Source organism: Camellia sinensis, chromosome 9 (genome assembly GCF_055761805.1).
Source record: "Camellia sinensis isolate YWXY chromosome 9, ASM5576180v1, whole genome shotgun sequence".
NCBI lineage: Eukaryota > Viridiplantae > Streptophyta > Magnoliopsida > Ericales > Theaceae > Camellia > Camellia sinensis.
Genome location: NC_138969.1, coordinates 94,773,994 through 94,846,082, shown reverse-complemented (window position 1 = coordinate 94,846,082; position 72,089 = coordinate 94,773,994). Strand labels below are relative to the sequence as shown.

At 39.6% G+C, this 72,089-nt stretch overlaps 1 protein-coding gene and 2 pseudogenes across 2 annotated transcripts; 2 read left to right on the top strand and 1 right to left on the bottom strand.

The window, feature by feature from the left end:
- Positions 1 to 17,732: 17,732 nt before the first annotated feature.
- Positions 17,733 to 18,299, top strand: LOC145799629 (uncharacterized). Its single transcript, XM_082889230.1, has one exon. It carries the CDS (start codon positions 17,733 to 17,735, stop codon positions 18,297 to 18,299), a length of 567 nt encoding a protein of 188 aa, XP_082745356.1.
- A 2,613-nt stretch (positions 18,300 to 20,912) lies between these two features.
- LOC145799628 (tyrosine decarboxylase 3-like) lies at positions 20,913 to 49,541 on the top strand (annotated as a pseudogene).
- Positions 49,542 to 52,207: 2,666 nt separating this feature from the next.
- LOC114262058 (ras-related protein RIC1-like) lies at positions 52,208 to 57,881 on the bottom strand (annotated as a pseudogene). The gene is made up of 7 exons (XR_014341295.1): positions 57,822 to 57,881; positions 57,699 to 57,734; positions 53,411 to 53,572; positions 53,270 to 53,316; positions 52,836 to 52,907; positions 52,601 to 52,756; positions 52,208 to 52,496 (listed from the first exon to the last, which is right to left on the bottom strand). The product of XR_014341295.1 is annotated as a ras-related protein RIC1-like (transcript).
- Positions 57,882 to 72,089: the final 14,208 nt, after the last annotated feature.

Genomic DNA, 72,089 nt, shown 5'->3' with positions numbered 1-72,089 from the left:
GAGGATTTGAGCCTGAATTTGAATATTCAAAATTTAGACCTCACTTATTCTATCTGTTATGGAAGTAAAGCACTTGAGGATACTTCAAATTACTGAAACTATTGTTTTGAATATTTAATTTATCAGTGAGCAAGGGTTATAAAGTCGTTAATGTAGAACGCATTTATTTATTCTGGACCTAATTGTTGTAGTATGTGTTTGCCATTTGAAACCCGATTGAGTAGTGAATGTTTCCTTCACCTTTGAGGAATTATGATAATTGGGGAGTTTGTATACCCAAGACGAAACTCGACTTGTTGCAGGAAGAATCAAGTTTGGAGGACCAAACTTTTTAAGGTGGGGAGGATGTAACAACCCCAAAATCCGTATTAGAGATTACTTTTAAGTCCTTGTGGGTTAATGCATTTTAATTTAATGAAATCTGCTTAAATTCAGGAATTATCTGTTGAGTCACGGCTTTAAAATTTAAATTCTCGACCTTTACGGGTTCAGAAATTAAAATTGAGTATTTGGATATGTTAATGGGAATTTTTAGAGCTGCTTGGAAAAATTAATTGAAAATTTAATTCGTTTGATTCGTTAATACATGTTTGGGTGGTTAACTTTGTACTGCAAATTGAAGGCCTTCGAGGCTTCAGAAACCGAAACAGAGGACATATTTATGATCAGCATAATTTTTAGAGTCATCTGGGAAGTTTAATTGAAATTTGATTTTGCGCGATTCGTAAGGGCGTGTTTGGCCCTTCTTATTGTGAAAAGCTTAAGTGTGTGATATATACATATATGGATAGACCATGTGAGTTGGGAGTTTATCATTTTGAAGTCAAACAAAATATCTAAGGGAGAGAGAGAGAGGGAACCGTGAAAGAGAGATAGAGAGGGAAAGAGGATCATCCATAGCAGCTTGGAAAATTAAAGAGATTAAAAGGAAAAACAAGGAATTAAGTTAAGGTATGTGGCTTCAACTATTATCTTTGTAAATAATACATCTACTACATGAAATCAAGGATGGACTTGGAAAATTAATATGTAAATGAACAAGTGTGTTGGGTTATGAATGAAATGAGTTAAACTCAAGGAATTGAACCTTGATTTCCTTAAATTTGCTTGAATTGGGTTCAATCTTAAGAATGATTCATGGAATACCAAGTTTTGGTGTGAAGATTAACCATGTGTAAGATGTATTTGTACGATTTTGGGGTATATATTATAGAAGTTTGATTATATAGAAGATGAGACTTGAATTTCGATTTTTGAGGCAAGGATTGATTTGTTTAAAATGGAATTACACTTGATTAATGTTAGTTTATCATGTTATGAGATAATTTTACATGTTTTTGAGTAATTTATGTTAAGAACCAAGCTTAAAAATGGAAAAACCAAGTGTTGGAGCGAAAAGAGCCATTTTCGGACTGCAAACTGCCTAGAGCTGCACGTGCAGCTTTGTTTCCCGCACGTGCGGGAGACAGCTCTGTTCAGCCAACTTTTAATAAGCATATCTTTTGCCTCCGGACTCTGTTTTGAGTGATTCTTGAGCATAAAATTAAGCCCCGGAAGTCTAGTTTCCAATGGTGGTGGTCTTACTCCCAAATTCTAAATACAGAAATAGTTATGCCCAAATTAGTGATGACTATTCACTTTCTGTCAACCAGTTTTGTACCATTTCTTCACCTAAACCATTTCCCATCGATTTCTCCTGTTTTCTGAGACATGGATTATAACTTATTAAGGAATAATGAGCTTGGTACCACTATGGCTAATTGATTGAATGATCAAAGAGAATAAGTAAAGGATTGAATATAATCTCATATTATGTGGTGTGCACTGTACTTGTAGGTCGAGACAAGGACATCGTCCCATTACTACCAGGAGCCGATCACTATGAGTAATAGTTTTGTAACAATATGTTTCACTTACTTCCTATGATTATGATTTATGTATTGTTATTTGTGAATGATCTACTCCATTGATGTTGTGCTTTGATTCAATTAATTGATATGCTTGAATAATGGCATTGATATGGACCTAAGGTCGTTCTGTCCCTAGTAATAGACGTGGGCCCGAGGCCGCTATGATGTGAATTGTTCTGTCCCTATTAATACGGTGATATATTTGCCTTCTGTTAATAGTTATTATTATTGTTCTGTTACCCGCAAGACAACTATGTCGACTTGTAATAAACCATGGGAAACTTTTTGTGCACTATCGAGTAATAGTACTGTAGCAGTACGTTTTGCTTACTGTTAATAGTTAATACTGACGTTTTGTTATCTGCGAGTCAACTATCTAAATTCATGATGAACAAATGGAACATATGTGTATTATGAAACAATGATATCTTGGTGTATCTGGAATCATTCTGTTTTGCTAATGATGGGCTTGAGGCCAATCTGTTGATATCTAGGCTTAAAGCCGTTCTGTATCATCTGTGGGCTTAAAGTCGTTTTATATTATATCTGGGCTTACAGCCATCCTGTATCATATCTGGGCTTACAGCCGCTCTGTATTATATATGGGCCTGAGGTCGTTCTGTGTTACACATGGGTCTGAGACTGTTCTGTATAATTTGTTAGGCCAGAGGCCGTTCTGTATAATTTGTTAGGCCAGAGGCCGCTCTGTATAATCTGTTGGGCCTGAGGTCACTCTGCATAAGGTGTTGGGCCTATGGCCGTTTTGTATTCTGCATGGGCTTGAAGCCAGTCTGTATTACATGTGAGCCTGAGACCGTATTGAAATATAGTTATGGCTAAGACCTGTATATGGTTGGTATCTATCTATTTATTTTATCCAGGGTTTTGCTTATTCAATTAACCTTCTTACATTGCTATTATTCACTGAGCTTTGCTCATTCTGTTTTATGTATATTTCTGTAGGTGAGCCATCGGGGATTGACACTAGAGTTGTACTGAGGTTTGCCTGTCTGCCAAGTCACCTGGGGTATGTCTCCACATGGAGGCCTTAATTTATTATTGGGAGTCATATAAATTATTAAGTCTTATGTAAGTGTGTTTGAGATCTATATAAATTCTGTGATTGTATATGTATATTTGGAAATGTATTTAAATGCTTAAATCCAATTAAACCATCATGTATGCACAAGCTCAATGAATGTTGTCTTTTATTGATATTGCTCCCGCTTAAGGCCCCGTATGTGATTAAATATTATTCTAAAATTCTGCTTTGAGGCCTATGTACAGGCAGGTCATGGACCAAACTTTTAGGGACGGGTTTGGGCCGTGACACTGCCAACGTTTCAATATGTTGGGGTCAATTCAGAATTAAATTTTAATTTCAAACCGAAATTCAAATTCCAAATGGTAGGAATTTAATTTTAGAAAAAATAAAATTCAAATATTGTTTGCCCAAAAAGATAAGCATTAGGCCCGACAAGCCCAATCCAACCTCACACCATGCATCCATGCCCAAGCCCAGCCCACTCCACAGACCGGACGGACGGACGAACGGACAGCGGCAGCAGTGCGCACGTGGATGTGTTTGTTTTGGGTTCAATGGGTCTAGGCACTTTGCCCATAACCTCACCCTTCCACAAAACTTGGGTATCCCTTGGAGCCCTCCCCAAGTTGTAAACCCAAGGCTTTTAAACCCACATCAAGTTTACCCACCAAAGCAATGTGGGACAAACCTTAACTTCAACTTTTCTGGAATTTCCACCAAAAACACCATTTTTATGGAGCTCATTATGACATCGATTTCCCATTCACCCGATAATGGTTTTAAGCAACCAAATATACGTGGCAAAGAATGCGTTACCACATAGACCTGCCAACATTGGCGCATGGTTCCCACCTAAAAATTAGACCAAAGTTTAAGAAAAAACTTTTATTTTCAAACCATTTCTTTCACAAACCATAGACAAGATTGGATCCCTACCCTGCACCTATTTTGACCAAAATGAGTTTTTAGACCCTTTAAAACTATTTTCAAATTGATTTCAGAGATGTTGATTCCAAATATTCCAAAATGTTCAAGCTCCTAGCTTTATCAAAATCTTGTATCTTTTAGACAATGAGCAAGAACAAAGTGGAAATGAGTGGAAATGTGGAGAATTTTCTAGAAACACACTGAGTTGCATCTTTTGGTTGAGCCGCACCTTTTCTTTTCCATGGCCATAGCTTTTTGCCATCGTCGTAGCTTAATGTTATGGTTGTAGGAAAGCTGTCTGGCTGTATAATTTGTGTGACATACAGAGTAGTTTCTAGAAGATGGTTCTCCAAGCATGTTGAAAGATGCCTTCTCCACAATTCTCAGTGAATTCCATGCTAAGGCACCTTCTTCAGCCCTTTGGGCTATAAATACCCCCATTGGTTCAAGGAATTGAGCTATTGATTGAAAATCTCTCAAGTGCTCTCTCTTCCTTATAGATAAATTTCTATCTGTATACCTTAGAAGTGAAATATATGCACTGATGTTGTTACTGTATTTATTCTTATCCTAATTATCTCTCAAATATTCGATTTTATTATTGTGGAGAAGTGGAAATACCCTTCTGATCCTGGGGAACGCTCGTGATCCTCTTCTAGTCACCTGAAAAGGAATTAACACTCCGGTCGGGGGTACCGGAATTAGCACTCCGACGGACAAGTCAGTTTCAACGCTCAAGAATGCTTGTATTCTAAGTTTAGCACAACAATTCTCGCATACCTCCTTCTGGCTGATGTTTCTTCTATTTATATCTTTTCTTATTTGGGCCTCGGGATTAGATCCATTTCCTACCTCATATTCGGCACATTTTATAATAGACCGACCTTCACTCGGCCGCTTACTTAATCGGTTATTTGGCCGAGTAGGGTTGGATTTGAGCTTTCGAGCCAATTGCCGAGTGCTTCGAATCTCGACTCTCCCAGATTCGACTATCCGAAATCTCTACAACTCCCAATTCTCGGCCCTCACAATTGCCCCCAAGCACTCCACTAACGATAGTTGGCTGGAGTGTTTGGCTTCGAACTCGAAGAGTCAGAGCCGAAATTCGGCGACTGACTGTATTCCACCGCATATGTTTGTACACACGCTTCTCGGTTATCATTTCAACTTCCCGCCTCTGCAACTTCCTACTCTTCTCTATCTCCTTCGCCTCTTGTAAGTTCTCTCATTCTCTGCTTTGTTTTTTGGCTTAGCATAATCCTATTGGCTAGGGGGAATGGCGAAACATTTAAAAGATCTCCTCTCACCGGATCGAATTTCTGGCTTCCGACACCATTTTTTCATTCCTGATGACGTCTGTCTGTCGTTTATGGCAGACGGCACCCTCGATATGGAGAGGTTGATGAAACCACGATCGTCTTCCCTCTTCTATCAATTGCAGAGGGTAGGGTCTGTTTCCCCCTTCACCCACTCCTTAGGGCCATGCTTTGCCATTGGGGGTTAATCCCTTCCTAACCCAACGTCAACTTCTTTAGGATCGTGATGGGGATTATCGCACTAAACCGCCGCCTTGGGCTTAACATTGGCATTCTCGTTATTCGGCATTGCTACGCCTTGGCCAAGTCTTCTGGTCGGCATGGGCGTTATTTCCTTAAGGCCAAAGACATCGATCATCAACTAGTGACTATGCATTCCAGCTCTGGGAAGCGAGTCGATGATGTTATGGTCGTCGTCCAAGGAAACTGGGAATTCGGCGAAGGCGAGGATCGCCTTGATCGTATTCCCAAACGGAGGGGCAAACCAGGAGGCCGAGTATCTTCTTTTATTTATTTACTTGTTATATTTATAAAACTTTATTTTTGGGACCTCATGGTTTTTCTTTTGCAGGAAACGATTTGAAGAAAGTCTTGACCTCGACCGACGACACCGTCCTTTCGAAAATCAAGACTGCGCTCATGTATTTCGGCCGACCGAGTCTTTAGAAGCAGGGGAGGGCGGCCCATGTTCTGCTCCACTACGAGCCAACTTATACAACCTTTTTGGTGGCGAAAAACATCTCAATTCCGAAGGGTGAGGAGTTTCTTATCGCCCTTATCTTGACTAATTTTAGAAATTTGAGGCAAGTCGGTTGCAAGGGATCAGATTCGTAGCGACCAGAAGTAACTGAGGCCGCCGAGTTAGACCAATCTGAAACTGAGGTTAACGAGGCTTTGAAGTTAGCATTTGAAGAAGCCGATTTCAATTCGGCTGATCCTCCGTCTACTTCGGATCGAGAGGACCGTCTGCTTGACGATATTTTTCACGGTCTGGAGGACCTTCCCGGCGCGTTCCTAGAAGATATGGCTGGGCTGATCCTTACTAAACTTGCCAAGAAGACGAACACGGAAAGGATGGCCGCGCGGCGAAGGACGGAGGAGATTCGGGCTGTCGAATCTCAGTCCTAGTCCTCCTTGCCTGTTATTGAGGGGATGACAAAGAACGGAAGTACCGAGGCGGAACCTTTTGTGCAGGCAAGTGTAGAAGCTAAGCAAAGGGTGGAGAAGCGCCCTGCCGATGTCGAGGCCGGCTCAGAAGAAGACCGTGCCGACAAACGACCTCGTTTGGAGGAGTCGGATGCGATTGTACCTTTTGTTATTCAGCCCAAGATAAAAAATACGCTGATCTCCTCCGATGCTTTGGTAATCAAAGATCCAGCGGTTGCACTCAGCTTGGCGACGTCCGTTTCACTGCCTGCTGACTAGGCGGCTTTTCGGGTAGAGCCTGATCTGGTTGCAATTGGGTTGGCCACGCAATCGGCTCTTTTGGTATATACCTGGACTTTGTCTTTTCTCTTTACGCAAATATTATTTTGTTCTTAACTTCCTGTTTTGCAGGTCGTCGGAAGGATAGCCGACATGGGTCGTCGCTATCATGATGCTGTCGAGCTAATTGGCTGCTTACAAGCGGAGGTTGATGGCCAAAGGAGTAGGGCGCAGATGGAGGGCGCCCGTGCCGAGGTCGAGATGGAGAGAGCCCACAATGCTGATGAATTGAGATCAGTCGTCGAGAAGAGGGCGGATGCGAGCGACGACGCGCTTAAATTGGCCAAGGAGGCGATCTCTAAATTGGAGGTTGGGTTAGAAGAGATGAAGGCGGCGAAGGAAACAGCCGACCTAAAGGCTTCCAGCTCATTCGATGCTAGGAAAAAAATTTTCTTTTGATGAATATGTAGACGAAGTCCCCAAATTTGAGAATCGGGGATTTAAACACGGCTGGCTCAAAGCCCTTGCTGCTGCTGATGTGACATTGGCTACGCCAATTCCATATGAGCAAGTGGATATTGAGCCACTGGAGTCTGACTCTGAGGGCTAATTTGGGCGGCTCTTGTTTTTGTTTTAGGATTTGCATGTAATTTTCAGCTTTTTACCGGTTTTTGTTTAGTAATTTTCATATGTAAAATGATTACAATTTGTGCCCAATTTACTTAATGAAAATTCATTTTGTACTTTGCTGTTACTAATAAACGGAATTATTTGGTTGCTGTTTTGGATAAAACGTTTTGTATACTTGCTGACTAGATGATTAGGCCGTTTAGATAGTTAGGCCGTTTAAAAAGCCAAAAATCAGTACATGAAGTGGCTGTGGTACATATCAATCGGCATGGAGCCAAGATGCTCGGCCGGTTAGATTAATAAATCTGTCCTTGCCCCAACCAGTGCATGGACTTCAAGGAATTCTCCCATAATTTCCGTTTAGATAATTAGGCCGTTTTAGCAAGCCAAAAATTAGTGCATAAAGTGGCTATGGCACATATCAATCGGCATGGGGCCAAGATGCTCGGCCGATTAGATTAATAAATCTGCCCTTGCCCCAGTCAGTGCATGGACTTCAAGGCATTCTCCCATAATTGTCGTTTAGATAATTAGGCCATTTTAGCAAGCCAAAAATTAATGCATGAAGTGGTTGTGGCACATATCAATCGGCATGGGGCAAAGATGCTCGGCCGGTTAGATTAATAAATCTGCCCTTGGCCCAGTCAGTGCATGGACTTCAAGGCATTCTCCCATAATTGCCGTTTAGATAATTAGGCCATTTTAACAAGCCAAAAATTAATGCATGAAGTGGATGTGGCACATATCAATCGGCATGGGGCCAAGATGCTCAGCCGGTTAGATTAATAAATTTGCCCTTGCCCCAGTCAGTGCTTGGACTTCAAGCTATCCTAACCATACTTATATGCATTCATGCGATTCTGTCTTGTAAACTTGCATTTCGAGTCTTGTCCTTGTTCGTTTAAGTGTTACAGCATGTTTTGTACCCTGCTTGGTGTGAGTTTAGCCGAGGGCGTCTTTAGTCTAGAACTTCCTTGGAACCACTTTGTTTGACCTCTACCTTCGCTTTGACATACTGGCCGAGATGTCATTATCTAGGCCGAGGTGTTCATCACCAAGGCCGAGGTGTGAATTATCTAGGCCGAGATGTTACCTTTGCACTTAAGCGATCTTGTCCCGGAGAGGTATGACCTAGACCGAGGTGTGGCACATCTAGGCCAAGGTGTGGCACAGCTTAGTCAAGTGTTGTCCTTCCTAGCTGAGGTCATTGTTCCCTACTTGCCGATGTCTTGATCTTAGCCGAGGTCATTACTCGCTAGAGTGCCCATGTCGTCTTGCTTGTTGAACACACTTTGTCATAGTTTTGTCTTGTCACTCAGCCACCTTTCTGTGTAGCACCAACTAGCCATTGCCACGTGCCTCTGTAGAGGGTTAAGTCAGCTAGCAGACTTAGAAATGTATCATTTGCTATATGTCTTTGTTTGTGAGGAGAGAGAAGCTCTAGAAGAAGAAGAAGAAGTTTAGAGTGAGAGAGTGAGTTTCGAGCTTGATTCCTAGAGATCAAACCATTAGATTCGTGTATTGAGGTTAGATTCTTGATCTACTCTTGTCATTCTTATTGATCATCCAGCTGCATTGCATGATCGAACCCGTTTTGCATGTCATGCATCGATTTAAAGTTGGTTTTAGAAAGAGAAAATGGTGTTCATGTGTTCTTGAAAGAAAGGTCTTGTTTGATCTGAAAGTTTGCATTAAGTTTCGTGTTTTTGTGTTTGTTCTCACTAGATCCTTGAATATGGGTACCCAGGTCCATGTTTTTGAACTCATAGCATGAAATCTCAGATTTTGTAATAGCAAATCACGATCTTTGCATTCATCTTCCTCATATTCATGTTCATCTTGTTCTTCTAGAGAGGGAAACCCAGATTTTTCCCGACCTCATTTCCTTGAATATGGCCATCGAGGCAACACCTCGGCAAGGAGGTGTGGGACCTCGGCCTAGACCTGGTAGTTGCCCAGCACGTTTTCCCGAGATAAAGAGTTGTGCTTGTTTCGATTTGACTTAGTCTTGAGGAATACCGAGATCATCTGCATGCATGTGAAACTTGTTTGAAAGTGCATTCAACAGACTTTGCCATGTGTTTGTAGGGTTTGGACTTGCCTTGACCCCGACGCTTGAAGAACTAAGTGAGTGGTATTTTTAATAAAGCTATGTTATAATGCTTTGATAAAGTCTTGTTTTGCTTCGTTTTGGAAAGTATTTGTAAGCATGAATGGTTATTCCTAATTGGAAAATATATACATATCTTGTTTTGATGACATTCTTGGAAAGTCTGTACATGCTAAGGGACTATAAGCAATTGTAGCACAAAGTTTGGAAGTCTGTACGTGCTAAGGGACTATAAGCATTTGTAGCACAAAGTTTGGAAGTACGTACGTGCTAAGGGACTATAAGCATTGGTAGCACAAAGTTTGGAAGTCCGTACGTGCTAGGGGACTCTAAGCATTAGTAGCACAAGTCCTTAGTGTTCGCGGACTATAATGCAACGACACCATTGAATTGAGATATCTCCCTTGTCTTGCCTTGTTTTGTCTTGTTTGCCACTGACGGTTTACCGTGTGGGTTTGTTTGCCGAGATGTCATCACTTGTATTATATTGATGTTAGTAAGCATCCTTTGAAACTTGACAGATTTGGAAGATGGACTCGGTTCATCTTGCACTAATTATGTTATGTATTGTTTGATAAAGACCTTGAATACTAGTCATGCAAACCCCTTTATTTCTTATACCATTCACTGAGTATCCAAGCTCACCCTCTCTATATATATATGTAGGTGATGAGCAGGAAGGCGGTGACGCCTAGGTGTGACTCGCAAGCTTGTTTTGGATTTTTGTTATGTCGGCTTAACTTGTATACATGTCGGCAGTCTTGAAAACTATGCTTCTCGGCTTATAATGTCTGTAATTTACACATGTCGGCTGGAGAAACCTTTTGATCAAGATGTAAAATTGTATTTTTGTACTTTATTGTATTTGTATCCAAGTTGTAATATTATGTAAAGTTGTATGCCATTCCATGTAACTTACGCACTGCTCTTATGGACCACTTGTATTTTAGGATTATTGCTTCCGTACTTGTGAGCCCCATATATAATTATACTCTGTTTGTGTGTGAATCTTGAAAGATGGCCTTCGGTAATCTCGGATTACTGGCCATCACGGCACTAAACTACTAGGGGCGGTTTGGGGTCGTGACAGACTTCAAGGCATTCTCCCATAATTGTCGTTGAGATAATTAGGCCGTTTTAACAAGCCAAAAATTAGTACATGAAGTGGTTGTGGCACATATCAATCGGCATCCGTCGTTTGGAGGCTGCCAAAAGTGTTAATGAAATTGCCTCGGGGTCGCTGCATACCTACGAATAAATGGGGTAAGTTCGCGCCAGTGGGTCCACTTATTCTTAATCAGACTCGATTTGAACTAGCTTGGGGCGAGGGCGAATGTCAAACAGACTGTTCTTCAATGGTAGAGAAGAGGGACGAACATTGGCTGAGCTAGATACTGCGATGAATCGTAGCAACGAGCCTGTACCTACGGGAGGAAGGACGTCCAAGGAAAGCGAAAAATGTCAACCTTCAAGCCGTCGAAGCAGATCACCCCGAAGAGATAAGCATCAACGAGGAAGCTCCCCACGACCATGACCGAATAATGAATCAGACGCGACGCCACGACCATTGAGTTTTGCGGTGTTCATGGGGAATAAACTGATGACTGAGGCAGATTCCATCGTCAATGATCCAGATGTAGCGGTCGAGTTCGCTCGACAAATCTATTCACCGGAAGTCCAACAATCGATGGTTGGACGACGAGATTTCGAAGTGTTTCGAGAAGGTATTCATGGGGCGGTGAAGGGGCTGTACACTGCCTACGAAGTCGGCATGCATCTGCGCGCCGCGCAGCAGGAGACAGAGAAAATGGACGAACGGGTGCGCAGTTCGGAGGCTCGTGCGCAGAAAGCCGAGGGCGAGCTTAGGGAGTTGAGGAAGGTTAAAGTCGCCAATCCACATGCGGTGGGTCAATCTAACCCGATTGTTGACGAGAGGGTGACCCAACGGCTATTGAGTCATGCCATCGCCGACCGAGATACGGCAAGCATGTTTGCCGTAGAAAATGCAAGGGCCAAGGGTTATAAGCAGGGCTTCCATGTTGGTCGGAAGGTTGGGATCGACAAAACGAAAGAGACACTTGCTCAGGAGGTCTGCCGATGTGAGAATCGGGGTTTTAAGCATAGTGGGATCGCGGCTCTTCAGGCCGCGGAGGCTCTCCAAGCGAAGGGTGTCAATTCCAACTTATGTGGCCTAGATCATCGCGATCATTTGCCCTTTTCCGCCTTTGAAGTTGACAAGAGCGATGATGAGGGCGATGCTGAATTAAAATATTCGTTGTAATGTTCAAACGCGGATCACGTCTAGAATTATGTAATTATTGGTTGGTCGAATAAATTAAAAAAAAAAGAATTTTATTTTCAGTGTTTTGTTATAATTTTTGTTTGGCACACACGTGCTTGCATGTGTTTTATTATATACATGTTTGAATAAACGTATTTTCAGACGCGTAATGGACATTGATCGGCCTGATTTAATCGACATCATTGTGTTACGCACGGCCCGAAGGCCTAATCGGCCCAACGACGTCATTCGCCGATGGGGCTCCGAATCCGAAGGCTTTAACAGCCCAAAGACGTCATTCGCCGATGGGGCTGCAAATCCGGAGGCTTTAACAGCCCAAAGACATGCACATACGCACCCACACTTATTACAAATTTGCCCTCGCTCGAAGGGACCGAAAGAATAATACAATTTAACTAACCATCAAACTAACTAAAGATTACAAACAATTAACTAGTTAAGCAAATTAACTAAGCTAATTAAGCAGTAAAAGTAGCCTCGGGAAGAGGGCCCAATGTATGCGCGCTTGGTTCCGTTTGGAAACCCACCACCATGCACAAGTTTGCCTCTGTTTCCCCTGTTCTGCTCCTCTGAAAATTGCACAACTCCCAAGGTATGCTCCATGGACACTGTGGATCACCACCGACCTAGTGGAAACCCCACCGACCATGTCCGGATGGTCATCGACCATTTGTTGAGCTCTCGGCCATCAATAATTGGTCGGTCGGCAGTATAAATGGCCGGCCGGCCAAGGCTTCCTGCAGAAACCTGTTTTGACAGCAGCAGAGGGCAAAACATGGCATGGCAGTGCATTTCAAGCAATGTTTGCACCAACCACACTCCTTATCATGTTTATGACTCGAAGGAGGATGGTCCTCGATTCTTGGACCATCAATTGCGCATTTCAATGCGTGACGGCCCAAGAAAGCAAGTGTGCCATTTCAATGTCGAATGAAATGCACTTAAACAAACAAATGGTCCAACCACTATCACTTGATCAAGAGGCAAGGCATGCATGCCATTGCAATGCAACCTAGGCATGCGAACTAGGCATGCAATATGAACATGAAGACAAGTATGCTAGGCACACAACCTAAGCTAGCAAGCATGCAAGCATGTAATAACTATGCTAATGATCAACATGCAAGATGTAACCTAATCATGCAAGTGTGTAAGGCATGCAACATGTTATGCAACCTAGTCAAGGAAATGCGTGCCAAATGCAAGTGTCACTTAAACATGCAACAACAATACATAGTAAGTCAAGTATGCAATCAACACACAAGGTGAGCATGCCACAACATGCAAAGGAGGGACTTACACTAATTTGGACAGCTCTCTATTAGGCCCAAAACAGTGGCCAAATGCTATGGAAATGAGAGGCAAAACACACACAAGCATGCACATGTTAAGGCCTAAACACTTAAGCATCAATAAGCATCTTTTAAGCACACTTAAAAGGGAATAACCATGGACATATGGCATACATAATAAGCTCTGAGAACATGTAGGAAATGATGCCAAATCAACCTACCAATGCAAGCTAGGCATGCAACCAAGCCCAAGGACCTAAAACATGATCATATGACACATGAAGCAAATGACCAAAATGAACCAAAACAGTCCTAAATCATGCAAAAGTAAGCCCTAAGAACCACTTAGATGGCATCTAAATGACCTAATCCTAGAGGCATACACAATAGCACAAACATGAAGCATGAAACACCAACCTCTTAACACATTAAAGGGGCATCAAATGTAAGCATTCAAGCATACCATGAGGACTGAAATGACATGGCAAATGGTTCCAAACCACTAAAACAAAGCAAGTAAAGCATGCTCCACACTCACACACCCAAGGCTAACAAGCCAAAATGCAAGGTGGCTATACTAAGCATGTCATGGTCGACCAAAACAACCAAAAATAGAACTTAAGTATGCTAAAACAGGCACAAAAGCTTCACATAGCTAGGCCAAAACAAGTAAGCATAATAGGCTAAATGCTAGGCACATGTTAAGGCAAATCATGGCATTACAAGACATGTATGCAAGGCAAGCATGGCGTGTCTAAACCAAGTAAAAATAGTTCTATATTATGACAAAATAAGCACAAATAACAACTAAGACATGGCCAAAATGCACTTAAAAATGGTGCTCACACATGAGGCTAAAATGGCCCTTTTCAAGGACAACAAGGAGAGGGGGTGGCCTCTCCTTCTTAGGACCTTAAGGCACCATCCTCACCACTGAAATCCCAGTGGTGAGGATGCCCAAACAAAGTGGTTCCGGAGCTCACCAAAATAGCACAAAAATAGGGCCAAATAAGGCCTAAGAGGGGTCAAACACCCCCAAACAACAAAGCAACCTTAAACAACTATGTTAAGCACTCAAAATCAAGACTTTTATTAGTTATGTACAAAGTCTAAAAATAGTTGCAAGATTGGTTAAAAAGCTATGCAAAAATGGGAAATAAAGGGTGAAGTTCTTACCCTTGATGACCCTTTTCACAAACAATGTTCCAGTTGGTTCTTCAAGCTTGAATCGACTCAAGAACACCAAGAACAGCTCTCTGGCCCCTCAGAAACCAAGAGAAGGTGTAACTCTATGTGTTTGTGTGCAATAGTAAGACTAAAACGCACACTTATGCACTAAAGAGAGAGATATAGAGATAGAATAGCTACAACTATGAACTAACCCTAACTCAGAGCTCCCTCTGTATTTTTTTTGTCTAACCCTAATGGAGGGAGAAGAGGCTCCCTCTTATAGAGCTCACTCTTGCAAAGCTTCTCAAGTAAGCTAGTCAAGAGGGAGATCCCTCCATACACGTGTATGGAGGGGAGCAAAGTGTATGTCAGCTAGCACAGCTGGCATAAAAATATCTGCAAAAGCAGATGTATAGTGGTCGGCCCGCCAAAAATGCTATTTGACCAAAAAATATGGCCGGTCGACCACAAAGAGTGCCGGTCGGCCAAACATTTGGCCGATGGCAACAAACCAATGGCCGGTAGCCTCAGGCCATGGCCGGTGAGGTGTAGGGATGGCCAACAAGCCACTCCCTGCCCTCCAAAGCAAAAACACAAGTGTTTGGTGCAAAACTAGACACAAAGCAATCGAGTTGAGAGATCCTGAGGCAAGGCGCGTAGCCGAGACCTCCGGAACTCAAGACGAACACAAACAAGGATGATCACCAAGTGTTCAAACGGAGACGTCCAAGTCTTGAGGACAGTCAAAAATGGGGTGTCTACAGGCACTCTTTCAAAAAAAAATTCTGAGTTAAGCATGTGATAGTTAGCATATTTTCTTCACAAAAGAAATGAAACTTTCCCTTGGTGGAACCCCTTTTTCATAAACCTTCTTGTTTTGGGCAAAGTACCCTAGAATTTGTTTTTGTAGCCCACTTCCAGAAATTCTAGAAAAATGTACAAAATTATTATAGACCACTATTTTATGTCAAAACTTTCCTTACGATGTTATCTTTCAACTAAAATTTGTTTCATTGAAAAACATCAAGCGGTTTGCAAGAAAATCAAATTTTCGTAACGGTCAACGGATCTGGACAGATTCTGGACAGCGCTGGAATATTTTCTAAATAACTTAAAATCTAGAAAAGCAATCTCATTTCCGAAAAGTGTTCTAGAAACTAGATCAAATTCTCTACGAACCATAGGGAGACCGAGTCCGGTGGAAGATTTAAAATAGTCCTTTTATCTCAATCTTCATGTGACATTAAATCTGGAAACTGTGTTATGTATGGATGTTTTATGCCCTTGAATTCATGAAATTGCCTACTTACATATGAGCATATCTTGGCATGTTATTATATGTATTATGGTTATGTTGTTTATCTTCCTCGCTTTATGGATGCATGTCTATGTGGATATTATTGTCTTGTAAGTTGGATTAACTTGATTTAAAACATTTAATTTAACGAGAAACCTAAGTGGGAGGGTATTGGGCTTTCGAACACTTGAATAATGTAAAAATGAGAATATGTGATATATGGATTGTTGGGATGCGTCCCCTATTTGAAAGTTAAAGTCTTGCGCAAGTGGTTTTCAGAACCCTTGAACGGAGCGGTTGTATTCGGACTCTAGGTGGTTTGGTGTAAGGAGAGATTCGGACAAGGCCCTATTTTACCGTCTCTTTTGAGGCCCTGCGGTTGGCGCTACACAGTACATAACCGTTAGTAGGCATCCAAGGTTAGGTCTACAACAAAGCAGTAAAAGAGGGGGCATATCAAATAATCCGCGTCCGATTCTTGTGGTTGGGAGGACAAAATTTCTTTGGGGGATTTCTAGTTTGCTAACATCTAACTTAACCTTTCATTTATTTATTGAAGTATCATGCTTTATTACTTGATGTTAGAATTAAGATTGTGTATTGGACTGGAAAAAAAAAAAAGGGCAGGGTGTGTGTGTGTTTACTGGGCATTCAAAGCTCACGGCGTATCATGCCAGGTGACGAAGCGGAATTCACGGCTGGAGACGACAAGCCCGAAACTTTTGAAGACTTTTGGCTATCCTAGAAAAAAAAAAAATTGAAGTTTCTTTTTGGATATTTTGTAAGGACTCATTTGAAGATTTAAGCTTTCTTTGGGGATGTAATGTAATGAAACCATCTTTTGAGTCATATATATTGTGATTTTTATGTATTTATATTCTATATATAAACCTTATCGTTACTTATGAGACCTTCTGTCAATACCTTTTAAGATCTGTCAAAAGGATAGTGCGCTGCCTAAGAATGCTGGACTTAGAAGGGAGGTTAATTTGACTCCTCCGGCGATTTGGGATCTTACTTTGTTATTGACCATAGGACTCATTAGTGACTCTCCCTTGACTGCAACCAATAGTGTAGAATCTGGGCGTCACAACTTGGTATCAGAGCCTAGGTTCAACCCTTAACCCTCGCAACCCTATACGCGACTCTAGATGCCCTTACCCCTTGTCTTATTTTATTCTATCACACTATTATAAGAAGATTGACTAATAAAAAAACCTTCTCCACCTTAGGATGTCATCGGGAGGCTACGCCAGTACCGACTCGTGGGGTGTTTTCCTTATTCAAGGAAGAAGGGCCATGTCTGTCAGCCCCTACTTTAGTCGTCGACGCTATGAAATCACTGCCGAGGAAATGATGAAAGTGGAGATACGCAAGGTGGAGACGAAGTACACCCGCCATATGAGGGCGCAAAAGAGGTCTTTGGTGCGGCGCCGCTTACAATTTCTGAGCCGAGCAGCAAAGAAGGCAGTTCGAATGGAGCAAGATGAACAGAGGATGGACTCCTTGATACACCGAGCTTTGACCACCATAGCACCGACTCAGGCTGAAAGCCACGAATCTTGTTATCATGGGCCAGGCGACAGTCAACCGATGGATATGGAGCAGCCACCAGAACAGCAAGGAGCGAACCCAGCCTACCCTATAGAGATATCATCTGAACACAATCCCCTCTCACCAATGTACACCCCCCGCTCTCCGGGACAAGCCACCGACTCCGCTGATGAAGACCCAGAAGAAGACTTTGATTGGTCTGGAAACGAGGACTAAATCGAGGGATAGTAAAACTAGACTTTTGTAAGACCCGCTGATGGAGATCCGTAGGATAAGATAACCTGAACTTTGTAATGCATAGATGCTTTTGAATGTAACTCCGATATAGGAGCCCTTTTGTAATGATGCCTATTATAATAAATGAATGCTGTGTTGATCTATGTTATTGACTGTTACTTGCTTTAGTGTACCCTAAGAAAACTGAACCTTTATTTCAAATCTAAGTAATAATATTTTCTAAGACTAGAAACCAACTCATCACATGCCATGAACAGAATGGTGGACACGCGAGCTAATGGCTATACCGAAACCAGCAACAATGTACGAAACTGTCCCAGAAATCAACACGAACCCATCCTCGCAGAAGCTAACTTAAATTTTGGAGGAACTAGGGAAAATAAGGAACAATCGGCAGAATGAGAGGACTCGACTCTTTTCTGAGTTTCGGAAGCAGAGGCCCCCAAAGTTCACAGGCGTACCGAGCTCGAAGGTAGCTGAAAATTGGCTCCGACAGATAGAGAAAATGCTAGACACCATGGGCATAACCGAGGCCGCTGATAGAATAGCTCTGGCAGTATTCGAGCTTGATGATGAGGCTGACCATTGGTGGGAGTTAATCAAGAATACTCGTGACGTAGCGAGCCTATCATGGAACCAGTTCAGGGAACTATTCCTAAATAAATATTTCCCAAGTACTATCCATCGAGAACGAGTCAAGGAATTCCAAAACCTAGAACAAGGGAATATGACCGTGGCCCAGTATGTTGTAAGATTTGAAGAGCTAGCCCGTTACACAACCAGAATCGTACCAAATGATGAAGAAAAAGCAAGGATGTTCGAGTGGGGACTGGACCTTACAATCAGTGGTAGAGTCCTTCCGCAACGACTCTCCTCATATGCCGAGGTGCTGGAAACGGCATTAGAATCTAAAAGGGAAATAAACGACGCCAGGAAAGCTTGGAACAAGAGAAAAGGGAGTCAGGCATCTATTGGACCTCAGAGGAACCAGAGAGGAAGTGTGACCTCAAAGCCCTACTCCAGACCACAACCACAACAGCAACGACAACAACCGCAGCAACAGATCCAGAGAGAAGGCTATTAACAAAGGCCGGTGGGACAAATCTAGTGCTTTCATTGCCAACAATTAGAGCACAAAAAGAGTGAATGCCCCCAACTCCCTCCATTAGGATACCAAGGAGGAGGTTCCGGAGCAAATGCCCAAGCGTTAGGTGGGCAGAAGCCGTGGACAAATAAGACAGGATCTACCAGGCAGCAGCACCAGAAGAGTGGAGGAACTCAGAACACCAAGACTAGTGGCAACCAAAAGGCAACCGGCAGAATCTTTGCCGTGCAAGAGGAAGAAGCAAACCCGTCCGTAATTGTGGGTAATTTAGTACTATACAATTCTTGGGTGCATGTTTTATTTGATACCGGTGTATCACATTCTTTCATATCCTCTGCTTGTGCTAAGTCATTAGAACTTGTATGTGAACCTTTAGCAACTGCCTTAAGTGTAATGTCACCTATGGAAGGATGCGTTCGGATAGGATCGATCTGTAAGGACTGTAAGATAGGGATGTCGGACCTATGCTTAACTTGCGACCTTTGTGTCATGAAAATGTCGGACTTCGATATTATTTTGGGCATGGACTGGTTGTCCGCCCACCAAGCGGTGATCGACTGTCGTCAGAAGAAAGTGGTAGCTCATACGCAAGATGGAACACGTTTCCAGTTTAAGGGGGATAGACATGACTCCATGGTTTCAACAAAACATCGGACGCAGTGGCGCGATCAACTTGCGAGTAGGATAGCAAGCCTGATTCTAAATGAGGAAGACCAAGGAGAAATAGAACTTCCGTGCGTAGTATGAAATTATGCAGATGTATTTCCTACGGAATTACTAGGATTGCTGCCAACCCAGGAAGTAGACTTTAGCATCGAGCTATAGCCTGGAACTACCCCGATATCCATGGCCCCGTATCGCATAGCACCAGCAGAACTACGAGAATTAAAGACACAGCTACAGGAATTGCTTGAGAAAGGATTCATTAGGCCAAGCACTTCGCCATGGGGAGCACCCGTGTTGTTTGCTAAAAAGAAGGATGGATCGTTGAGGCTATGCATCGATTATTGTCAACTCAATCGAATCACGATTAAGAACCGATACCCACTCCCAAGGATTGATGACCTTTTTGACCAACTTAGAGGCTCAAGGTGCTATTCAAAGATCGATCTCAGTTCAAGTTACCATCAACTACGAGTCAAGGAGGAGGATATACCAAAGACTGCCTTTCGTACTAGATATGGCCACTATGAGTTTGTAGTAATGCCCTTCGGACTAACCAATGCACCGGCAGTATTCATGAGCCTAATGAATAAGATTTTTAGACCATACCTTGACCAGTTTGTAGTAGTATTCATTGATGACATCTTGGTATATTCAAGGTCTAAAGAAGAGCATGAGCAACATTTAAGGACTGTCCTTCAAGTTCTTAGGGATAATCGGTTATATGCCAAGGCGAGTAAATGTGAGTTCTGGTTGAATGAAGTAAAGTTCTTAGGGCATGTGGTATCAAAGAATGGGTTTGCGGTGGATCCAACCAAGGTGGAGGCAGTATTAGATTGGAGGTAACCCAAGACCGTGTCAGAAATCCGCAGCTTCTTAGGATTGGCCGGCTATTACCGGAGATTCCTCCAAGATTTCTCCAAACTAACTAAACCAATGACTCGTTTGACGCAAAAAGGAGTAAAGTACGAGTGGGACGAAGCTTGCGAAAAATCCTTCCAAGAGCTAAAGAAGAGGTTAACTAGTGCACCAATCTTGACCATCCCAGAACGAGAAGAGGGGTACACTGTGTATTACGATGCGTCTAAAGAAGGATTAGGTTGCGTGCTCATGCAAAATGGAAAGGTAGTTGCGTATGGATCCAAGCAGTTAAAACCTCACAAGCGCAACTACCCCACGCATGACTTGGAGTTAGCAGCTGTAGTTTTTGCCCTAAAGCAATGGCAACATTACCTGTACGGGGAACAATTCAAGATTTTCAATGATCACAAGAGTCTGAAGTATCTATTCACACAGAAAGACCTTAACTTGAGACAGAGACGATGGATGGAGTATCTTGAGGATTTCCAGTTCACTCTCTCATATCACCTCAGTAAAGCCAATGTAGTAGTAGATGCTCTAAGTCACAAGAGTAGAGGGATGATGGCTAAGGTCTCCGTCAAGGAATGGGATATGGTTAAGACACTCAATGAGTTCAGGATCCAAGTAGAATCTCAAGATACAAAAGCATGTCTTAGTGCACAGAAGGTGATGCCTAAGTTAATGAATGAAGTCATGGAGGCCCAGAAGCACGATCAAGAAGTAGCCTACATCAAGGGATGTCTAGAATCAGGAGAACCCATGCCCGATTGGGTAATTCACCCCGATGGGAGTTTAAGACACCAAGGTAGATTATTTGTACCAAGTGACGAGTTACTTAGAGAAAAGGTACTGAAGGAATGTCATCATTCTGCATTCGCGGTACATCCAGGAGGGACTAAAGTGTACCAAGATTTGAAGAGGCAATATTGGTGGAATGGAATGAAGAAGGAAGTGGCTAAATTTGTAGCAAAATGCCTGACCTGCCAACAAGTGAAGGTGGAACATCAGAAACCAGGGGAAATGTTGCAACCTCTACCGATAGCCGAATAGAAGTGGGAGTACGTGACAATGGACTTTGTGATAGGGTTGCCTAAGTCACCTAGAGGACGCGATCCTATATGGGTAATAGTGGACCACCTCACCAAGTCAGCGCATTTCTTACCCTATAAGATGACCGACACTTTAGAGTCTATGTGCAGACTCTACATTGGGGAGATCATTCGACTACATGGAATTTCGGTATCTATTGTGTCAAATCGTGATCCACGATTCACCTTTCGATTTTGGGGGAGCTTGCAGGAAGCTCTTGGTACTGAATTGTGTTTTAGCACCACCTTTCACTCGCAGACGGATGGACAATCTGAACGCACAATCCAGACACTCGAAGACATGTTGAGAGCTTGTGCAATGGATTTTCAAGAAAGTTGGGAACGACAACTACCCCTAATTGAATTCGCCTATAACAACAGCTTTCAAGCTAGCATCTGTATGGCGCCTTTTGAAGCATTATATGGACGACCTTGCAGATCGCCGATTTGTTGGAGGGAAGTGGGTGATGCAATTCTGATAGGACCCGAACTTGTTCTAGAAACTACTGAGAAGGTCAAATTGATCCAACAACGGTTAAAGACTGCCTAAGACCGACAAAAGAATTATGCAGACAAGAAGAGAAGACCATTGATGTGGAGTCGTACGTTTTGGGAGAAAAGGGAAGCTGTCGCCACGATATATTGGACCTTTTGAGGTATTAGAAAGAGTGGGCAAAGTAGCATATAGATTAGCTCTACCCCCGCAGTTAGCAGGAATACACAACGTCTTCCATATATCCATGTTGAGTAAATACATCGCTGACCCGACACACGTCCTCAAATGGGAAGAGATCAGTCTTGACAAAGATGTTACGTTTAAAGAAGGACCGGTAGCAATACAAGATCTTCAAGAAAAGGACCTTAGAGGCAAGACGGTTCACTTGGTAAAAGTGCTATGGCGTCATTGGGGAATTGAGGAATCTACTTGAGAACGCCAAGATTGGGTGAAGGCAAACTACCCCGAGCTTTTTGAAGACAATGTGTAGTTGAATTTCGGGGACGAAATTGTTTTAAGGGGGATAGGTTGTGAAGCCCCCGAAAATATGTATTCACTTTGAATACTCTAATGTTTGAATTATTTTTCTTAAAGCCCCTCGGTTGCTTGAATTAATTCGAATCTTGTCGGTTAGCATTACTATTTTATTTTTATCAAAACAGGAATTTCCCTAGCCAGATTAGGTTACCTAACCTAATTTAATTCTACATAAGTTACATGTATTTAACTCCAAGCCCCCACCCTTTAATTAAATTCAAAACTTGCCCCAGACTAGTACTTCTACCTTGTACCTTGATGTACCATCAATCATGCTATATATATATATATATATACATATACACCTAGAGGAGTGTGCCTAGAACATAAAATAATTAAAAATTTGGTCCTTCACCCTTCCCCATGGCCGACCCTTCCTAGGAGAAGGAGAGAAATCAAATTCCCAAGAAACACCATCATGAACTTCTAGGAAAACACAACCTAGTGACCTAAACCTAGGATGCAAAATACAAGAACTAGTTTCATTACAACTGGGAGTTGCCTAAACCAATAAACAAGCCTCCCAAACCCCTTCCATTCCTTTAGAATTCAAACAAATCCTAACATTTCCATCTATATCCAACTAAGGGACTTTTAGGACTTTTTGCCTCAAAGGTTTGTCTATGAATACCAACACACCCCCTAGCTTGCAAACACACACAACACACTCACTCACACACACATTTCGGCTAGAGAGAGGGAGGAGAGCAAGAAAGAGAAGTCTAGAGGAGAAGAAGGAGGAAGAAGAGAGCTTTTTGTGCAAAGTTTAGTAGGTAAGCCACAAACACAACGTCCTCTTTCATTTTTTCTTTTTTTTTAATACATGTTTCTAAGGGTTCTAAATAATGTTTTCAGATATTTTATTACTGAGTTCTCATGTTAAAAATGCTAAGGGTTGAGTATTGATTCCATCTCTCTTGTATTTTCCCCATTTTGGCACAAAACCATCTTCTTTTGTACCAATCTCTCAACTTTTCAAGGGCACTCTTTCAAAAAAAAATTCTGAGTTAAACATGTGATAGTTAGCATATTTTCTTCACAAAAGAAATGAAACTTTCCCTTGGTGGAACCCCTTTTTCATAAACCTTCTTGTTTTGGGCAAAGTACCCTAGAATCTGTTTTTGCACCCCACTTCCAGAAATTCTAGAAACATTCTAAAAATTATTCTGGACATCTATTTTATATCAAAACCTTCCTCAAGATGTTATCTTTTAACTAAAATTTGTTTCATAGAAAAACATCAAGCGATTTGCAAGAAAATCAAATTTTCGTAACGGTCGACGAATCTGGACAGATTCTGGACAGTGCTGGAATATTTTCTAAATAACTTAAAATCTGGAAAAGCAATCCCATTTTCAAAAAGTGTTCTAGAAACTAGATCAAATTCTCTACGAACCATAGGGAGACCGAGTCCGGTGGAAGATTTAAAATAGTCCTTTTATCTCAATCTTCATGTGACATTAAATCCGGAAACTGTGTTATGTATGGATGTTTTATGCCCTTGAATTCGTGAATTTGCCTACTTACATATGAGCATATCTTGGCATGTTATTATGTGTATTATGGTTATGTTATTTATCTTCCTCGCTTTATGGATGCATGTCTATGTGGATATTATTGTCTTGTAAGTTGGATTAACTTGATTTAAAACATTTAATTTAGCGGGAAACCTAAGTGGGAGGGTATTGGGTTTTCGAACACTTGAATAATGTAAAGATGAGAATATGTGATATATGGATTGTTGGGATGCGTCCCCTATTTGAAAGTTAAAGTCTTGCGCAAGTGGTTTTTGGAACCCTTGAACGGAGCGGTTGTATTCGGACTCTAGGTGGTTTGGTGTAAGGAGAGATTCGGACAAGGCCCTATTTTACCGTCTCTTTTGAGGCCCTGCGGTTGGCGCTACACAGTACATAACCGTTAGTAGGCATCCGAGGTTAGGTCTACAACAAAGCAGTAAAAGAGGGGGCATATCAAATAATCCGCGTCCGATTCTTGTGGTTGGGAGGACGAAATCTCTTTGGGGGATTTCTAGTTTGCTAACATCTAACTTAACCGTTCATTTATTTATTGAAGCATCATGCTTTATTACTTGATTTTATAATTATGATTGTGTACTGGACTAGAAAAAAAAAAAAAAAAAGGTAGGGTGTGTGTGTGTTTACTGGGCATTCAAAGCTCACGGCGTATCATGCCAGGTAACGAAGCGAAATTCATGGCTGGAGACGACGAGCCCGAAACTTTTGAAGACTTTTGGCTATCCTAGAAAAAAAGAATTAGAAGTTTCTTTTTTGATATTTTATAAGGACTCATTTGAAGATTTAAGCTTTCTTTGGGGATGTAATGTAATGGAACCATCTGTTGAGTCATATATATTGTGATTGTTATGTATTTATATTCTATATATAAACTTTATCGTTACTTATGAGACCTTGTGTCAATACCTTTTAAGATCTGTCAAAAGGGTAGTACGCTGCCTAAGAAAACAGGACTTAGAAGGGAGGCTAATTTGACTCCTCTGACGATCTGGGATCGTACTTGGTTATTGACCATAGGACTCATTAGTGACTCTCCCTTGACGGCAACCAATAGTGTAGAATGGGCACTACAACAAAAAACACTATTGGCGACTAAAATGGGAATTTTCGTCGCTGAAAGTCGTAGAATTGGCTACTAAAATGGAATTAGTCGCCAAAATTGGTCACTTTTGCCGACTAAAAGAGTTTAGTCGCTGATTGCAATGGTTTTAGCGACTAAAAGGCAGTTTAGTCGCCAAATATAGGGGTTTTAGCGACAAAAAAAATTTTAGTAGCCAAAGGTTAGGGTTTTTGGCGACTAAAACCATTTGGTAGCCAAACGTTAAGGTTTTGGCGACTAAAAACCACTTTGGTCGCTGATTGTACCTATTTTGGCGACTAAAAACAGTTTGGTCGTTGAAGGTCAAGCTTTTTAGCTACTAAAAAAAAATTAGTAGCTAAAAACAGGTTTATGGCGACTAAAATTCACTTTAGTAGCCAAAGGGGGAGGTTTTTGGCGACTATAAACAGGTTTAGTCGCCAAAAGGGTAGGTTTTTAGGCGGAATAGTTTTCTTTAGCGACGAAAAATTAATTAGTAGCCCAAAAATAATAGAATTGGCGACTAAATAATTTTTTTAGTCGCCAAAAGTGATCTAAATTTTTTTTAATAAATAATTTATTTTTTACATAAATTATATTGAATATATATAATTACATTTATATATATAGTTTTGTATTAATACTGGTGAAAGTAATATATAAATAATATAAGTTGCAACTATAGTCACGAGATGGTTCAGTGGCATAGTGGGGTCGAGTGTGTGGTTAAGGTTTGGAACCACCTGGGGGTCTCAGGTTCGAAGCGTCGGAGGTCTGAGGCACAAAGGGAAATTTTTTTTTTTTTTTCAAAAATGCTTTTGGCGACTAAACACTGTGGTCGCCAAAAGATTGAGCATTGCCGACGAAAAAAATAGTCGCCAAATGTATAAATAATAAAAAAATTAATTCACTATTGGCGACTAATAGTTTAGTCGCCAAAGGTATGATTTCCAAAAATGGAATTGACTATTGGCGATTAAAATCTTAGTCGCTGAAGACCTGTGTATTGCCGACTAAAAGTTTTTTAGTCGCCAAAGGTATTGCTGACAGTCTCTTCGCGACAAACCCGGCGACTAAAAGATTTTGTCGGGGAAAGTGGAAATTTGACATTTGGCGACTAAAAAGGGACTTTTGGCGACTAAAAATTTAGTCGCCAAAGGTCTATTTTCTTGTAGTGGGGGGCGTCACACTTTATTTGGCCAATCGTGATATCCACGATGGGCGCTCCAAATCCGGAGGCCTTAACGGCCCAAAGACATCATTCGCCGATGGGGCTCCGAATCCAGTGGCTTTAATTGGCCCAAAGACGTCATTTGCCGATGGGGCTCCGAATTCGGAGGCTTTAATCGGCCAATCGTGATATCCACGAAGGGCGCCCCGAATCCAGAGGCTTTAACGGCCCAAAGACGTCATTCGCCGATGGGGCTCCGAATCTAGAGACTTTATTTGGCCAATCGTGGCATCCACGAAGGGCGCTCCGAATCTGGAGGCTTTAACTGCCCAAAGACGTCATTCGCCGATGGGGCTCCGAATCCGAAGGCTTTAATCGGCCAATTGTGATATCCACGAAGAGCGCTCCGAATCCGGAGGCTGTAACGGCCCAAAGACGTCATTCGCCGATGGGGCTCCGAATCTGGAGACTTTATTTGGCCAAACGTGATATCCACGAACGGCGCTCCAAATCCGGAGGCTTTAACGGCCCAAAGACGTCATTCGCCGATGGGGCTTCGAATCCGAAGATTTTATTTGGCCAATTGTGATATCTACGAAGGGCGCTCCGAATCCGAAGGCTTTAACGGCCCAAACACGTCATTCGCCGATGGGGCTCCGAATCTGGAGGCTTTAACTGCCCAAAGACATCATTCGCCGATGGAGCTCCGAATCCGGAGGCTTTAATCGGCCAATCGTGATATCCACGAAGGGCGCTCCGAATCCCGAGGCATTAACGGCCCAAAGACGTCATTCACTGATGGGGCTCCGAATCCGGAGGCTTTAATTGGCTCAAAGACGTCATTCTCCAAAGGGGCTCTGAATCCGAAGACTTTATTTGGCCAATCGTGATATCCACGAAGGGCGCTCCGAATCCGGAGGCTTTAACGGCCCAAAGACGTCATTCACCGATGGGGCTCCGAATCCAGAGACTTTATTTGGTCAATTGTGATATCCACGAAGGGTGCTCCGAATCTGGAGGCTTTAATGGCCCAATGACGTCATTCGCCGATCGAGCTCCGAATCTGGGGACTTTATTTGGCCAATCGTGATATCCACGAAGGGCGCTCCGAATCCGGAGGCTTTAATCAGAACATCTTTCAACTAGATTCTGTAGTAGCTGAACGAGAATCTTTGTATTACAGAAAAAGAGATGTACATGGCGAACAGTTCGGAACAAGCATCATGTCTCACAAGTCGGGTTAATGATAAAATTTGAGTAAATGCATGGAATTCCAAGGTCGTGGCGGACTCCTTCCTGACATGTCTTTGAGCCGATAGGCCCCTACTCCAACGATCAAATTGATCTGATATTGGCCGTCCCAGTTAGGACCCAATTTTCCATCGGCCGGTTTCCTGTCAACTGGGAGCACCTTCTTCAGGACCAACTCTCCTAGTGTGTAGCGGCGCAGCTGAACGCGTTGATTTTACGACTTTGCCAGCTGTTGCTGGTACCGTGCCATGGACACAAGGGTTCGGTCTCTTCGTTCTTCGATTAGAATCAAATCCAAAGCCAGCATCATGTCGTTTCGGCCCGTGTCAAAAACTTGCGACTTGAGTATCGGGTGGCCGATCCCCAGTCGATCTTCTCGGTGTAGATCGTTGAGCCCACAGTACACTCGGCAATTCTTCGACCCGTTTGCCTTTGGCTTTCTCCAGCCTCTTCTTGATGTCGTCCAAGATGGATTTATTAGAGGCTTCAGCTTGGCCATTGCTTTGGGGTTAAGCCAACATAGAAATGTAAGGCCGAATACCATATTTGCTGCACAGCTCTCAGTATACGCCACAATCAAACTGGATGCCGTTGTCCGAGATAAGAGCTCTGGGAATGCCGAATCGTGTTATGATGTTCCTCCACACAAAGCGCTTAACGTCAACATCTCGAATGTGTGTTAATGCCTTCATTTCGACCCATTTCGTGAAGTAATCTCTTGCGACGATCAGGTATCGCTTGTTTCCTGGGGCCATCAGCAATGGTCCTACGATAGCAACCCCCACTGGGTGAACGGCCAAGGACTGGTTATAGAGTTCAACTCTTCAGCAGGCAGATGGTTTAACGGGGAGAATTTCTGGCACTGTTCACACTTTTTTGCATAACACTCGGCGTCCTCTCTCATTGTCGGCCAATAATACCCCTGAGTCATAGCTCGATGGGCCAAAGAGCATCTGCCAGAATGGGCACCACAACTGCCTTCGTGTATCTCAGTCAGAAGCTCCTCGACTTTGTCCGGGTGCACACATTCCAAATATGGGCCAAAGAGTGACTTTTTATAAAGTCTTCCTTGCGGATCCAAGTAGTATCGCATGGCTTTGTTTCGCAGCTTATGTGCTTCTTTCTTGTCCTCTGTGAGTTATTCAGAAGATAGGAATGCAACAATGGGATCCATCCAACTTGGTGCTGATTCTATAACGTTGATTTGGACTTCCTCCGAAGGGCCAATGCTTGGCTCTGGGATGAATCCTACTTCGATAGTTCGTTTAATCTCTGAGTTGATTGCGGAGGCTAGGCAAGCCAAGGCATTTGCATGGGTGTTCTGATCACGTGTTATCTAGTTCAACTCATGATGGTCAAATTTTGCCAACAGGGAATTGGCCGTTTTCATGTAGGCCGCCATACGATCGTTTCTTGCTGCGTACTCCCCCTTTAGTTGATTGATCACCTGTTTTGAGTCGCAAAACACAAGCAGACGCCGAGCACCCAAAATATGCGCATTCTGCAAATCGGCTAAAAGGGCTTCGTATTCGGCTTCGTTATTTGATGCTTCGAAGCCGAGCTTGACGGCCTGCTCAATTATTGCGCCGTCAAGAGTCATGATTACAACTCCAGCTCCACTGCCCCACTGACTGGACGATCCATCACAATACAACTACCAGATGTCCCTAACATAAATCCTCTAGTTCGACTTCGGTCGAATTTTATCTAACTTGAAGTCGGCGACATCAGACTTGAAGTCGGCAAGGCCCTCAGTGAATTCGACGATAAAGTCGGCAAGCACCTATCCCTTGATTGAGGTTTTGGGTAGAAATTGAATATCATACAGGCCAAGTTCTAGAGCCCACTTTGAAACACGTCCAGATGCTTCCGCACTGCGTAGTACTGATTGGAGGGGATAATCTGTTAGCACCCCAATGCTATGCCCCTGGAAGTAATGCATGAGCTTCCTTGTTGCCATAACTAGGGCTAGGATGAGCTTTTCCAGCGGAAGGTAGCGTGTTTCAGCGTCAACCACTGCCTTGCTCACATAATACACTGGCCGCTGCTCCCCCAGCTCTTCCTTTATCAATACGGCGCTGACGGCTCGGTCAGAAACTGCCAGGTACAAAATGAGCGGGTCGCCAATAGAGGGTGTTGTCAGGAGTGGTACTGAGCGGAGGCAGGTCTTCAGGCCGTTGAAAGCGGCTTCGCACTCGACGGACCATTCAAAGGCCCTGCCCTGTCGTAGTGTATGAAAGAATTGTCGGCAATGATCTGTAGACCGGCTGATAAACCTGTTGAGTGCGGCAGCCATTCCCATCAACTTTTGAACCTCCTTTACTGAACGAGGGGAGCCGAGCTCTAGGATTGCTGTGATTTGCCTTAGGTTGGCTTTGATTCCTCTGTGGTTGACAATGTAGCCCAAGAATTTGCCAGAGCCGATACCAAATGCACATTTGGAAGCGTTCAACTTCATTCCATATTTGCGTAGGATGCCGAATGTCTCTTCCAGATCGGCTATATGATTCTGCTCTTCTTTAGACTTGACCACCATATCGTCAATGTACACTTCCATAGTTTTGCCGAGTTTCTCCTTGAACATGGTGGTGACCAGTCTCTGGTAGGTTGCCCCTGCATTCTTCAACCCAAAAGGCATTACCTTATAGCAATAGGTTCCTCTTGGAGTGAGGAATACAGTTTTCTCTTGGTCCTCCGGATGCATAGCGATTTGATGATAACCTCTATAGGCATCAAGAAAGCTCATACGCTGATGGCGCGCCGTAGCATCTACAAGCTGGTCTATCCTGGGAAGAGGAAAACAATCCTTTGGGCAGGCTTTGTTTAGGTCCGTGAAGTCGACACACACTCGCCAAGTCCCATTTTTATTTTTCACCACCACTCTATTAGAGAGCCATGTAGGGTAGGTCACCTCCCTAATTGCTCCGATGTCAAGCAGCTTGGCAACCTCCTCAACAATGATGGTAGTGTGCTCTGCAGCTGACCGCCGGCTTTTCTAAATGATCGGCTTGCACTTAAGATCGACATTCAAATGGTGTTGTGAAACTGACGGATCTATGCCCGGCATCTCGTACGGATTCCATGCAAAGACATCGAGGTTGTTGAGCAGGAAAGATATTAGCTGCTGTCTGTCGGCCTGATTCAAGGAGGCGCCGACCATGAAGAACTTGTCTGGGCTTCCATCGATTTGAACTCGTTCTAAGTCTTTCGTTGCCTTTTCATTTGGGAGCCGCCCAACATCGTCGAGGTTTTCTCGATCCGGTAACTCAATTGAATTCACCTGTAGTTCCTTTGGTGTTTTCTCAGCAAGGAGATAACATGCTTATGCCGATTTCTGGGAGCCACGGATTTGCTCAATACCACGTTCTGTCGGGAAGCAGAGCAGCTGATGATAGGTGCTGGGCACGGCTCGCATAGTATGTAACCAGGATCGTCCCATGATGAGATTATATAGCGACGACAGCTTGACGACCAAGAATCCCACATCCACTGTTCGGGAACCTGCTCGAACGGGAAGTCTGATTTTTCCCAACGGGTACTCTGGATTGGCATTGAAGCTGAATAGTGGATAAGGGGCCGGAGAGAGATCCGATTCGGAGAAGCCGAGTTTGGTGAATGTCTTGTAGTACATAATCTCCGATGTGCTCCCCAGATCAATGAGTACGCGCTCAATTGTGAATTGGTTTACGTGTAACTCAATTACCAAGGAATCAATATGGGGCAGTGTTACTCTGGCCAAATCCGAATCATCAAAAGTGATAACCTCGGCTTCATGGGGCCGTTTAGCCAGAGTGAGTTGCTCTTGAGGGTTAGACTTCGATTGAATCGCGTGCACCGTCGATGACATTGGCAGGCTGTATATCATGTGGATCACGCGGGGCGCACGTGAAACCTGTGTCAAGGCTATTGCTTTGGTTGGGTTGCTTTTTCGGACGTACTGTTGTAGCCGACCATCTTGTACTAATTTACCGTCGTACAAGGTGAATGACGGTCCTTTGAATTTCTTGGGTAGCACTGCCTTTGCAATCCGTCGTACAAAAGGATCATGTTGATCGTCATCCGAGTTGTTTCTTCTTCGCTTACGCCTTGTACGGGGACTCTCTTTAGAAGAACTGGAAATTTTAGATTGTCCCTTCTTCTTGGGCTCCGAGGATAATGAGTCGGAGTTATTATCAGTATCTTGTTGTCGGGCTCGAGATCGTCGACCAGCTACCCTCACGGGTCGTTCCAGGCCTTGGTATGCAGCTTGTTTGGACTTCACCACCTCCAAGGCCAAATCCTGACGGAAATGTTTGTTCTCTGTGATCATGTTCTCCAATCTTTGTTCGTTTTGCTTTGCTTGTTCCAAGATCGCTTGCATTGCCTTGTGCTCCAAAGTCGAGGGTGAGGTGAAATTCAAGGCACATCTTGCGACGATAGTCTCTGTTTCTAAGCATGTTTGTTGGAGTGGTTTCATCTGGCGGTATAGGGTCGACAGTGACTGTCGGAGGATCCTCCGTCACGTTCACCATAGATGTGCTTGAGTATTCCCACAAACGGCGCCAATTGTAGAGAAGTGGTTTGGAAATACTCTTCTGATCGTGGGGAACGCTCGTGATCCTCTTCTAGTCACCTAAAAAGGAATAAACACTCCGGTCGGGGGTGCCGTAATTAGCACTCTGACGAACAAGTCAGTCTCAACGCTCAAGAATGCTTGTATTCTAAGTTTAGCACAACAGTTCTCACATACCTCATTCTGACTGATATTTCTTCTATTTATATCTTTTCTTCTTTGGGCCTCAGGATTAGATCCATTTCCCACCTCATATTCGGCACATTTTATAATAGACTAATCTTCACTCGGCCCCTTGCTTAATCGGTTATTTGGCCGAGTATGGTTGGATTTGAGCTTTCGAGCCAATTGCCGAATGCTTCGAATCTCGACTCTCCCAGACTCGACTATCTGGAATCTCTACGACTCCCAATTCTTGGCCTCCACAATTATCATACCCTTTTTAATTTTTTCTATCTTAGCTTGACCTTTACATTACAACTAAATAGAAGTCCTATTTGATTTGTAGAGCGGTGGTTTTAGGGACATCATTTTAAAAACTAATCAGTGTGATTGGTTTGAGTTTTCTGCATTAAGTTTTTTGAAAATTGAGTTTTTTGTTTTTCATTTTTTTTTTGTTTTTAGTGAATAGTTTTAAAATTTTAAACATTTTTTTTAGTTTTTTAGATGCACCTTACTTAGATGTATCTAAAAAGTAAAAAATTTGTGAAAAAATATTTTAAAAAATTAATAAATACATAAAAATACAAAAAATATACTGAATTCTCGTAGTTTTTTTTATATTTTTGGTATTTAGTGAATTTTTAAAAGATTTTTTTCACAAATTTTTTACTTTTTATGCATATTTATGTTAGGTATGTCTAAAAATTAAAAAAAAATTGCTTAAAATATTAAAAAAATTCATTAAAAACAAAAAAAAAACACGAAAAATAAGAAGGTAGAATTTTTTGAAAACTGTTTTCAGAAAAACAAAACCAAACAAGCTGAATAGTGTTGTGATTTCAAATTCTTAGTATTTAACATTTTTTATGAGACAATATGCATTCTTTCTTATTAGCATTTTTTCAAGTAAGTAGTATGCGAGATATTTTGATTTTCACTTACATTCTACTCGCATATATTGAAAATAATTTTGCACCTATTTTGGAGTGATTTATTTGTTGAGTGCAATATCTGGAGAGATTTGACTCAAAGCGCATGTCTAAAAGAGACTTGAGTTGTGTTTGACTTTAAGATTATGATTGTATTTGTGTTGGCTAAACCTATTCACACACTCCAGATTTTGAATATTATGAGATATCTTAACTTGTAGCGATTGCTCTTAACTTCGATTGATTTTTGTATTAAGATGATGAGATTCATAATTTTGTACTTGAACTATCTTCATGAGAATGAAACAAAAATATTGAGGATAATTTTTGAATTTTTTGGATATATTTACTACAAACCCTCACGAGACTATATTCATCCATATGCTAAATGCAATTGAGAGTTCTACAAAAGTGGATTATGTTATATTTTGTTTTTTTTCTTTACTTGGACTAGACACGTTTTACGATGTTTAAGGTCATGACAATAAGAATCAGGCACGTTCTACAACACATAAGGTTGTAACAACGAAGACTAGACACGTTTTACGAAACATAAATCATGCATGCAACAAAATATGAGAACTATCGATTTAATTTGCCCTAAAATATTTAACAACTAAGATCAAAATTATATAAATTCAATTGCTAGGAGTTGAGCTGCATATTGTGTATGATATGCCTTTTAAGGGGTTGTATTGTAGTTGGACTTAAGACCTATAAATACACATTGACTTTTATTATATAAAGTATAAACAAGGAAAATTTGTGATTTGCACTCTTAAAAAGACAAATAATATGAAAATTATGATTTTTATAGTGAGGATTATGAATATTTGTGGTGTGTTATGTTAATTTGTGGGAAAAGTTATGAATAATAAATTTATAATGTGCATCTTAAAAAGTTTTGTGGTAAGCAAAATGTTATACTTTTTGTGGTAAATTTTTTTTGTGATTTTATTATGTAATGCGCACCATAAAATCACTTTTAAGGATGTATAGTAACATCTCTTATGAATAATAATTTTATGGACATATTTATGTATCGTAATATATGCCACCTGTAACGCCCTCAAAATAATAACTTTAAACCCATTAAATAAGACATGCAATGATATTCAAAAGCTTCACATTCTTTCATTTATCAGAGTTTCATTACAAAAAGTATTACATGTTAACAACAAAAGCAAATGCCCTATGGGCTTACAGCTTTCCAAGTTAACACGTGGTTACAACAAAAGAGTACTAACTCAAACACGTTAAGCCCTTGGCTTGAATTTACAAGTAATACATCAAAAGTAAAACAACAAAAAGGTCCGCCTCTGGCCTCCCAAGCTACGTCCTTGGAGGTGGCATGCTACCTGTACCTGAAAATGATATTCCCATATAGGGTGAGCCACAGCCCAGTAGAAATACACTAAACCAACCATGAACAATGACTAAAAGATTAGCAACTGATAGATGGTCAACACTGACACTTCCATTTACATCTCCCTACGTTACCATGACAGCCAAGTCTATGTTACAATTCACTTTTCATTTTTGTTCAACTTTGAGTTTGAAAACAAGGTTCAGTACTCTGGCCAGAACGTTTGATGAGATTATAGTTCATCACTAGAACACTTTCGAAATCCAAGGTGGATACACATTATGGTGTTGTATCAATAACACATAAACTACTCCCATACTTCGCAAACAATGATGATATACATTTTAGTGCTATATCAAATCAAACAAACTTTTCAATAGATAAGCATATGAGCTATATCACTACTACAACAGATAAGCATATGAGCTGTATCAACACTTCAACCGATAAGCATATGAGCTATATCAACATTCCAACAACCGGTTTAGAGGTACATCCCCCATCTTCCCCTAAACCATTAACCGGTTTAGAGGTACATCCCCCATCTTCCCCTAAACCGTGGAGTACATCCCCCATCTCCTCCCATACACAAGCAATGCATATAAACACAGAATCACATATGCAATCAATCAATACATAAAATTAATGTATTCTATCAACCGACATGCTCTATGACACATCCAATTGATTAGTTTTAGTTTGCCTAATCATCAAGCATTGTCTACAACAATCAACACTACCCTCCACCGGTAGCCCAAAGCAATTATTTCTAAGCAGGAAATAAATGCACAATGGATATTCAATCGACATTTCAATTCGGTGAGTGATAAATAATTCAACTACACCCTTTAACCCCATGCACTCCCAATCTCAACAATTCCATTTCATTTCCTCATTTCCCACAATTAATTATCTCAATTAATTAAACAATGTAATTAGGTCATTTTCCATAATTACCATCACCACCCTTAGGTCCCATTTTCATCAATGATTCAACATTTATTCCATTTCTCTATACCAAACATGCATCTAGGTTTATTACAAATAAAACCCCAACTTTTGTAAAATAACACAAAAGGCCCAAACTTTCACAAAATTACCAAACCAACCCCAACATCTCAAATTACCAAAATTTAAAGACAAAATCCATAGAGAGGAGTAGGATATCCCTACCTCAAATTCAGAGCTCCAAGGGAGAAGATGAGTAAAACTCAGAAGTGCTCCAAATCCCAAATTTCTCAGATCTCAACAAAGCCCTCGACGATCAACACACTTCTTACAAAGGCCCAAGGTGAGGAAAACACTCTAGGTAGATCAATCCTAAGAGAGAAGTTCGGTTTTAGAGTGAGGTGCTCTCCAATGGAGGTTTTGAAAAAGTAAGAGAGAGAAAGGAAATCAAAAAGTGATCAAAAAGGTGGTTTCACGAACTGATATAAAAGCAGGTCCGCTCGAGCGTACAACACCCCGCTCGAGCGTACAGACACAGGTTCACGCTCGAGCGTCCAAAGATCCGCTCGAGCGCCGGGTGCACTCTCCCAGAATTTTCTGCAGACGACCAAAATGCTGAGAGAAGGAAATTCACGCTCGAGCGTCCAAACTGCCGCTCGAGCGGAGAGGCAACAACAAAATCCCGCTCGAGCGTCAAATCGCCGCTCGAGCGAAGAGACCAAAACCTGGGCAAAATTTCTAAGTTTTAAAACACGACCCACTTATTCCCAACCTGCCCAACACAACCCAAAATTCTAATTAAAAGAGTAAGGGATAGAAATGAGGATAAGATAACAACGAATCTACGGAACCGAGTCCGGATTATAGTTAAACAACAACAGGAAATATCGGGACCGCTATAACCTCCCCCCCTTAAAGAATTTCGTCCCCGAAATTAAGGGTACGCCAAAACACAAGGCCAACTGATAACAGAGCATTCAACAATCGAGCCCCAAGGAAAGAAATTACTTTCACAACAAACCTCCGACTTACTCTTAGCAAGGAAGATACTAACCAAGGAAACACATTCTAAACAACCACACCTTAGGTACGCAAGCCTCAACAAACCAAACCTCCCCCGAAACAATTCACCAACAACCGACTAGCATTCCAAGCTAAGTCACTACTCAACAACACGACCAAAGCAAATCTTTAGAATAGATAATAAGAAAACATTTTCTTGTTCAAGAGGCATTTCCCAAAGATGTTTAAATTTTCAACGTTAACGTTCCGGAATAAATCTTGCATGTTCCGTACGAAAACTCAAAAGCTTTGCAAACATTTTTCACAAATACGGTGTTACCCAAAAAGCAGAGTCATCCACAGTTTATTTGCCAAAAGATTAATCTGGAATTCTTTAAAATTCTTGAATTAAATCAACTTTTCAACAACGCATTTATATGGTCCAAACACTGGAAAAATTTTGTTTTCCATTTCTTTCCAAAACAGCACTATCCACAACCATCACTCATACAGTGATGCCACAACCGACACAGAACATAACATTTCTATAATGATAGTTAATAGAAATAACAACAGTACTATCAACACATAAGGTATAAGAAATTCATGGTTTTGCAATTTTATCCCGCCTCCCTTTACTTAACCACTTTATAATCATAAACACGGCTCAGAAATACACAAATGATACACATTATAGTGCTGTATCAACATCAAACTAAACACCATGCATTCATAATGTATAAAAAGCCAATCATTCACAATGATCAATCAATACATATATTAGATGTATTATTCCAACCGTCAGACTCAACGACAAAACATGTTCGATTAATTTCAGTTTTCCTTAATCAACATACGTAGTCTACAACGAACGAGACTAAACTCAAGGTGACCAATGCCATCCCAACACCCGATACCGACAAGCTGACTAGTCAACTCAATAAACTCTACACTCAGTAATCCACACACTGATGTGCTACTCAGACCACTAACCCCAACCACGGAGTTCTCTACACGAACCACAAATTTTGGAATCTCACTGGATTTCCTAAAATTTAACCGTCTCAACATCGCGTCTAAGGGAATCACCATCCCCCGCCATGGTTATCTAGCAAGCCTGCTCACTTCCTTGACCGAAGACCGACATGGTCAACCTCAATCACAACATCCCGAATGCGAAGGACTACTTTGACCCACGCTATACTCATTACTTTAGAACACGAATTGCTCTTCCTTCAAAGAATGTTGGCAGCATCCACTCATAACCCACACCCAACAATGGATAACCAATCACAATATGAACACTACCCCTATACAACCAAGGAGGGTCACCACGGACTCACTATCTAGCAAGGCCCAACACACGAACCAGCATACAGGTACCATTCCCACTAACTCGAGATACAAATCTCACGTTCCCTCGAACATTCTCATATAGTCCTGCCAACACCGCGCAACTCTCGAAACCATCCCATCTAACACATTCAACCGTACTAGGCAAAACCTCCTTATTTTGCAAGCCCTCTTACTCCTACACCGAATCCTCCAATAACTCATAGGGTCCACTCGTTACTCTATATCTTACTTGTCACTCATCTCGAGAGTACCATCAAGAGGCCCGGCCTCCGTGCTAAACCACTAGTCCACACTACCGCTAGGCAACCATCATGAACCAAACCCCGACACCGTCACAAGTCGCCGATAGGGCTTCCAAAGATTCACTCATCTAACTTTCCAGAGGGGTAAAAGTCCTCGCCTCCCTCGTCATTAACCCACATCTTCATCCGCAAACACCATACCACTGTGACTCCACCCACGGGTCACACTCTAACCATGGGCTATATACCCAATTAACGCTTCTGATAATATCCTCTGACTTGACCAGTGCTAAGGTACGAACTTATCACATCCAATCCAAATAAAGAAATTTGAAAACTTAGGGAGACATCCATTATACTACAGCCCGAGGTATAGTACCAGCTACTCACAACACATCGCTCCCGATACAACAATCACAACCTTATATAGGGACTGACATCCCTTCACTTGAAACGGCCAATCAGTACACCTGCAATCTTGACAACGTTACTTACCACGAAGGTACGAGTCCAACCTTGACAAAATTATGTGCCATGCCCCCGTAGGACACCATATTAAATACGTGTTACGTCTAGTATTAATCGTACACTTCACATCCTCTCAAGTTCACCCGACAGTAGATCAAAAGCTATACCACGCACAAACTTTAAATGGGTAGTACTCATGTAATTCCACACACTCGGCAAGTAAAACAGTTCTCGCTCCAATATTACCTTGGCTAGGACACGTACCCCTCGGTGGTTCTTCCAAATTTTGAAAACATGGCTCTCTAGCCCTCATCCTCCCCAAATCAAGTCACAAGCATAAATTTTTTTTTATATAGGAACTTTATACATTAATAAAGTTTTAGAGCTACGACATGCTCCAATTCACCCACTCTAGGGAAATTAACAAACAAAGCATATATGTATATATATATAGATAAACAAACAGTTTAGATGTTTCAACCTTCCCAAAACACATTGGTTACACAACGGAACCCAATGATCACAAAACAATAATCCACTGATTACAAAACGGATTAGTCAAAACAAAACCATCCCATCAGTATTACTACTACTACCGTCCCTTGTTGGACCGCCGAAGTTGGTCATCCCCGAACATAAGGCAACCTACGAGCTTACAAGTCACGGACAAGAACCACTGGTATGCCCCCTCTGCCCACACCTGGAACAACTACAAACTTCCCTAGCTGGGGCTTGGGAACTCGACTCTACTGAGGCCCTCGCAATCTGGCTTGCTAGTCCCCCAAAACGATACTGTTCCTGCCCAGTCGAAAGAAACTGAGCCTGGTTAGGTTGCAAAACCCCTAAAGAAGCTCCCGGCTGAGTACAAGAACGCCGAATATGACCCGGCTGATTACACACCCAACAGGTAGGCGGTGCCTGAGCACGAGATTGGTTCAGAATCTGGGCTGATGAAGACCCCAACAACTGCCTCCCCACTGAGCATTTAATCGGTCCAAAACCCGGCTGGTTGGATGATCCTGGTGGTACAACTACTGGTTGAACTGCTAACCCCACCCCTTTCTTCTGTGGGCAAACCGAAACCCTGTGGCCCAGCAGACCGCATCTGAAACAAATGATGCCCCTCTGCTTACTTTCCCCCGAACCCAAATCTGACACTGGAAGGGCAGTTCTAGCCCGTCCTCCCTGTTGCGAGTTTAAAACCCTCTGCCTCTTAAAAGGCCTACCAACACCCTGAGTCACAGGAGTCGCCGAGATGGCTTCCTCCCCACTCTGCCCCATTGCTAGCACTGCAGCCTCTACATGGGCGGCCGCCTCAACAAGCGCCCTATATCTTTTATGCCAAGACCCCGCTATCCTTACACGGATGTCGTCACGCAGCTTACTCTCAAACTCAAAACAACGTAAGTCCTCCGTCTCCACCAATTCTGGAGCAAACCTCGACAGATTAGCAAACCATCTTTCGAATCGCACCAAAGGTGTAGTACCTTGGCGTAATTCCACAAATTGTTTCCGCAGCTCTTCCCGAGCGGAAGGAGGGAAATCGCAACTTCCTCGCCTAGGCATCCTAGTAAAAGTAACGGAGACACGTTAGCACACTCATACATGTGCCGAAGCTAAACACTTACATCCTAACACATGGACAACTGTAATTCACTCCACATAAGCACATAAACATGTAAGCACTTACGAATTTCATTTCCAGATAATGATAGTCCCGAGGCGTTACTAGAGTTCCGATTAGAAACAGCATTGATCAAGTGCCTTTCCAACTGGACTCCCAGAAACCCAAGGATCCAATCAACATCCAAGAAACTACATTCCATACCCAAATAGTCACATAAACATGTTATCACAAAAGTACGTAACATTACGTCTAAGTCTCTAACAAGCGAGAGAAACCCATTGTGATACTAATCACTTCCTACGTACCCAAAGTATTCGAACCCGGTACGCTCTGATACCAAGTTGTAACGCCCTCAAAATAATAACTTTAAACCCATTAAATAAGACATGCAATGATATTCAAAAGCTTCACATTCTTTCATTTATCAGAGTTTCATTACAAAAAGTATTACATGTTAACAACAAAAGCAAATGCCCTATGGGCTTACAGCTTTCCAAGTTAACACGTGGTTACAACAAAAGAGTACTAACTCAAACACGTTAAGCCCTTGGCTTGAATTTACAAGTAATACATCAAAAGTAAAACAACAAAAAGGTCCGCCTCTGGCCTCCCAAGCTACGTCCTTGGAGGTGGCATGCTACCTGTACCTGAAAATGATATTCCCATATAGGGTGAGCCACAGCCCAGTAGAAATACACTAAACCAACCATGAACAATGACTAAAAGATTAGCAACTGATAGATGGTCAACACTGACACTTCCATTTACATCTCCCTACGTTACCATGACAGCCAAGTCTATGTTACAATTCACTTTTCATTTTTGTTCAACTTTGAGTTTGAAAACAAGGTTCAGTACTCTGGCCAGAACGTTTGATGAGATTATAGTTCATCACTAGAACACTTTCGAAATCCAAGGTGGATACACATTATGGTGTTGTATCAATAACACATAAACTACTCCCATACTTCGCAAACAATGATGATATACATTTTAGTGCTATATCAAATCAAACAAACTTTTCAATAGATAAGCATATGAGCTATATCACTACTACAACAGATAAGCATATGAGCTGTATCAACACTTCAACCGATAAGCATATGAGCTATATCAACATTCCAACAACCGGTTTAGAGGTACATCCCCCATCTTCCCCTAAACCATTAACCGGTTTAGAGGTACATCCCCCATCTTCCCCTAAACCGTGGAGTACATCCCCCATCTCCTCCCATACACAAGCAATGCATATAAACACAGAATCACATATGCAATCAATTAATACATAAAATTAATGTATTCTATCAACCGACATGCTCTATGACACATCCAATTGATTAGTTTTAGTTTGCCTAATCATCAAGCATTGTCTACAACAATCAACACTACCCTCCACCGGTAGCCCAAAGCAATTATTTCTAAGCAGGAAATAAATGCACAATGGATATTCAATCGACATTTCAATTCGGTGAGTGATAAATAATTCAACTACACCCTTTAACCCCATGCACTCCCAATCTCAACAATTCCATTTCATTTCCTCATTTCCCACAATTAATTATCTCAATTAATTAAACAATGTAATTAGGTCATTTTCCATAATTACCATCACCACCCTTAGGTCCCATTTTCATCAATGATTCAACATTTATTCCATTTCTCTATACCAAACATGCATCTAGGTTTATTACAAATAAAACCCCAACTTTTGTAAAATAACACAAAAGGCCCAAACTTTCACAAAATTACCAAACCAACCCCAACATCTCAAATTACCAAAATTTAAAGACAAAATCCATAGAGAGGAGTAGGATATCCCTACCTCAAATTCAGAGCTCCAAGGGAGAAGATGAGTAAAACTCAGAAGTGCTCCAAATCCCAAATTTCTCAGATCTCAACAAAGCCCTCGACGATCAACACACTTCTTACAAAGGCCCAAGGTGAGGAAAACACTCTAGGTAGATCAATCCTAAGAGAGAAGTTCGGTTTTAGAGTGAGGTGCTCTCCAATGGAGGTTTTGAAAAAGTAAGAGAGAGAAAGGAAATCAAAAAGTGATCAAAAAGGTGGTTTCACGAACTGATATAAAAGCAGGTCCGCTCGAGCGTACAACACCCCGCTCGAGCGTACAGACACAGGTTCACGCTCGAGCGTCCAAAGATCCGCTCGAGCGCCGGGTGCACTCTCCCAGAATTTTCTGCAGACGACCAAAATGCTGAGAGAAGGAAATTCACGCTCGAGCGTCCAAACTGCCGCTCGAGCGGAGAGGCAACAACAAAATCCCGCTCGAGCGTCAAATCGCCGCTCGAGCGAAGAGACCAAAACCTGGGCAAAATTTCTAAGTTTTAAAACACGACCCACTTATTCCCAACCTGCCCAACACAACCCAAAATTCTAATTAAAAGAGTAAGGGATAGAAATGAGGATAAGATAACAACGAATCTACGGAACCGAGTCCGGATTATAGTTAAACAACAACAGGAAATATCGGGACCGCTATAACCTCCCCCCCTTAAAGAATTTCGTCCCCGAAATTAAGGGTACGCCAAAACACAAGGCCAACTGATAACAGAGCATTCAACAATCGAGCCCCAAGGAAAGAAATTACTTTCACAACAAACCTCCGACTTACTCTTAGCAAGGAAGATACTAACCAAGGAAACACATTCTAAACAACCACACCTTAGGTACGCAAGCCTCAACAAACCAAACCTCCCCCGAAACAATTCACCAACAACCGACTAGCATTCCAAGCTAAGTCACTACTCAACAACACGACCAAAGCAAATCTTTAGAATAGATAATAAGAAAACATTTTCTTGTTCAAGAGGCATTTCCCAAAGATGTTTAAATTTTCAACGTTAACGTTCCGGAATAAATCTTGCATGTTCCGTACGAAAACTCAAAAGCTTTGCAAACATTTTTCACAAATACGGTGTTACCCAAAAAGCAGAGTCATCCACAGTTTATTTGCCAAAAGATTAATCTGGAATTCTTTAAAATTCTTGAATTAAATCAACTTTTCAACAACGCATTTATATGGTCCAAACACTGGAAAAATTTTGTTTTCCATTTCTTTCCAAAACAGCACTATCCACAACCATCACTCATACAGTGATGCCACAACCGACACAGAACATAACATTTCTATAATGATAGTTAATAGAAATAACAACAGTACTATCAACACATAAGGTATAAGAAATTCATGGTTTTGCAATTTTATCCCGCCTCCCTTTACTTAACCACTTTATAATCATAAACACGGCTCAGAAATACACAAATGATACACATTATAGTGCTGTATCAACATCAAACTAAACACCATGCATTCATAATGTATAAAAAGCCAATCATTCACAATGATCAATCAATACATATATTAGATGTATTATTCCAACCGTCAGACTCAACGACAAAACATGTTCGATTAATTTCAGTTTTCCTTAATCAACATACGTAGTCTACAACGAACGAGACTAAACTCAAGGTGACCAATGCCATCCCAACACCCGATACCGACAAGCTGACTAGTCAACTCAATAAACTCTACACTCAGTAATCCACACACTGATGTGCTACTCAGACCACTAACCCCAACCACGGAGTTCTCTACACGAACCACAAATTTTGGAATCTCACTGGATTTCCTAAAATTTAACCGTCTCAACATCGCGTCTAAGGGAATCACCATCCCCCGCCATGGTTATCTAGCAAGCCTGCTCACTTCCTTGACCGAAGACCGACATGGTCAACCTCAATCACAACATCCCGAATGCGAAGGACTACTTTGACCCACGCTATACTCATTACTTTAGAACACGAATTGCTCTTCCTTCAAAGAATGTTGGCAGCATCCACTCATAACCCACACCCAACAATGGATAACCAATCACAATATGAACACTACCCCTATACAACCAAGGAGGGTCACCACGGACTCACTATCTAGCAAGGCCCAACACACGAACCAGCATACAGGTACCATTCCCACTAACTCGAGATACAAATCTCACGTTCCCTCGAACATTCTCATATAGTCCTGCCAACACCGCGCAACTCTCGAAACCATCCCATCTAACACATTCAACCGTACTAGGCAAAACCTCCTTATTTTGCAAGCCCTCTTACTCCTACACCGAATCCTCCAATAACTCATAGGGTCCACTCGTTACTCTATATCTTACTTGTCACTCATCTCGAGAGTACCATCAAGAGGCCCGGCCTCCGTGCTAAACCACTAGTCCACACTACCGCTAGGCAACCATCATGAACCAAACCCCGACACCGTCACAAGTCGCCGATAGGGCTTCCAAAGATTCACTCATCTAACTTTCCAGAGGGGTAAAAGTCCTCGCCTCCCTCGTCATTAACCCACATCTTCATCCGCAAACACCATACCACTGTGACTCCACCCACGGGTCACACTCTAACCATGGGCTATATACCCAATTAACGCTTCTGATAATATCCTCTGACTTGACCAGTGCTAAGGTACGAACTTATCACATCCAATCCAAATAAAGAAATTTGAAAACTTAGGGAGACATCCATTATACTACAGCCCGAGGTATAGTACCAGCTACTCACAACACATCGCTCCCGATACAACAATCACAACCTTATATAGGGACTGACATCCCTTCACTTGAAACGGCCAATCAGTACACCTGCAATCTTGACAACGTTACTTACCACGAAGGTACGAGTCCAACCTTGACAAAATTATGTGCCATGCCCCCGTAGGACACCATATTAAATACGTGTTACGTCTAGTATTAATCGTACACTTCACATCCTCTCAAGTTCACCCGACAGTAGATCAAAAGCTATACCACGCACAAACTTTAAATGGGTAGTACTCATGTAATTCCACACACTCGGCAAGTAAAACAGTTCTCGCTCCAATATTACCTTGGCTAGGACACGTACCCCTCGGTGGTTCTTCCAAATTTTGAAAACATGGCTCTCTAGCCCTCATCCTCCCCAAATCAAGTCACAAGCATAAATTTTTTTTTATATAGGAACTTTATACATTAATAAAGTTTTAGAGCTACGACATGCTCCAATTCACCCACTCTAGGGAAATTAACAAACAAAGCATATATGTATATATATATAGATAAACAAACAGTTTAGATGTTTCAACCTTCCCAAAACACATTGGTTACACAACGGAACCCAATGATCACAAAACAATAATCCACTGATTACAAAACGGATTAGTCAAAACAAAACCATCCCATCAGTATTACTACTACTACCGTCCCTTGTTGGACCGTCGAAGTTGGTCATCCCCGAACATAAGGCAACCTACGAGCTTACAAGTCACGGACAAGAACCACTGGTATGCCCCCTCTGCCCACACCTGGAACAACTACAAACTTCCCTAGCTGGGGCTTGGGAACTCGACTCTACTGAGGCCCTCGCAATCTGGCTTGCTAGTCCCCCAAAACGATACTGTTCCTGCCCAGTCGAAAGAAACTGAGCCTGGTTAGGTTGCAAAACCCCTAAAGAAGCTCCCGGCTGAGTACAAGAACGCCGAATATGACCCGGCTGATTACACACCCAACAGGTAGGCGGTGCCTGAGCACGAGATTGGTTCAGAATCTGGGCTGATGAAGACCCCAACAACTGCCTCCCCACTGAGCATTTAATCGGTCCAAAACCCGGCTGGTTGGATGATCCTGGTGGTACAACTACTGGTTGAACTGCTAACCCCACCCCTTTCTTCTGTGGGCAAACCGAAACCCTGTGGCCCAGCAGACCGCATCTGAAACAAATGATGCCCCTCTGCTTACTTTCCCCCGAACCCAAATCTGACACTGGAAGGGCAGTTCTAGCCCGTCCTCCCTGTTGCGAGTTTAAAACCCTCTGCCTCTTAAAAGGCCTACCAACACCCTGAGTCACAGGAGTCGCCGAGATGGCTTCCTCCCCACTCTGCCCCATTGCTAGCACTGCAGCCTCTACATGGGCGGCCGCCTCAACAAGCGCCCTATATCTTTTATGCCAAGACCCCGCTATCCTTACACGGATGTCGTCACGCAGCTTACTCTCAAACTCAAAACAACGTAAGTCCTCCGTCTCCACCAATTCTGGAGCAAACCTCGACAGATTAGCAAACCATCTTTCGAATCGCACCAAAGGTGTAGTACCTTGGCGTAATTCCACAAATTGTTTCCGCAGCTCTTCCCGAGCGGAAGGAGGGAAATCGCAACTTCCTCGCCTAGGCATCCTAGTAAAAGTAACGGAGACACGTTAGCACACTCATACATGTGCCGAAGCTAAACACTTACATCCTAACACATGGACAACTGTAATTCACTCCACATAAGCACATAAACATGTAAGCACTTACGAATTTCATTTCCAGATAATGATAGTCCCGAGGCGTTACTAGAGTTCCGATTAGAAACAGCATTGATCAAGTGCCTTTCCAACTGGACTCCCAGAAACCCAAGGATCCAATCAACATCCAAGAAACTACATTCCATACCCAAATAGTCACATAAACATGTTATCACAAAAGTACGTAACATTACGTCTAAGTCTCTAACAAGCGAGAGAAACCCATTGTGATACTAATCACTTCCTACGTACCCAAAGTATTCGAACCCGGTACGCTCTGATACCAAGTTGTAACGCCCTCAAAATAATAACTTTAAACCCATTAAATAAGACATGCAATGATATTCAAAAGCTTCACATTCTTTCATTTATCAGAGTTTCATTACAAAAAGTATTACATGTTAACAACAAAAGCAAATGCCCTATGGGCTTACAGCTTTCCAAGTTAACACGTGGTTACAACAAAAGAGTACTAACTCAAACACGTTAAGCCCTTGGCTTGAATTTACAAGTAATACATCAAAAGTAAAACAACAAAAAGGTCCGCCTCTGGCCTCCCAAGCTACATCCTTGGAGGTGGCATGCTACCTGTACCTGAAAATGATATTCCCATATAGGGTGAGCCACAGCCCAGTAGAAATACACTAAACCAACCATGAACAATGACTAAAAGATTAGCAACTGATAGATGGTCAACACTGACACTTCCATTTACATCTCCCTACGTTACCATGACAGCCAAGTCTATGTTACAATTCACTTTTCATTTTTGTTCAACTTTGAGTTTGAAAACAAGGTTCAGTACTCTGGCCAGAACGTTTGATGAGATTATAGTTCATCACTAGAACACTTTCGAAATCCAAGGTGGATACACATTATGGTGTTGTATCAATAACACATAAACTACTCCCATACTTCGCAAACAATGATGATATACATTTTAGTGCTATATCAAATCAAACAAACTTTTCAATAGATAAGCATATGAGCTATATCACTACTACAACAGATAAGCATATGAGCTGTATCAACACTTCAACCGATAAGCATATGAGCTATATCAACATTCCAACAACCGGTTTAGAGGTACATCCCCCATCTTCCCCTAAACCATTAACCGGTTTAGAGGTACATCCCCCATCTTCCCCTAAACCGTGGAGTACATCCCCCATCTCCTCCCATACACAAGCAATGCATATAAACACAGAATCACATATGCAATCAATCAATACATAAAATTAATGTATTCTATCAACCGACATGCTCTATGACACATCCAATTGATTAGTTTTAGTTTGCCTAATCATCAAGCATTGTCTACAACAATCAACACTACCCTCCACCGGTAGCCCAAAGCAATTATTTCTAAGCAGGAAATAAATGCACAATGGATATTCAATCGACATTTCAATTCGGTGAGTGATAAATAATTCAACTACACCCTTTAACCCCATGCACTCCCAATCTCAACAATTCCATTTCATTTCCTCATTTCCCACAATTAATTATCTCAATTAATTAAACAATGTAATTAGGTCATTTTCCATAATTACCATCACCACCCTTAGGTCCCATTTTCATCAATGATTCAACATTTATTCCATTTCTCTATACCAAACATGCATCTAGGTTTATTACAAATAAAACCCCAACTTTTGTAAAATAACACAAAAGGCCCAAACTTTCACAAAATTACCAAACCAACCCCAACATCTCAAATTACCAAAATTTAAAGACAAAATCCATAGAGAGGAGTAGGATATCCCTACCTCAAATTCAGAGCTCCAAGGGAGAAGATGAGTAAAACTCAGAAGTGCTCCAAATCCCAAATTTCTCAGATCTCAACAAAGCCCTCGACGATCAACACACTTCTTACAAAGGCCCAAGGTGAGGAAAACACTCTAGGTAGATCAATCCTAAGAGAGAAGTTCGGTTTTAGAGTGAGGTGCTCTCCAATGGAGGTTTTGAAAAAGTAAGAGAGAGAAAGGAAATCAAAAAGTGATCAAAAAGGTGGTTTCACGAACTGATATAAAAGCAGGTCCGCTCGAGCGTACAACACCCCGCTCGAGCGTACAGACACAGGTTCACGCTCGAGCGTCCAAAGATCCGCTCGAGCGCCGGGTGCACTCTCCCAGAATTTTCTGCAGACGACCAAAATGCTGAGAGAAGGAAATTCACGCTCGAGCGTCCAAATTGCCGCTCGAGCGGAGAGGCAACAACAAAATCCCGCTCGAGCGTCAAATCGCCGCTCGAGCGGAGAGACCAAAACCTGGGCAAAATTTCTAAGTTTTAAAACACGACCCACTTATTCCCAACCTGCCCAACACAACCCAAAATTCTAATTAAAAGAGTAAGGGATAGAAATGAGGATAAGATAACAACGAATCTACGGAACCGAGTCCGGATTATAGTTAAACAACAACAGGAAATATCGGGACCGCTATACCACCGTTGTCGTAATATAGTGATAGAGATCCTTTAAATTAACACAATAATGATCATATGAATGTGATTCGCTATGGTAGCGCATTAATCAGTAATACTACAAATTCATAATTTATTTAAAAATAAAAATTAATGTTTCAAATTTATTTCACTCTGTTGACACCATATTTTATTTTCTATCGATTATGGCCTGTTAATAAGTCAAATCTAATCTAATTAGTTATGCTTTGTCAATTATGGCCAAATTAAATTTTATTGATTGTGCCTTGTCGGTCATGGTCAAATCTAATCTCATTAATTGTAATTTGTCGATTTTTATCAGTCGATTCAGATCATGTACCGGACGTGACAGAACGTTATGATATGTGGGTCCACGTGGACGCTGCATGTGCCGGAAATGCATGCATCTGCCCGGAGTTCCGACACTATATTGATGGAGTTGAGGGTGCAAACTCATTTAGTCTGAATGCACATAAGTGGTTCTTCACTAATATGGATTGTTGTTGCCTTTAGGTTAAGGACCCAAATGCACTAATCAAAGCTCTGTCGACAAATCCTGAGTGTTTAAGGAACAATGCTACTGAATCAAATCAAGTGGTGGACTACAAAGACTGGAAAATAGCTCTAAGCCGTCGATTTCGAGCGATGAAGCTGTGGCTTGTGCTGCGAAGTTACGGTGTAGCTAACCTTAGGAACTTGATAAGAGGTCATGTCAATATGGCCAAGCATTTAGAAGGGCTTGTAGCAATGGACAGTAGGTTTGAGGATGTTGCCCCTAGAAACTTTGGATTGGTTTGTTTTAGAATTTTACCGTCGGCTCTTACTTAGTGCTCACAATCACAACAACAAGGCTTCTAAGTCTGAATCCGATGAAAGCCATGCAAATGAAATCAACAGCAAATTGCTGGAGTCCATCAATGCATCAGGACGGATGTACATGAGTCATGGTGTTATTGGAGGAGTGTACGCTATTCGTTTCGCAGTGGGTGGAACTCTTTCAAACTATCAACATGTGGACCTGGCTTGGCAAGTGATTCAAGACCACGCACATGCAATACTTGCTACTTCCTTAAATTCCCCACCTAGTTTTCTTCCTTGATGCTTCCGAAAAATGTTATGGCGCCAGACTAAACTATCCAGAGTTTTTCGGATAGTGTTTATGTATTGTAGATTGAATTGATAAAGTGTGGGTTTAAGTGTGAAATAAATTTGAATCATAAATTAATATTTATAGATAAAATTCGGGTAATATTTTTAAGATAGCAGTATTACTGAATGTTACCCTACTTCTAAGATGTTTAGCCAATACCAACTGTTTGTTTGAGTGATGAAATTATTTGTATAGTGTGATTGAATGAGAATATTACTAGTGTGATGGTATTAAATTAAAATTTAATATAAATTATATTTGTTTGTGCACTAGATAATGATATTAGGGTGAGTTTGTTTGGACGGACGGGATAAGGGGAGATTGTAACTCATCAAACTTTTAGTCCTGGATACATTGTTCCGGGACTATTTGATTGGACTAAATTTGTATCCTATGTTTGTTTAGTCATGAAATTAGATGTCTGAATTGGATTACTTTTAGTTATCCAATGTTTGTTTGGGATATTATGAAAAATGATAAATGCTCAAATGACTATTTTATCATTTTCAATTATTAACTAAGTAATAGCAATATTAAACATAACTTTAATATTTTAATTATTTTTAACTAGATTAAATAAAAATTTGTCTTATTTTATTTTTTGCACAATATTTTAATTATTTTAATTTATTATTTTCAATTAAATTAAATTTATAATTTATAATTTACATTTTTTATTTAATATATAATTTTAAATTAACGACAATAAAAAATAATTTTATTTAATATATAAATTAAATTTTCAACAACACTAAAAAAATTTAATTTATAAGGCCATAATTTATAATTTATTATTTTTAAATAAATTTAATTTATAATTTATATTTTTTATTTAATATATAATTTTAAATTAACAACACTAAAAAAATAATTTAATTTAATATGTAAATTTAATTTTTTAACAACACTAAAAAAAATTTAATTTATAAGGCCATAATTTATAATTTATTATTTTTAATTAAATTTAATTTATAATTTATAATTTATAATTAAAATTTTTTATTTAATATATAATTTTAAATTAACAACACTAAAAAAATAATTTATAAATGTTCAAAAGACTATTTTATCATTTTCTAATTGTTTGCTAAGTAATAACATGGAGGATAAAATGAACATGTCACAAAATAATTTCATGGGATACCAATCCCATGGTTTCTATCACATTCTCCCCCATAGGATAGGATAGTCCCATATTTATGAGACTAATAGTCCGGGGAGACTATTAGTCCGGAGCAAAAAAAATGAAACAAACAATGAACTATTAGTCCGGTGAGACTAATAGTCCAATCCCACCCCCTAATCCTTCAAAACAAACACACCCTTAGGGTGGGATTGGATGGTGAGATTGGACTAGTAGTCCCACCGGATTAATAATCCATTATTTGTTTCAAAAGTTTTGCTCCGGACTATTAGTTTCATATTTGTGGGACTATCCTATCCCATGAGGGGAGTGGGATAAAAACCATGTGATAACTCATCTCATGGGATTAAACAATGAAATTACATTTTTGCCCTCTAGTATTTAATTATGTATTATATTTAGTAAAATTCAAAAAAAAATTAAATGTCACAATTTAAAAATAAAATAATTTTATTTAATTTTTATTTTTGTTTTATTTATTTAATTTTTGAAAATATTTTTTTATAGATATTTTATTGATGTTTTATTTTAAAATTTTGTTTATATTTTATTTAATTTCATTATTTAAATTTTAATAGATGTTTTATTTTATTTCATTATTTAATTATTATTATTATTTAAAATAAATTTATTTAAAATTTCAATTAAAAAATAACATATATTTTTATTTTTATTTAATTTATTTAATTTTTTAAAAATAAATTTATTTAATTGTGCAAAAAATAAAATAAAATAATTTTTATTTAATCTAGCTAAAAATAATTAAAATATTAAAACTATATTTAATATTGCTATTACTTAGTAAATAATTGAAAATGATAAAATAGTCATTTCAGCATTTATCATGTTCCATAATATCCCAAACAAACATTGGATTCATTAAAAATAGTCTAATCCAAACATCTAATCCTATGACTAAACAAACATACCCTACAAAAAAATCAAGATTTAGCAGCGGCCAAAACTGTCGCTAAAAGCAGAAAAAAGTGTCGCTAAAAGCTAGAAGATCTTTACCCGCGGTTGAAGTAGCGACGGCCAAACCGCCGCAGTAGGCTCGTCGGTATATCCTTATAGTGGCATTTTCTTCAAGCGCTGGTATAGTTATTTTTATTGTGACGGTCGATGTAGTGATAGTTGCAAATGTCGCTATATCTTAAATTTACCTATTACTTGCTAACTTTATAACGACGGGTCAACTGCTGCTATATCCTTCATTTTGTGACATTTTGTGAACCGCTGCTATATCTTGACTCTATTCCATCAGTTTTACACTATTGCTATAACCATAGAATTCTTTTTGAATTTTATTTACAGCGATGGTTATAAACCGCGGTTATAGGCTATTTTTATTATTCAATTAGCAATAATATATAACTTGAAATTTTTAATGATTTGCTAACCATTAATGGTTGTTTCTCACTTATATATCGATAAAAACACTATTTTATTCTAATGGCTCAATACTCAATAATTGTAAAATGTAAAAGAGTCTGCATTTTCATAATCCCAAAATATCCAAAACGCCTTAATTAAAGGGTTCATTACATAAGCCTATAATACAAAATAGATCCAATATTTCTAGCAAACTAATATCCCACACCATAATCTAAAAGGTACAAATAAACTTGTCACATGACAATAGTACTCAAATATATTACTCATGACGCCATTTTATAAAGACCTCCATAAAAAATGTTCAAATTGAGAAATGACGTTCATTGTTTGATTAAGAAAAGAATCCCAATTTCATCTGCAAATGCCTGCACAAAATAAAAAACGAAGTCTCATTAAAATCCAGAGTCCTTGTATGAGTAATAGAGATCTGCTATCAATGAACAAAAAAACAAGATACGAACTATATTACCTTTCCAGTCTCATAAGACACCACCTTTGGTGCAGTAAGGTCACTCTTGTTTCTAACTAGAAGCTTGTTTACATTCTCACTTGCATACTGGTCAATTTCACTTAACCATTGCTTGACATTGTTAAAACTCTCTTGATCGGTCACATCGTAAACAACCTGACAACAAAACCACTAGAATAAGACTAAATCCATACATTAAAAAGCAAACTCAACAAGAAGACAATTCAATGCTTACAATAATGCCATGTGCACCGCGATAGTAACTGCTACTGATTGCCCTAAAATGTTCTTGTCCAGCAGTATCCCACTGCATGTCCAGAGAAAAGAAGAAAGATGAGAGTTGTTAGCAAGAAAACAGTTTATAGAAAAACATGGGACACCATGTTGAAGAAAACATCACAATAAATTGACTAAAAACAAAATTGTAATATAATTAACATATAATCTCAAGAGTGTGAATTCTCTGGGTTTCATTTCGAATAAAGCTATCCTTCAAATTTTTACAAAATTTAAGCATACTTTTATGCAAAATTTCCATCCTATGGCAAAGAAATGTTTATATGGCATTCCTTATTTACACAGATTCCCAATCAAACACTAAATCAAAGCTGAAACTGAAATTTACAACTTTCATAGATAGAACAAACTAATAATGCACTTAAAACTTACAATCTGGAGTTTAATGGTTTTCCATCCTGCTCAACTGTGCGGATTTTCTGCAGAAGAGAACATAAGAATAATTTACAACTTTACAATCTATGTTAAGGTAATCAGCAACCCAAACCAAGGGAAATAAGAAAGATTGCTTACGAAGTCAACTCCAATAGTGCTAATGTAACTTTCCAGATATGAATCATCCAGATTACAGAAATAATAAAAATGGTTAATGAACTTGGCATCTGTCTGGAGCCCACATTTGTTTGGAGACCAGAACACATTGAAAAATAACACAATCACATCAAAACAACATGGCTAATTAAAGCAATGTTGAAAAAGAAAGAAGGAATAGAAATGGAAGGGGAAAAGAAGAAGAAGAAGCTGTGTAAAAGAGGGAGAACTTACAGCAAACCTATACTTTAAAATTGTGCATAAAAAATATAGTGTTAAGTAGTCACTTTTAGGTTAAAAATAAACAAGCCAAATATATATACATTCATAAGAACGTATTAATAAATAAGAAATGAATAAAACAAAAACACTCACCAATATATTAACATGTTTCAACTTATTTTGTTATTTATTTCAGAATAGGTGAAAATTTTATTATAGAATAATGGTTAGGTAAGGTTTGCTCCATTCTATCATCACCACTTATTATTTAATTACAAAAATTCTGTCAAATAGACGGGATTCATGCATTTAATGAGTTATGTTTGATTCATTGATTTATTAAATTTAAATTTTTCCTATTGTTATGTTCATATAGCTTTGATGGTAATCAAGATAACAGTTAATGTGATCACTTTATTTATTATTTTTTCTTATAAATATTTTTATTTTTATTTTATAGGTAACAGATGATCTATAAAAGAAAAGGAAATGGCCAAATACAATAATGGTTTCTTTCTAGGGCCAAAATAATAGTGGTGATTAAATAGTTCCTTTTTTGACAGGAAGGTTTGGTCATTGACCCATCGTTGAGAGCATCATACCAGCATCAACAATTCTACTTACCCCCAAAAAATATTCAATGTTGTTGTGCCACACAATTTATCACAAAATTGGACACAACTTTTTAAAATTGAACATTTTTTGAAATTTATAGAATAATTCTAAGTCCACACAATTTTATCACAGAATTTGACACAACTTTTTCATGTGAGATGTAACCATTAAATGTGTGAGTCCCGCCTCCATGTGAAAGAAGTTGTGTTTGATTATGTGATCGGATTATGTGCACGTAAAATAATTGATCAGAATGAGAACTCATCAGTAGGGCCCGCATTGACTAAACTAATGTACTGCAAAGAGACTTTTTGTCCAAGGAACTCATGAACATTATCAAGAGTGGAAGGATTGAAGTCATTGAAATCCAAAACATTATTTTGCTGTAAGTATGCCCAGGCCAAGTTCCCCAATACCCTGTTATTCCAAAAATAGTCTTCACTCTAATGTTGAGGCATTTCAATCTGTTCTTCAATTCTACCAGATCTCTGTAATAAAATGAAAATGTATACTCAAAGATTTGTCTTGGTCACCAAGTAATTAAAGAGAGTATTCAAGATGTCAAACTATAACTATTAGGCTAAATGGGAAAGAGAAAACAGAGGGGAAAAAAAGTTTTTTTAATTAGGATCATTTTAGAACTAAAACCCCTTACCATGAAGATTCAAGAAACTACTAAAATGTTATTTTAAATTCATCACGACAAAGTTCTCAAAAAAGGCTTGAAATCCATTTGTAAACTATGAAATCTAAATTTGAACTAGTTCCTTGAATAAATAGTGCCAAATCATTTAATTTCCTATCCATTAAATCCAAACACAACCTATTCCAAATGCCATGAAAATCAAAAAGGCATTTTTTCCAAATGCTATGAAAATCACACCAGTCATCCATACACAAAAGTTGCATTTCCAAATTCTCCTAATTGTTACCAACAAAATTCACATCAGATCAACAGCTATATCTGTAACAACCCTTGTCACTGTTTACCGATTAACCACTGATTACTGCTAAATTGAGACTGATTATGATTGGTAACTGAATTGATTGAAGTATTGAACTGACTGACTGAAATCTGGAACTGAATTGATTAAGTATATCTGTTTAATTGTATGTCTATCTGTTGACTGTTTGATTATCTGTTCATGCCTTTGTGTTTAAATTGCGAATTGAAGGCCTTATCGGCGGCCGAATTTGAAATTGATTGATGATTTGTGTTCATTGGAATTTATATGATTTTATGGTGTATTTATCTAAAATGTGATTTGGTATGATTAAATTAGATTAAAATGAGTTAAATTGCAATAGTTGGCTTAATTACCAACATGCCACTTAGTGGACCACTTAGGCAACATATTTGAGCTTTATTATACATTCAACACAACATTTCATCAGGCTCTTTCCTTGTTATTGTCGACCAAGAGAGGAGAGTGGGAGGTTTGGAATGAATTCAACTTGATTTTGTGTATTGGCTTGAAGAATTGGAATATAGGTTGCAAATTAAGCTTCCTCACCTTGTATTGGAGACCTAGGTAAGGGAATTCAACCTCTGATTGTTGTGTTTAAGCTTGTTCTTGCATGGTTTTGAGCAAAGTTGAAGTCTAGAGCCAATTTATGGCTCAAATTGTTGAATTGGAGCTTAAGTGTTGCATGCATGTATATATATTGAAGTTTTGAGGTTGTAGTCCATAATTCCTCACATGCATGTCCATGTTTTGAGTGTAGACCATGATTTCATCTTGTGTTTGAAGATATTGACTCGTTAGAGCATGAAATTGAAGCTTTGAAATGGTTTAAATTCATGCATGTTATGTTTGAATTATGTTCATGAAAATTGGTTTCAAATTGAGTTGAATTGATCTTCCTTTTGGGCCTTGATTTTACAAATTGAGCTTTGAATCATGTTATTCAATGTATTTACAAATGTTTTGCAGGAAAAGGGGCCAAATGAATTGGTTTTAATGCATTTGAACTTAGTTTGAGCTTGGAAGTTCAAATCTGGAAATTCCAGATTTTGAACTCCCGTTCGAGCGGGGGAAGTGGCGCTCAAGCGGGAAATTCGTGCTCCCAGTACTTTGCACTGTTTTGATGTCCGCTCGAGCGGAATAATTGACGCTCGAGCGGGACCTTGTGTCTCATGCTCGAGCGGCTATCGAGAGCCCATCGAGCGTGATTTTCACATATCTAGTACTTTTGCCCTGTTTTGCAGAACGCTCGAGCGTGAAAGTCTACGCTCGAGCGGATACCTTTGTCTGCATGTCCGCTCGAGCGGGTAAACCTACGCTCGAGCGGGACCTCTATTTTTTGAAAATTCTGAAAATATTTTCTGAATGCATCTTTGCATCCTCATCCCATCCTAGGCATTCTTAGGCCTAGTTTAAGACATCTTAATGAGGATATAGATGTAGAACACACCGAGGCAAATTAGGGATTAAGTTATTATCTTTCCTAACTGTGTAGCTTAGTGTGTGTTCAATCTGTAACTGTGTAGGGTTTGTATCTGGGGACGCGCTCTAGCTTAACTGTAGCCCAGAACTCTGTGAGTAACAACTGTGTAAAGATATGTTCAAAATGATTATCTTCTGAACAATTAAACTGTACTGCTTTCTGAACTGATACTGTTAATTGAATGAATGTATCTCTTATATTCTGAACTGTATTGTGGCATCCTTAGCAACTACTGTCTACTGTTACTGCTACTGTTACAGAGATCTCTGTCGGTTCCCTTGTTGGAACCACTACTGTTTACTGATTGATGGCCATCATTGACTGCTCGGTCTTTTAAGACCTACTGTTTACTGTACTGTTATGCTAATGGATGTACCACATATGACTGAATGACTGATATACTGAATTAACGAACTATTTTCATTACTGTAAGGACATTCATTCTTAACCTCTTTATGCATTACGTTATTCACTGGGCTTTAGCTCACTGCTCATATATATATGTAGATGTACAGGCACCAGACCGTGGCTAGAAGCGTTGGTGTAACTCCAGTTTTGTCAAGCCAACCACTGTGCCTCACTACGAGGTTCCGAGCCTATCAAGTTATGGCTTAGGGGTGTTTTAATTTCCCGTCTATCTTTGTATTTGTTTTGTATAACTGTTTAGACTGTTACTGTACTGTTTAATAGGGATTAGGTCCCTGAACTGAATAATTGTATATATGTACATATTGTTCTGTATTGTTCATGTATATGTGTATGAAAAATCTTTTTGCATACAGACTCACAGCTCATTGGACATTGTTTATTTACTGTATTGGCTTCTGCCAGCCCCTGTACTCTGTATTACTGTTCTACTGTTAAGTAGGCCTTCGGTAATCTCAGATTACTGGCCGGTTACGGTACTAAACCCATAGGGATGGGTTTGGGTTGTGACAATATCTATGGTGATAGAGAAGGTCAGATTTCGAAGAAATGTGCGTACCTTGTAGAGTTCAACTACCACGTTGTCAAGAGATTCCTGAGATTCAAGGGAGCATAGATAGCGGAAAGATGGAAAATTGAGCTTTCATTAATCATTTTTAGAAAATATGCATAAAATTCAAACAATATCAATGCCCAGATCTTTAACCCACAATAGTACAATCAAGGTTTGGCTTAAAGTCATTCTCCTAGAAAACTGATCTTTAACCCACCATTTATTGATTTATCATATAAAATTCACCAAATTTATGTTGGTTCAAAATGGGAAGAATTTATTAATCCACCTATGTATAAAACTTATTGCTTAAAGACAAAGGAAAGTATGGGAAGAACTTATTAATCCACCCATGCTATCATCAAGACAATGGATTGAAGTGAGAGAAACAAGTAGCTATCAGCAAATATCAACAATCAATCTAATCTATTAATAGTTCTTCTCTCTCTTCCAAAATCCTATGAGCTTGTTTTCTAAATTTTTTATTTGACTATTAGAATAGCTGATGACATTCATGAAGTACCATCAGCAATGTAATTTTTTTAAAGGGGTTTCAAAACCTCTTCACTGCAACAAGGATTGCCATGTCCAATTTTAGCAATCCATCACTAGCATTTGAACCCTTGAACTGAGGTGCATGGGGTCATACTCAAGAGCAACAGGCTCAAGGAGGGCTAGTATGGATTCGTATGTCCAAACTGCAATAAATAGGATTGTTCATTCAAATTCAACAGTTCACTGATGGTTATAACTGTGCTCATAATAATAAGAACAAGGACAAGAAGAAAATACCATTACAATGCGAATCTGTTAAGCATCATCAACCCCAGAAATTGAATAGCAATTGCTTTGCCTCAAGTATTTATATTCATTTTCACTTTTCAAATTCAAAATCTCTGTGTTGCAAAGCAACAAAGTGTAAAATAATAAATACATAAAAAACAAAAAAGGGGAAAAGGTGTAACATAGAGTATAATATAAAGGTTGAAAAACTAGGCTAGCATGTGACCTTGTTATGCACATATGCACAAATCTGACACAAACTAGGATATATCAGAGATTACAATGTGGAGCAATCAAATTCATGCCCCTCTCTCTCTCTCTCTCTATGTATATATATATATATATATATCTTTGTGTGAGAGTGGAAATTTTTGGGTAAACTAAACCGACAAGGGTTCCATTTGATCTTTGCAAAGTCAAAAAAATCCAAATTCCAAAATGGCAGTGTTCCCTATGAGACAACATTAATAATTTCACATAAACTCAAGTTGATAATGTTGTAATTTCACATTAACAATTGATTCAACACTACCAAGAACCAAACTTCATATATTAATTGATATAATCAATAAGCTATAATGCATATTGTAACAAGCCCGCGGGGGACCTCGCCACAGCTCGGACTCGATTTGTAGTTAGTCACGGTTCTAAGTCTGAACCAAAGAGTCCAAATCCGGCAAATCGTTTTGAGAAAACTGATTTTTGAAAGAAGTGCCAAACATGGACTGCTTTGCCAGATACAGAGTCGCCACCTAAATATTTTATTTTGGGAAATTTAGGAAACCCTGACTCGGTGCCAAAAGGCCACGCGTCCGTCATCACCAAAGTTGCCTCGGCTTGGGAACTTGGGTACGATTGGGGAAGGTCACTTTGTGAGCACCCCCGCTCGCCCGATCAAAAATCGGCCTCTACTAACCATGATATCTATTTTTGAAAACATTGTGAGTTCTTGTTCCGGTTATTAGCCTAGGTTACTATGTGATGCTCACAGCATACAAGTATAGACTGGATCGCCTAAATTGGAACAAAACATTTCATGTTTGTTTTTTTGAAAGAGGTTTTGCTACCCGCAGGTAGGCTTTAAAACATTTGATGATTTATTCCAATTCAGATAACCCAACCTTCACCCACAGGCATTCAGGCAGTTATATCATATAAGCACATAGCCTCATGGTAAGCATGCTATTCATGGCAGCACTCACACGCATGCAAGGATGCTAAAGCATAAAGCTTACCAGGTACTCCAAGCCAAAACAAAAACTCATTAGAAATCATGCATGAATCCTAAGTATACAGAAATGCCTAATGCAACACATGCAAAATGCAGTTATAGTAGGCTCGGCTATTCTAAGATGGTATATGAAATGTTACAACTATCATGTATTCAACTTTGAAATTGAAAGTACAATGCAGTTAGTATGATGCGCCGAGCCCGGTGCATGTAATACAGATGAATGATGCAAACATGTTGTCATACTGTATGCTAATTTAAATATGCCCTAATCTAACCATCATAAGCAGATAAATAAAAGGGAAGAAAGACGTGGGGTTGGAAGACATACATCACACTCACGCACACTTATTACAGTTGTGGCCCTCGCTCGGAGGGTCCGAATAAATAATACAGTCCCGAATAAAAGAATATTACAGTCCAAAATATTACAGTCTGAATAATGTACAAATTCCTAATTAATTAATGAATTAACTAAGAAAGCGAGTAAAACTGGCGTGCAAGCCAGGGACTGCCTTGCTTCTGATGGATGATGCATGTCCGGGTTGCCTTGCGCGGAAATCCACCGGAATGCCCCAATTAGCCTCTGTTTACACCTGTTCTTGAAATGCGTGCCAAGTCCCGAAAAGTTGCTGATTCCTGATTTTGCTGCAACAGAGAGCAAGAAAGGGACATAGCAATGTATTTGCACAGATATATGCATGTCTCGGTCCTCGTGCCACCAATCACGCATACCGAGGCATGATGGCCGAGGAGTCGAAATGCACAACTCAATATAGAATGAATGCACATGAAACTACAGCTAAAACCTAACTCCATCATGGATAATCCGGAGTGTCAGTGACTGGGGAATTGAGACACATTCCGTCACTCGAAGTACGAAATGCACCTCGTTTCCCGTGCCCGGGCTAACTCCTATTCCGAACACGATGCAATATGCATGACATGCAACTAAGATGCAATCCTAACATACACCATACTATGAAAAAGAGATGCCTCGAAGTGCGTGCACCCGGGCATGCAAACCGAGAAAATGACAGAATGCAATCTAAGATACAACCTAGTATGCACTAAGCTGTGAAAATGAGATGCCTCGAAGTGCGTGCACACGGGCACGCAAACCGAGAAAATGACATAATGCAATCTAAGATACAACCTAGTATGCACTATGCTATGAAAATGAGGTGCCTCGAAATGCGTGCACACGGGCACGCAAACCGAGACAATGGCATACACAATGCAAATGATATGAAAATGTGATATGGGCTTATACCAACATGAGTGAGCCTCAGCCACACTCACATAGGATGTCGATGGCTGAAAATGAAGTGCCTCGAAATGCGTGCACATGGGCACGCAAACCGAGGCAATGACGGAACGTGATGCAATGGCATGAAAACATGATATGGGCTTATACCAACATGAGTGAGCCTTAGCCACACTCACATAGGATGCCGGCGGATAAAAAATGAAGTGCCTCGAAATGTGTGCACACGGGTACGCAAACCGAGGCGATGACAAAATGCGATGCAATGACATGAAAACATGATATGGGCTTATACCAACATGAGTGAGCCTCAGCCACACTCATATAGGATGCCGATGGCTGAAAATGAAGTGCCTCGAAATGCGTGCACACGGGCACGCAAACCGAGGCGATGACAAAATGCGATGCAATGGCATGGAAATGGCATGATATGGGCTTATACCAACATGAGTGAGCCTCAGCCACACTCACATAGGATGCCGGCGGATAAAAAATGAAGTGCCTCGAAATGCGTGCACACGGGCACGCAAACCGAGGTGATGACAAAATGCGATGCAATGGCATGGAAATGGCATGCAATCATTCTAATGGAATTTCAGCAGTAAAATATGGGGGAAAGCAGTCCCGAAATGAGGCGAAATGATACCAAATGCATGGAATTGTCCCGAAATGCGAATTTAGGCACCCGAAATGGCCTATAGCTATGCCAAACATGCACAATATGGACATGCAATGCAAAGACAGAAGCTAGGCAGTCCCAAAAAAGGCACTTTCACAGTTATAAACATGGCCAAACAGCAAGCATAGGTATGGCAAAAATGGCATGCAAGAATAGGGGCCAAAAGAGGGGTAATGAAGCAAGTGATATAAGAAAAATCCAAACTGAAAAATTCCCTTCTACAACATTGAAGAGGGACCAAAAATATGAATATTTACAGTTTATTGCAGCCCCAAAATCAGTATACAAACATGATAGAAATGTGATGCAAAATGAGGTTCAAAAGTGGCTATAACATGAGGTATGCAAAATATTCACCAAACAGCCAAAGACCCTTAATAAAACATGTAGAATGGGCCAAAATAGGACTATTTCCAGAACTGTAAAATGGCCAAAAACAAAAGCATGATAGGCTAACTAAACATGCAAGAATGGGGAATAAAAGAGAGATATAACATGAAGTGGCATATGGAGGTCCCAAAATATGAAAGGACCTAAATGAAATATGAAGAATGGACCAAAATAAGCACTTTTTCAGAACTGTAAAATGGCCAAAAGCAAAAGCATGGTAGGCTGCCATTGCATGCAAGAATGGGGAAGAAAAGAGGAGTATAAAGGTAAGTACAACATGGAAGTCACAAATGGTGTTGAGCCCTTCTTCAATGTTGAAGAGGGGCTCAAAATAAGCCTAATATCAGTTTACAATATGCTCAAAAACAGATTACTCATGGGCCAAAAATAGCATGCAAGATTATGACATATAAGAGGATCAATGAAGCAAGTGCATCATGGAGGGCTCAAACAGGGTTGAGCCCTTAATGAAAAGTGAAAATGAGCTCAAAAGAAGGCCCCTTTCAGTTAGGGCCGGAGCTTGAAACAAAAAGCATGTGGGGCTTACAAATGGATCAAGAAAAGGGGTCAAAAGAGGAGAAGTGTTACTTACCCTTGAAGACTAAAGCTTTTGTTGCTTCTTGGACCAATTTGTAGCTCCTTTAGCCTTTGAGAAGCCTTCCTTGTTGCTGGAAATGAGGTGGTGATGGTAGAGCTTGGTGGTGTAGAAGAAATGGTGCTTAGGGACTTAGGAATTTTCAAGGAAATGAGAGGTATAGAGATGGCTTTGTGTATGGAAGCTTGAAGACCAAATTTTCTAACCCCAACAAATGATATAGCTTGCTTGTTATAAGGGCCAAAAAGGGGGTGTAAAGGTGGGGGAAAAGGAGAGCAACTTTCCCCCACAAAATATCCCCCGGATAAAGATATTTTCTGGGAGATAAAGCTCCACAGCTGTAAAGTGCACAGTACAAGGAGCTCGGCCGGCCTGTTACTTTTGCTGCAGGTGGCCGGCCGGCCACACCCCCTAGCCGGCCGGCTAGGGGTCAAAAGGGTCAATCAGATTTAGTGGCCGGCCACCAACTGATGGTGCCCTCCTATGTGTGTACAACACAACCCTGTGGTTAAAAGTCCAAGAAAGTGGGTCCAAGGGGTTCAACATTAGCTCGGAAAGAGGGGTTCAAAAGGGTCAGGTGGAATTACTGGCCGGCCACCAACTTTTAGGGTCCTCCCATGTGTGTACATCACAAATATGTGGTTCAAAGTTTAAGAAAATGGGCCCAAGGTGTTCAACATTAGCCCGGAAGGAGGGGGTCAAAAAGGTCAAGTAACATTAATGGTCGGCCACCAACTTTTAGGGTCCTCCCATGTGTGTACATTACAAATATGTGGTTCAAAGTTCAAGAAAATGGGCCCAAGGTGTTCAACATTAGCCCGGAAGTGCGAAAAACGGGCGCCGGAGGGCGTCGGAGGATGTATAACTGGTTGCTGCAACAATTGCTGGCCTCCCACCCTTCATTGACCTTCCTAGTGATGAAACAGAGGTACCTGCCAAAAACGAATGAAAACCGATGCAAAACGAATGTTCGGGGGCCAAAACACGCAGTTCGGGGCCCCGGAAACTGCCCGTTAAACACCGAAAGTGGCATTCGGCCACGAAGTGGGTTTCTCTGACCCCAGTGTCCCTCAAAAGGGAGCAAATAAGGAGTATGCCAAAAAATAGAACAAACGGAGGTGGTTAGGCGGTCCCGAACCGAGGCACACGGCCAACGGTCCCGAAAAACCGGAAACCGGACTCCGAAATGGGCAAAATGGCCTACGGCCACGAAATGTAGCCTGCGGACATTGAGAGATGGTCTATCGGACCTCTCCCTCCCCTCAGGAAAAGAAACAGAGAAAACCGAGTCTGGTTCGCAAACCGAGACAAGGCACAGAAGAGGGTTCGGAAGTCCGGAGGCAGGGCTCACGGCCGCAACTCTGAAACTTCTGAACGAGCACATTATGCAACATCACCAAGCGCTCAATCAGTGACATCTGAGTCTTAAGGTCGGTCAAAAATGGGGTGTCTACACATATATAGATAGATAGGTTAGTACTAGCTGTGCAAGTGCTTGTGGAGGTTGATGGTGTACTCCCTAGTCACCACCTCTTTGTTTCTTCCCTTCATCTTCTCCTCCTTAGCCAGATTAGAAGGTGTTTAGGTGGAAATGTGGAGCTTTGAGTGTGTTCTATTCTGGATTTGGGGCTGCAGCCAGATCTCCAATTGAGCTACGATGGTGGCAGTTCTGTTTTATTTTCCTGTTTTTTGGTGGCTACTGTTGGGTTTTGGGGCTGCAGCCTGTTTTTTGGTTGCAACCAGGACATGAGAAGTAATGATCAAATAAATCAATACGTTTTTTTAGTACTTCCTAGTTTAAAAACTCAGCCATAGAATAGAGTGAGACTTCACAAAGCATGCAATTTTGTTTCTAGAAGCTGTATATAATGGGAGGAAAAAATATCTAAAACTCACCTCTCTCTATAGAAAACAAAAGGCTTAGAATGAAATCCAATTGGAGGTTAAGCTGGACTTTTTCACATCTAACCAATGAAATTAAAGTCATTTTTGCTGGATCTTCCCTAAGACAAGTGTGACCTTAACTATGTTATATGGCTACCTAGAACCACTTTATTGTGCATCTAACCAATGAAAGTAAAGTCATTTTGGGTTTGTATGATGGTTGCTAAACTAGTAAAAAGGGTGGAATGTTTCAAAGTTCTTCGTTAGTTGTGTATTTGGATTCAACAAAAAAGGGGCATAATTCAGTGTTGAATTTTCTCTAATCACATTATTAGGCCAAGAAAACTATACAAGTGTACAAGCATTAAAATAATGGACATCAATTTTCTCAAAAATAAATAAATAAATAAACCAAAACAAAATGAAATATAACAATAAAGAAAAAGCTTGTTGTGGCATTTTATCAAACACATATAGGACACATGAATGTGTGCAGCAGCATCAACAACTAAAATACAAAAATTCAAAAACCCACATTTAAACCAGCCAAATTGTAACATTCCAATAGCAACTTAGTAACAATTACACTTAATCATCACACCATGATCTTCACATTCCAATTCCCAATACTGAATTGTTAATTATAGTAACAGAAATAACCACACAAAACACGAAACACAACCATATAAATCATTATAGTGGCTTGAAAGCAATTCTGTGTTTGTATTAATGCTAATGATCCTAAAAAGGAAGTTTTAACAACTAATATACAAAATCCAACAAACCCACATCTAAACCAACCTAATTGTAACAGTCCAACACCAACTTAGTGACAATAAAACTTAATCATCACACTATGATCTTCACATTTCAATTCTCAATAATGAATTGTTAATTAAAGTAAACAGAGCGTATTGTGGGCATGAATAATCAAGGAGATCATATAGAATGATGAGAAAATTACCATGAAAGATGACAAAAGGAAGAGAATATGTGCTTGTTAGTGTACAGGTCAACGTGAAGATGATTAAAATTTTTGGAACTGGTTTAGAAGCCATTGATTATGGTAAAAGGAACACAAAAACCAAAGAAAACCCAAGATTTTAACATGAAATCATAGCAAAAATTTAGGGTTTTTATGGTCCCTGGAAGATTGGGAGTTGTATGAATTCTAGGTTAGGTTTATTTTGAAGCATACATGAGAAACACTGATAGAGGATGAAATATATAGATTATTCATTTATGGATTTGGTTGGTATGTCGGTACATTATGAGAGTGTTTGGAGAGAGAGAGAGAGAGAGCAAACTGACCTGAAATCAGGAACCGTTGATGCATCGGTCGATACACCGATGGAGGATCAACCGTTGATACACTGGTCAATACACCAGTGGGCTGTAGCTTGTGAAATCAGGAAGCCTCTGTGACTTCTTGGTGCTACTTCGTGAAAGTATAGATAGACTAGGGCACAAGAAGTATAGATAGATCGACTTGGAGTTGAAACCTTTTTTTTTTGGGACTGAAATTCTGAGCGCTAAATTAGAATTTTTTTGGTGCCTTATTTGTAGCGGTTGAGTTGTAAACGTAACTAAAAAAATATGTATAGCAGCAGTTTAGAAAATAAATGTGACTAAAAACTTAAGTTTAAATTGCAGTTAAAGACCGTCACAATAACCACTTTATAGCTGCGTTTTTTGAGGCGCTGCTATAAAAAAACGCTACTATAGCTTGATTTTCTTGTAGTGATAAGATGCAAATCCAGTCCAACTAAATAGTCCCGGGACAATGTATCACAGGACTAATAGTCCGATGGATTACAATCCCCCCTTATCCAGTCCGCCCAAACAAACACACCCTTAGTTGATTGTAATTAAATCTATAAAATTATGCAAAAGTCCTTGTTATATAGAAGATGATTTTGTTATTTTGTAAAACGAGAGGCAAAATAATCTTTTTACCTCCAATTTCATGGGATTTGATTTCAATACAACATCTTCCATTGGATCGCTAGTCTACTCCTTTGATGGATTTTAGAGTCCCACGGAACTCCTAATCCTATGACAATTTTTTAAATAAACATAATTTTGATGAACCCATCTCACTACTAATCAAATGCCCTCTACAATCTCTGAAAAACAAACATCGCCTAAAAACACAAAAAAATAAGCCAATGCATTCTCAAATTTTCATTGCTTGAAATAATTTTTTGTCTATATCAACGGTCTATTTGAGATTACTTTTCTCAAACCTAAATTTTTTTATTTATTTTTTATTTTTTAAGAACTACAAAGCAAAACATATATAAGATTAACAAAGTAACATAGGAAAGTCGTTTACAAGCCTAGCCTGATCATAAACTGGCTTGATATATTTTGTGTAATTGGTTTCTTGTTTAGAGATAATAATTAAGGCATTAATGATAACAACTAATATCTTTACATGTACTGGGTGATAAAAATTCTGACAAAATTTGGTGATATATAGCCGTTCTTATTTTATTATTATTTCGTTAAATATTTAAATGACCATCAAAAATTACATCATATAGACTTAAATTATAAGCTTTAGAGAAGAAATTAACACAATTAAATTTTAGAGATTAAAGTAACAAGAAAGATATTTTTAAGTACACTTAGGCATCATTTGATTAACAGGACTAATAATCCCATGAATTATTGTATGATTATTTATTTATTTTTATTTTTTTAAGATTTGATTCATATAAGATGATTAGTTTTCCAATTAAATTAATGAGATTTCCATTTATTATATATTCATTTTTTTCCTTTCATAATTGAAATTATGATCCCCAGTCCCTTTCAATATTAAAACTTCGTTAATTTTGTTAGATTAAATGTCTATCATACATGTAATCCGTTTAATAAAATTCGCAATCAAACATATATAAACTAACAATCTCAATCTTATGCTATAATCCTACTAATCAAATATGTCCTAATGATATTTTAATCCTAGTTTTAATGAAGGTGTATATCATTTTCCAATAGTCTAATTAACTGTAAACCTATAATTAGTAGTTAAATACGGCTGTTTAAAAAACAAATAGAAATGTGGAAGATATTTTTTAGTTGAATCTTGAGAAAACATGACTTTTTTTTTTTTTGGCTAGTTAAAGGATGACAAGAAACAAAAGAGGGTATTTTCAATTTTTTTGTTAATTAGAAAAATAACCAGAAAAGAGGATATTTTTTATAATTTGTTTGAGACTGCTCGTCGACATTGGGGTGGTTGTTGTGTGTGAAGCATAATATTCATGTTGTGCATACGTTGTGGCTCAATTCAAGTTTTATTTCGATAATTCGAATCGTTTTTTTTAGGGCATGTCATGTAAAACAAATCTACAAAAATTAAATTGATCAGATATTAGTAGCACACTCATCAAAACATGTATATCGAAAAAAATGAATGGCAATAATTATTTTAAACATAAAATTGAATACAAATGTAATTTGATGAAAGGTTTAACGATATCCTTGAATGGCAAGTTTTATTTTAAATATAAAACTGAATACAAATGTAATTTGATAAAAGGTTACCAATATCTGATCAATTTATTTTTTTACAAATTTATCCTACACAATATATCTTAAAAGAATAAACAATTCAAATTATTAAAATAGAATCTAAAATGATGTTTGACTACTGTGCTTCATGGGCAGCAACCACTCCAAATCCATGCTTTGTCACAGTGGAACAGTTCAATAAACAAGGGAACAAGTTATTCCAAGGGAATTGTGTTCCTTTCTTCACCACTTGACTTCATTAATTTTACTTGAAAAAACCAATGCATTGCGCATACGTTATTCAGCTCAGCCACTAATTTTATACTCAAGATTGCAATCAAAGTATTGCCAATGACACATCTCCCTTTCTTTCTCAATCCTCCATTTATTTGGATAAAAAATATTTTTATATAAAATGATTTTAAAAAAATATTTTTTTATATTTAATTATAATTCTAAAATTAATATACTAATAATTATATTACTAATGAATTATTCACCCAAAAAAGTATTACTAATGAAGATCACTGATTGATAGTGATAGTGATAGTGATAGTGGCGGTGGGATAGCAAATGACTGGTGCTTCCGACCCGATCTACTTCATATTTTTATGACTTATAAAAATAAGGGAAAATTATTTATAAGTCTTATTAGGGAGACTTACGCTACATATGGTCTTACTAAAAAATTTATGTTACCATAAGTCCTGTGGGAAGTTTGTTGACACATTTACCTTCAATATTAATTGTTAATATCATAAATAATAGTAAAACCATATATAGGAAATTAAATGTTACCATAGATCATATCTATATAAACGTAATGTAACGTGACACCTACATAAACGTAACGTGACACCTATGATCTATGATAACATGTAATTTCAAGAAATTGCATGTTACCATAGATCATATCTACATACACGTAACGTAACGTGACACCTACATAAACGTAACGTGACACCTATGATCTATGGAAACATTCAATTTTCTATATAGGAAATTGAATGTTACCATAGATCATATCTACATAAACTTAAAGTAACGCGACACCTACATAAACGTAACGTGATACCTAAGATCTATGGCAACATTCAATTTCCTATATTTATATGAAACGTAACGTGGCACCAACATAAACCAGCAATATTTTCACATTCAATTTTAAAAAAATAAAAACTCATTAAGTTTGCGAAACGTAACGTGACACACGTCACGTTACGTTTATGTAGGTGTCACGTTACACTTATGTAGGTGTCACGTTATGTTACGTTTATATAGGTGTCACATTACGTTACGTTTATGTAAGTGTCACGTCACGTTATATTTATGTAAATATCACCTCACGTTACGTTTATGTAGGATCTTATTGAATACATTCCTATCTAAATAGGACTTGAGACTCTATAAAAAATTACACAAGACTTATCCTATCATAAATGTCTGAAAAAAGACTTATAAATAAGTCTTCCAAATATTTATACAGTAAAGTAAATTTTGAGCTCATTTAATATATGTTACAATAAAAATAATTAAACTAGCAGCCACAAGACAGCCCACAACATTGACTTCAGCCATAGACGTCACTGAAAAGCTGTCCATGAATCAAGAGGGCCCTTTGAAGTATATTTCAATGGAAATTAAATTCTCATAGGGACCATATGGAATATATTTTCACAGATTTTAAATTCTTATATTGTCGAATTATATACAAGTCTTTAAATTTTTTTAGGAATATTCAACTTTTTTTTTTTTTTGGGTAAGTAAGGAATATTCAACTTGATGCAGTTAGATGTGCATTTCTACTTAAATGGCAGCCGTAGGAGTCTCAAATCTTTCATTGAGTTAATTGTTGAAAAATCTAAATTAAGAAATGTAGAAGATATTAGGTTCAGTTAATATTTTTTGTTGATTACAAATGAGACACGAATGGTCTCACAAAACCATCTTTAGGTGAATTTCAAATAATTACAAATAAATAAGAGGAAATACTTCACTAAATAGATAAACAAAAATTTTCGAAACAGAGTTGAAGAATATCACAAATCTGAATCAAACTAGCATCAAATCAATGACTGTAAGCTCCAAGAACAAACCCACCGAAAAATACATACCCGAAGCCCTATCTCCCCCAAAAGTCAATTAGCTGTTGCCTCACTAATTTTTGGCAGACTAAAACAATATATATATATTGTTGAATCTTGAGTTTTTATGAAAACCCTATTTGTTACCAAATTGATTATAAAAATATCTATTGGACTTCCAAAAGTTAGATATAATATATAAAATATATTATACCCAAACCAAACCAAATTAAAATTCTTTTAACGAACCAATGGGTCTCATACTCCACTAAGGAGATATACCCAACAAAATGGCAACCATCTACCTGAAAATTATATGTATCTTTAGCAAATAAAATTTACTAGTTGTCCTATAATCAAACAATAATAATGTCATTTCTCTTACGCTATATTTGATTAGAGGATTTGGAAAGAGAAATGAAAAAGGTAGGTGAAATGTAAATAAAATATACCTACATTTTATTTAGTTTCACACACTTTTTTCTTTTCCCCTTTCCAAATTCCTTCACAAATCCCTCAACTAAACACAGTGTTAGAGCTTTCAACAAATACCTACAATGCATGAATACAAAAATCATATAAGTTATCCTAAAAAAACAAACACAACGATTTGAAACAATTTTCAGATCTCGTCAAGTGAGATCTACATATCCACATAGATTTCAGCGAGATTTCGTCTAATCAGATCTCCAGGAATGCTAAAACAAACTATTTATTTCAAAAAACACAACAAAAATATATAGAGGGAGAGAGATGTGAGAATATATATATTTATCACTCGAGTGTCTTTTTTTATTTTTATTTTTTTTATATAATACAATAAGGAGTTATTTGGAATGATATAAATAAGTGTTTTTTTTTACTTTTTACGAAAAGATAAATAGAAAAATAGAGAGACGATCTAATTTGAAAAAAAATAAAAAGATAAAAAAAATATATTACAATAGATCATGCCAAATAAACTCTACATATTTCTATCTTGAAGGAGAGACTTGAAACTAAAACAAGTAATGTGGGGAAGTGGTTTAGAAATACTCTTTTGATCCACTGGGACGTTCGAGATCCTCAGCTGATGACCTGGACGACCTGAAAAGAAACAAACACTCCGGTCGGGGTGCCAGAATTAGCACTCCGACGGACAAGTCAGTGTATACTTTCTTAGTTACTTGCATTTTAAGTTAAGCGTACTAATTCTTACATACCTCTTTATGGCTGATGTTCTTCTATTTATATCTTTTCTTTCTTAGGCCTCGGGGCTGGGCCCACTTTCAATTCGCCGTATAACTATTTACTTGGCTCCTTTTGTTGCAAACCGCTTTTCACTCGGCCCCTTATTCAACCGGCTATTTGGCCGAATAGGGCAGGATTTATATGTGCAAGACGGGGCGGAATGCGATGTATATATTTCGACTCTCCAGGTCCAATTATTCGGCCTATTTACAACTTATAATATTCGGCCTCCACAATTGCCCCCCAAGCACTCCACTAACGACAGTTGGTTGGAGTGTTTGGTTTCGATCTCGAAAAGTCAGAGCCGAAATTCGGCGGCTAACCTCATTCCAACGCGGATGTCAGAGCACATGCCTTTCGGTTATCATTTCAACTTCCTGCCCCTTCGTACGCTTCCATTTATTGTGATTTAAAATCTTGTCGTCTTTTCGAACACACATTTTTGGATCCTTAAAGTTTTTGGACTGCCTTCCGACTCACGTCTGCAACTTCCATTTATCCTTCATTGTCCTCTCCGTCTCTTGTAAGTTCTCTTCCTCTATGCTTTGAATCCCTTTTCCTGGTTTGCCTCTACTTTAGTACGCTCCTATAGGCTGACCGAAATGTCAAAACATCTGAAAGGCCTCCTCTCCGCGGATCGAATCTCTGGCTTTCGACGCCATTTTTCTATCCCTGATGACGTTCGTCTATCGCTTGTGACAGACAGCACCCTCGATATGGAGAGGGATGATG

What these genes read in the sequence shown, in the direction of transcription:
- LOC145799629 (XM_082889230.1), top strand. Translation starts at nt 17,733, where the DNA reads ATGGGCATAACCGAGGCCGCTGATAGAATAGCTCTGGCAGTATTCGAG.